Source organism: Nymphaea colorata, chromosome 13 (assembly GCF_008831285.2).
Source record: "Nymphaea colorata isolate Beijing-Zhang1983 chromosome 13, ASM883128v2, whole genome shotgun sequence".
NCBI classification, from domain to species: Eukaryota; Viridiplantae; Streptophyta; class Magnoliopsida; order Nymphaeales; family Nymphaeaceae; genus Nymphaea; species Nymphaea colorata.
Genome location: NC_045150.1, coordinates 8,099,325 through 8,169,291, shown reverse-complemented (window position 1 = coordinate 8,169,291; position 69,967 = coordinate 8,099,325). Strand labels below are relative to the sequence as shown.

At 39.4% G+C, this 69,967-nt stretch overlaps 5 protein-coding genes and 1 long non-coding RNA gene across 10 annotated transcripts; 4 read left to right on the top strand and 2 right to left on the bottom strand.

The window, feature by feature from the left end:
* The first annotated feature begins 2,922 nt into the window (after nt 1–2,922).
* LOC116266933 (uncharacterized) lies at nt 2,923–7,961 on the top strand. The gene is made up of 5 exons (XM_031648443.2): nt 2,923–3,622; nt 3,883–4,041; nt 5,377–5,637; nt 6,239–6,883; nt 7,506–7,961. The coding sequence occupies exons 1-5, from the start codon at nt 3,542–3,544 to the stop codon at nt 7,593–7,595; spliced, it is 1,236 nt and encodes a 411-aa protein (XP_031504303.1). The 5' UTR covers nt 2,923–3,541; the 3' UTR covers nt 7,596–7,961.
* A 6,356-nt stretch (nt 7,962–14,317) lies between these two features.
* On the top strand, nt 14,318–20,359 carry LOC116266533 (pentatricopeptide repeat-containing protein At2g13600). 2 transcript variants are annotated; one of them, XM_031647768.2, is made up of 5 exons: nt 14,318–15,481; nt 15,594–17,667; nt 18,172–18,461; nt 18,840–20,093; nt 20,166–20,359. In XM_031647768.2, the coding sequence occupies exons 1-2, from the start codon at nt 15,473–15,475 to the stop codon at nt 17,613–17,615; spliced, it is 2,031 nt and encodes a 676-aa protein (XP_031503628.1). In that variant the 5' UTR covers nt 14,318–15,472; the 3' UTR covers nt 17,616–17,667; nt 18,172–18,461; nt 18,840–20,093; nt 20,166–20,359. The 2 variants fall into 2 exon arrangements, with proteins under 2 accessions (XP_031503628.1, XP_031503627.1); XM_031647767.2 differs by having other exon boundaries at nt 18,840–20,359.
* An 898-nt stretch (nt 20,360–21,257) lies between these two features.
* LOC116267198 (uncharacterized) lies at nt 21,258–27,419 on the top strand. The gene is made up of 3 exons (XM_031648804.2): nt 21,258–21,416; nt 26,452–26,633; nt 27,116–27,419. Exons 1-3 carry the CDS (start codon nt 21,347–21,349, stop codon nt 27,131–27,133), a joined length of 270 nt encoding a protein of 89 aa, XP_031504664.1. The 5' UTR covers nt 21,258–21,346; the 3' UTR covers nt 27,134–27,419.
* Nucleotides 27,420–27,537: 118 nt separating this feature from the next.
* Nucleotides 27,538–35,566, bottom strand: LOC116267197 (probable F-box protein At3g61730). Its single transcript, XM_031648803.1, has 8 exons — nt 35,463–35,566; nt 33,321–33,520; nt 32,915–32,959; nt 30,723–30,887; nt 29,496–29,543; nt 28,963–29,130; nt 28,351–28,458; nt 27,538–27,967 (listed from the first exon to the last, which is right to left on the bottom strand). Exons 1-8 carry the CDS (start codon nt 35,561–35,563, stop codon nt 27,885–27,887), a joined length of 918 nt encoding a protein of 305 aa, XP_031504663.1. The 5' UTR covers nt 35,564–35,566; the 3' UTR covers nt 27,538–27,884.
* A 1,670-nt stretch (nt 35,567–37,236) lies between these two features.
* Nucleotides 37,237–53,613, bottom strand: LOC116266917 (glutamate synthase 1 [NADH], chloroplastic). Of its 4 annotated transcripts, XM_031648409.2 has the most exons (23): nt 53,341–53,612; nt 52,000–52,388; nt 51,272–51,391; nt 51,045–51,158; nt 50,599–50,751; nt 50,382–50,482; nt 49,764–49,860; nt 49,136–49,245; nt 48,917–49,020; nt 48,657–48,836; nt 47,879–48,222; nt 47,730–47,800; nt 47,142–47,611; nt 45,283–46,152; nt 44,786–44,940; nt 44,317–44,478; nt 42,501–44,072; nt 41,610–41,819; nt 40,722–40,990; nt 39,790–40,095; nt 39,011–39,278; nt 38,150–38,407; nt 37,237–37,843 (listed from the first exon to the last, which is right to left on the bottom strand). In XM_031648409.2, exons 2-23 carry the CDS (start codon nt 52,351–52,353, stop codon nt 37,589–37,591), a joined length of 6,543 nt encoding a protein of 2,180 aa, XP_031504269.1. In that variant the 5' UTR covers nt 52,354–52,388; nt 53,341–53,612; the 3' UTR covers nt 37,237–37,588. The 4 variants fall into 4 exon arrangements, with proteins under 4 accessions (XP_031504269.1, XP_031504267.1, XP_031504266.1 ...); XM_031648407.2 differs by having other exon boundaries at nt 47,730–48,222; nt 52,000–52,391; nt 53,341–53,613; XM_031648406.2 differs by having other exon boundaries at nt 47,730–48,222; nt 53,341–53,613.
* An 8,470-nt stretch (nt 53,614–62,083) lies between these two features.
* LOC116267302 (uncharacterized) lies at nt 62,084–62,903 on the top strand. Its single transcript, XR_004175564.1, has 3 exons — nt 62,084–62,123; nt 62,199–62,325; nt 62,422–62,903. It is a non-coding gene; the product is annotated as an uncharacterized LOC116267302 (long non-coding RNA).
* The last annotated feature ends 7,064 nt before the right edge of the window (nt 62,904–69,967 follow it).

The window sequence follows — 69,967 nt, the reverse complement described above, 5'->3', positions numbered from 1 at the left end:
AGTAGGATGTTATCATGATAAGATAAATATGATAAAGTTAAAGAAAGAAGAAAATTTATTATTTTTTTGTAATGTTCTTTTTCTCAATATATAATTTCGACTTTGTTTGATTAGGTACAACAAAAAGAAAAGAAAAAAACGTTGTGGGCCCCAAACCCTCTTAGCTGAACTAAAAGCCATACGAATACTAGAGAGGAAAATATTCCTTACATTTTTGTGCCGAGAGAATAACTTTACGGAAATTAAAGCATATTCTTCGTGAAAGCAATTGATCTTTTATGAGCACCCGCATAATCTGAAAGTTTTCTTCATTTTCGCGATTGTTCCAGAAAAAGAACCTTATTTCTTTGAGTAATTTAGAGCGAAAAACTTAAAAATAATATTATTTTCTATAATTGACGAATAAACACAACTGATCATATGTTATCCGGCGAGCGCCAAATTTAAAAGAAAAACTCGTCTTCTATTTTAAATATTTATCCTTCTTTCTATGTTGGAATAATCTTATCATATGGCCATTATAAACTTGTTGTAGTGTTATTAGCTACAGATGAATACATCGAAGAATATTATTTTCTTCTCCATTATGCTGCCTATGTGCTTTCTACTTACTTACAACAAATGAGTGATACAAACACTCACCCCACTTTTGCAGAACTCTAATTCCGTTCTCATCCTTAATATCAGAATCTAAGATAACAATTCAAATGTGTCAACTAACTTGATTAAAATAAATAGAAAGATTTTAATTGAAGGGATTTTGTTCCAATTAATCAACACAGATAAAATCCTTCGATTCGCGAAACACCAATCATATTCTGCAAATGAGGCTTCACATGCAGTTGTTGACTGCTTACGTTATGTAACGCATGCGCCAGCCTCACATAGTTGAATCCTAGTTGATCGATCTCGACTTGACCAGTAGATGCACTGAATCCGCCAAACTAGACCACATTTTTGTGGCTAGGAACATCAATAAAAGTCATATATATATATATATATATATATAGAATATGATCTTCATAATAATTCCCATGTTTTCATGTATGTTAATGAAAGTGTATTGGTAAAGTTAGTTTTATGAAAACGTGCATGCTTAAAGATATGACTAACTCATGTTATTACTCGTTAAGATCTAAGGGTGAAATAACATGCTTTTATTCCTGCTAAATTACCTAAGTTGACCTCTAAAATTAGGTTATTTTGATGATGGTAAATGAAAAAGGTGGACGCATTCAATAAAAAAAGAGATGCTGAATCTTTCCCTTTTTTTCTTTTTTAAAAAAAAGAAAAGTACTTGGAAAATTGTTAATAAAGTGGGAACTATCCGGTCCGGGCAGTGCTAGAGGTTTTAAGCAAAGAGCACTCATTTTAAAAAACCTTGTACATAATAAAATGAGTAAGGGGCACTAGGCAAATAATGATGGGACAAACATTTATATATGAATAAAGAAATTGTTAGAGATTAGTAGTGTGAAAATGCATAAAATTTATGTGATTATATGTGCAACTACCACATATGCCAAGACTCATAATTCATTAAAGCTGAAGAAATAATATGCAATGTTATATAATAACGTTACTTTTTCTATAATATAAGTCCACTTTAATAGAGGTTAAGGATCATTAGGTTGAACAACAAAGTGTCAAACTTAACAAAAAAAAAAAAAGGCACATATTCATGGACGGCTTCAGGGAATCAGGCATAATAAAACATGAATGAAGAACATGGTACAAGAAATATATTATAAAAAGTTATATAATGAACGGTGGTTTTCCTGAATAGTGTCAATCTCTATGTCCTAAACTTAATAATCAATTAAAAACAGTGGTAGAGCTAGAATTTTTTTTCTTTGTGAGCACTTGAATTACACATTCAAATATGGTGTGACCACCATATATGCCTTCTAGTCATCCCAAACTAAATTGAGCAATCCCAATAAAAATTTTAATGGGCTGATGTGAACAGTTTATTATTGACAAAAAATATAATTATTTATTTATACATCTAATATTTTCAAAGGTTTTAGAATCCAACGGTCTAATTTTTTGGCTTATAAAGTTCCATTTACACATTAAATAAATATACATTTTTGTAAGCTATTTGAAGTGAAGATTGCATCCGAATGGCCCTTTTTTATCCTTTTTCATAAAAGCTCTCATAAAATATAAAAAAACATAGTCGCTTTATATATGGCAACGTAGTTAGAGGTTAAACTACTTTTTATTCAATTAAGCAAACTTTTTGTTAAGGGTGGATAAACTCTAATGAATATGGAGAATAGTTTCCGGTGGCCGGAAGCCGTAAGGAGAGGGCTGAAGCCTCTCCCATCTTTCGGTCCTCAGGCTTAGGATCGTAGCGGAACCCACCTGAAGAATGACCTAAATCCTCTTTCATTTCTTGATGCTTTGGGATCTATAGTTGCTTCTGGGATTGGGTGAGCTCATGATGCATACATCAATTAAACTGTCACATTACTACCATTTGCAATTCATAAAAGTAGCACTGATAAAAATCAAACTAATAATTGATTTTTTATTGGCTCGCCTGCCCAATCATCTCCGCTTGAATGTAGAGTAGATGATAAACGCAAGTGCTTAAAAGAATCCAACAGCGTTTCTTGATTAGTCCGATCTGATAGAGGTCCGGTCAACGTTAGGTCGTGTACATATAAGATTCATTTCTCACAAGGGACGACCTTCACGATGCACAAACAGAAATTAAAGCTATGCATCGTAAATTCAATCAAGAAGCCAAATCTAAATAACTGAGAGATTCGCACAAAGGGACTGAGTTCAAGGCATCAAAGAGAACGACGAAATGTGCAAGATTAACTATTCCCATTCAAGCAATGCTTTGCTTGAAGAACGAAACAATGGAAGAGCCAATGAAACCCAAACGAACAAACAACGGAATGTTTGATCTGGTCTGCGCCGAGTGAGACCCAAGACAAAGAAAAAGGAAGATTGTGGCGGGAGACGGAAGGAAGCCTCTTCTTTTTCCCTCCGCCAATCCCTCTCAATTTTTGAACTCCCAAACGACGTGTCCTTATAGACACATCAACAAAGCCACAAGCACTCGAACGTCATTCCCACTGCCCACATAGCTCCCCTCCTCAAATCTTAGTCTCTCCCAAATGGACAACCCCTCCTCTGTTCTTCTATGAGCATTTGTACTTTGATCTCTCCTTCATAATTTCTGGGTTTTCTATCTTGTAGTTGACAGCTTTCCACCACCTCTTTTTCCCTCTTTGTTTTCTTTTGGCATCCCTAGTCTTCCTCTTGTTTCAATCTTCATCCTAATCCTTTTCAACCATTTCCCCCTTCTCTCTCTGTCTCTCTGTGAGGGGCTTATCAGAAATTTCCCTCCTTTGCAGGGGAGTTATCATCTGCTGGGCATCCCATCATTCTTCAAGATGGCTGTCAAGGGTTTGTTTTGATTACCACCCATTTCTAATCTACCGTTGTTCTGGTCCTTGCCCTCATCTCGAACTCAATCGTTTTTTGTGCCCTTCGTGTTTCTGAAACCTTTCTGAGAAAGATGGCTGAGGCGTTTCAGGATGAGGTCGAGCAAACGGTAACAATCGATGAATACATTCAGGGAATGGAGGAGCAAGAACTGGTAATGATTTTCTCGTGTTCATCTGATCGGCCTTTAGGGTTTCATTCGGTGGTGTTTCTCATGGCATCTACTTTTATGGGTTTAGCATTTGGGTTCTCCATGAAATTCGATTGTGAAACGGAATTGGTGTCGTCTCGGGAATAATTGGTGTGCTCTTGGCAATTTTCCATATGAAATACCTATTCTCTTATGGGACCAGTTTGTTCTTTTTCTGAGTTCTTTACCTGTTGATTTACTCATTCCGCTTGTTGTTTCTTAAGGAGGCTGATTTGGTATTGGGTGGCGATGAGGGCAACGAGTGTACCTATAATAAAGGGTATATGAAGAGGCAGGCAATCTTTTCGTGCCTCACGTGTACCCCCGATGGAAATGCTGGAGTTTGCACAGCTTGTTGCTTGGCTTGTCACGATGGCCACGAGGTATTCAATTTCAGTTGTCTTTGTCGTTGTGGTCATTGGTTTCCCTTTATGCTGTCCTTTGGTCAACTTTATATCAGATTGAAAAATTAAGAATGTATTTTCAGGTATTATGTTGCTAACTTGTTGCAGAATATTCTTTCTAAATTCATATTGCTGGATTGTAATCTGGAATGTTAGATTTTCACTTGATAAACAACAGCTCTTGTATCCTCTGGTTAGGTCACTATATTGAGGAGATCTGTTATTGTCCAATATTCAATTTGTTAACAGTTTGTAGGACGTCTAGAAGTTTCTTATTTGCATAATTGCTATTCTTTGGTTCCTCTTTCCCTAGTGAACTTTTATGTCCTTGTGATTAGTCCATGTGAATCTCATGTTACATCCCATACCCACGTCTGGTTGAGCGACATGTAATATGAAATGTCATATGGCAAGGGAGAAGATTTTTTCTGCTTATGTTGAAGCATTAGATTGATTCTTCCTTCTAAAAAATTTTTAGAGTGATTTGTTAGAGATATTTTTGGAAAAATCTCTCACTTTCAATGATTTTCCACTTACCATTTTGATTGTGTAGCCACGTAAATGGTTATTTTGCAAAGAGGCCATAGATAGGACATCTTTGGCTGCAATTTATTTACTAGGTCGCCTGTTGTTGCCAGCATGTAAAAATGGTAGACTGAAGTTGAATGAGGCTGATAGACAGCGTGATTAAACCTAAGTGCTAGAATTGTCCTTTGGCATTTTTCCTTTTGTTGCTTATATGCAAGCAGTTTTAACTTGGTTTCTCTTTCTATTTGAATTTCCAAGGAAAGCATTATCTCATGATAATTTCCTATTGTTGGAAGTGTCTTAGCATCTTCATAATCTACTATTTTATTTTATTTGCGTTTTTTCGGTTGTCATAACTTAGACGTTACCAAATATTTCATTACCATATATGGCCAATACCCAAATACAGACACTTGATGAGAAATATGATTTGTGGTTGGTAATTTCTTGCTGTTCTCCTCGTTGAAGAACATTTCAAGCGGGCACATGAATTATGTTCCCTTCATTTGCTTCCATCCTTTTGAATTCTAATGGCTGGTTTAGCCAGTCAATGGCTTTATCCAGTTTTTTTTCTTTTCATGTCTTGCAATTTCTCTAGAATCTCTTTGGTATCATTCTGGATTAGCCATTGAGGCCTTACTGAGAGGCCTAAATGGTCAATGCTTTGGTGATACAAGTAACATCTCTTCTGTTTATTCTTGTGTGCATAATTGCTGTCTTTTTTTTATATCTATTTATTACATTCCAGTGATGATAACGTTCTAATTCTATTGCTCTTGGACTAAGGTTGTGGAGTTGTGGACGAAAAGAAATTTCAGATGTGATTGTGGAAATTCAAAGTTTGGAAATTTCACCTGCAAGTTGTTTTCAGATAAAGATCCAGAAAACAAGGATAACTCATATAATCATAACTACAGAGGTGCCTATTGCACGTGTGGCCGCCCATATCCTGATCCAGATGCTGTAGAGCAGGTGGAGATGATCCAATGCTGCGTTTGTGAGGATTGGTTCCATGAGAATCACATAGGTCTCGGGCCCTCTGAAGAGGTGAGCTACTTTTACCAATGTCACATTCTTCATTTTCTTAACAATCTGGATTCTAGAAATAGCCACACTAACCACTGGGTTCAAATGGTTGGCTGGAAATTTTGAAGTGTCCCTCCCAGAGGCTGTAGATACAGAGTGGATTTTAACCTTGTTAAATCTGTATTACTTGAACTTGCTGATGGAATTTACCTCATGGCATTAGGAAGGTGCAGTGCTGGAATATATAAGTGTAGTATCGTGTTGTTGGCTGTGTAATCTATATTTCCATCCATAAGTGTAGTATCCAACACAGCCAACAACATAATACTACACTTATATACTACACAGGCTGTGTAATCCATAATTCCATCAGCAGTGCACATCCACAATTTTGTCCTTTTTTCTTGTGGCAAGAATATTGAGGGGTTTATTCTGATAATAGTTACTTATGAGTAATGTAATTTTTACACCTTTGTATATGGATCTTTGATGACCTCTCTATCTCTTTTCTCCAATTATTGGGTCTTGCTTCTGTTACTGTTGCTCTTTTCCAATGTGTGTCTTTGGAGGTGGTTGAGTTTTATATTTGATGCTATAATGCTATAATTTGCTGGAATTACAGATACCTAGAGACGATGAGGGAGAGCCAATATATGCAGATTTTATATGCCAAGATTGTGCAATCAGTTGTTCTTTCTTAAAGCTTTATCCTCCTTCAATTTGGGTGCTGTCTGGTAGAAGGCATATGGTGGTGGAAAATGGTTCGTCATCCTCTGTGATGCCTGAGAAGGATATTTTCTCTGGAAATCAAACATCAAATTCTGTGGTGAATGATGCTGGTTGTGGTGCAGTATTAAGTGAGGAAGGCATGGAAGCCAAAGGAAATGTTGAAAACAATGGTGACCTGATCCAGGAAAACACTTGTGATCCTCATGTCCAAACTCCAGCCTGTGTTTTAGGACATAACCTACTCGAGGCATCCCTTGTTCTGGAGAAGAAACCAATGTTTCTTTCAAAGGGGTGGAGGGATCAGCTTTGCCACTGTGAAAATTGCCGGGAATTCTATGATAAGAAAAATGTTGCTTATTTGATTGACAAAGAGGACTCCATGGAGGAATATGAGAAGGTGGCAAAGCAGAAAAGGGCAGAAAATTTACAGCAGCAGGAGGGTGCAGAACTGAATTTTCTCAATAAACTTAATCATGTTCAACAAATAGAGATTCTTAGTGGCATAGCTGACATGAAGAATGAATTTCGATCTTTTCTGGTTTGTACATTATCCTGAAACTTGCTTTCTATTTATTGTCCACTTCCAGGGTTTGTAGATTATATGTTTCTTATTGCACTAAATAATCCATGTGTCAGGCATAGAACATATCTGTTTATGATTTTGATCCAACCTGCCATTGTCTGGGGTCCATTTTATGATTGAACTGCATCCTTAATGGAAAGACTAGCTTTTACACATGATTCTATTGTAGAGTCATAGATTGGGAAGCAAGTCTTCCTGGTCTCACCATGTCGTGGTCTGGGTCAAACGATAATTTATTGGTACAGAGCGAAACAACTAGGAGCTGGAAGATGCAATTAGAGCTTTACATTGCTTGAAGATGAGCTTAAAGTCATGATCTTATTCAACCTCGTACTGAGGCTGCTGCTCCTCACCAACCAGTCCATAATACACAAGTACATGATTACAGGAAATTGCTGAAGTTATTCTCTTGTGTTATTTCTCCAAAGAGCGATTGGAAGAATCAATGCTTTCAGCCTGGCTGAGTTGTTCATAAAGAAGTGATGTGCTAGGCCATTTGCACCCACGTATGTGCATATATATATAGATATATGTAATCTGAAAGCAATTGGATTGACTTTTTGTTTACTTGATACAGGAGTCTGTTGACCCATCTAAGCCAGTAACTCCAGCAGATATCAAGCAGGTTTTTGATAACCTTGCGAGAAAGAGACAGCGGCTGCTGTAGTTTCTGCTCCATTTTGTTCTTTTTAGCGTTCAGTCCTGCAGACTTGTCCACCATCATGTACAGTGAACAAGAAGCTTTAAACTTTGTGAACTTGTTTGGTTAGGTCTCAAGTATTGGTGGATGACTTGAAGTCTTTGAATACCTTTGTGGCTCGTTTCTTCTCAATCGTCATAGAAGAAGAAATGTAACTTCACAAACTCAAGTGAAATAGTCATATTTAAAGGGCATGTGACTTCGTATAGACTTGAGTTTTTATCTTTTATCTTTGGATTTTCTGACTCTTATCTCAGGCCTTTTTTATGTAAGTGTTCTTAAAAATGGCATTAGTATAGTTTACATTCTTCAATTATTTCCTTTTTCCTAATATATCAATTTAGTATAGTCACTTATTTAACTTTCCAACAATGGAATGCCAATTTCTATTCATGTTTCTAGACGTCTTTTTTCATGCCCAGCTTTTTGAGGAATTTTGCCTAGTAAATCCCTTGGAACTGACACTGCAAACTCGTAACAGCAGTGAAGATTCACATCGAACTGTATTCCAAGTCCTTGCGATTTCTCATGCATTTCCATATATGCTTCGTATGACCTCTTCATTTATTACTCCACAATAATAATGTGCAAGGAGAGCTGCATTTACACTTTCATGCATACTCATGCTGCACGCATTTTAGGTTAGCCCGTGCTGTTTAGTATTTTCACGCTTTTCGTTTCTTATGATTTAGCTGCAGAAATGGAATTTGAATGTTGTAAATTATGTCGTTTCAAACAAATCGGCGTTTGCAATATCTACATCAGATTTTGCAAGCCGATAATGTAAGACTGGTATCTGGCCACCACCAGAGTTGCAAATTATTTGGACCCTGCTTTGGGGATTTTGATATTCTCTATAGTACTGAACTATGGTCGGAAGGATGAATAATGCAAGAGAAGAAAGTCTCTCTCCTTGCAAGGAGAACTTTAGCCCTGATGCTAATTGACCTGGACAACAATTTGAGGATACCCTTAAAAGGCTGAAGGCCCTCCCTCTTCTCTCTGCCTTCAGGGTCAAGGGCAAGGCAAGACCCTTTCAGTAGCCCCTAGTGTCGCCATGGCCAAGCGAATGGAGATTTTGAGAAAATAAAACAAAGATTCTTCCTTTTGGATACCGACTTGTCTGAGATTTGGACGGAGAGTGACGAAGAACTATTGGTAGTTTGCAGAAAAGGCGGCTTGGATTTCAGATCCATCAGCCTCTGCAGCACCAGTTGGAAAATCTTTACCAGGGTAATTTGTGATAAGATGAAGCACGTCCTTGCTCGTGCTATAGGAGAAAAGCAAGGAGACTTTCTCCCAAGGCATGTGTTCATGGACCAAATCTTGTAGTTCGTGAGTTCACCGACAACTTGGATAGATGTCATGGACAATCCGTGCTCCTTCAACTGGATCTCACAAGCTTGTGAACAGGTTAATTGATAGTTTCTTGGGAAGGCCATGCGTGGTTAAATTTTCATGAGAATTGGGTCAACAACGGTATTCCCTCTTCCTCCTTTGTGATGGTGTTAAATGGTAAAAAAGGTCGCTAGTTCAACTATCAAAGATGCCTTCATCAAAGGGACCTAATGTCTACACTATTACTTTTTATTGCAACATAAGGGTCCCCATCTTCCGGGCTTCGACTTATTTATTTGGTCCTTTTTTCACATATGATTATACATGGCAAGGTGGACTGATCCCGTGTGGAGAACATTAAAGAGGTCTTAAAAGATCGTTTGGCAAGTGGAATACTTTGTGAGTATTTTATGAATTTGCTTTACAGCTTTATCAACTCCTAATTATAGTGTTCCATGAATTCACTCCAATCGTTGGAGGAATTTTGGAGGAATTTATGGAATACTTCCACCCTATGAGTGTCTCATGAATCTAACTCAAAAAAAAAAAAAAGATCAATTCATATTTTAGTACTGTCTCTTCTTTCTTAAAAGCGGAAGACTCTTGGACTAGAAGGCTTCTTGTAGAACTAGGAAGTGTTGTTAAATTGAAGCCAGAAAATAGAAAGTCTTACCGAATTCTGGAGAGAGGATAGGATCCGGTTCCAATTTTGTGGTCCTTTCTTTACAAATACAGCAAAGTAGAAAACTAAAACTTCCTATTTTGGATTAGAAACGAAAGGATCTCATTCATTTGTATTCAGTTGAGAACATCAAGTACAATAAACGAGGGACGTACTGCTTGCTCTGACTACAAGGGCAGAGTGATGAGTTCCTATATTGTCAGTAACTATAACTTTCGACGTCCTATTTGAATGACCAATAATCTTCCACGATCGTTCTATTATTGCCATTTGTGACGTGAAGTTTTGGGGCTGCTGTATAACAGTAATAACATCTTGACATCATGTTACTGTCTCATGAATTTTCATCGAACACTATAACATGTGTTACTATTGCCCTGTAACTAATAGACAAGATAGACTGAGAGTCAGTGACCTCGTTGTTCGGCCCAAACCGAGTTTATGAAACCAGCTGTGGGTGCAGCTTAGCTGCAGATGCAATACCATCGCCTTCTGAAGATTAATAATCTCGACCGGAAGCTAGACATCCTCAGGGATGGCTTCCAGGGCAGGCGTCCATCTGTCACCAAGAAGCCGAGGACTTGGCCCACTAGACACGGTAGCAGAGACCATCTTGAGCTCGCCTATGACATCCACCAGCGAGCCCAGGTTCCGTTGGCATCTTGACAGCAACTGAACAAGCTCCTTCTTGCTTAGCACCACCCTCACCCTCACCCTCTTCTCTCCCCCCTCCTCTGGTGACACCACACCACTAGTACTCTTCACACTGTCTTCTTTGTGCTCGACGATTCTATATGACAAACCAAGCGCCATTACATGCTCTCCAGTTTGTAGCTTCCTGTCACTGAGTTGGGTCTTCTGCTTCAAATCTTCCCCCAACGCCTCTTTTTTGGTCTCCTTCTCCACACCATCAAGCTTGAAAACCAAGCAATTCCCCATGACTGCACTGTGAGAGAGAGAGAGAGAGAGAGGCGTTGGTGTGAATTGTGAGTTGGGGAGAGTGCCAAAGCAGAGGTCTTATAGGGAGAATCGAGGGAGAAGAAACAAAGAGTTACTGGTCGAAGATAGACACGCTTTTTCTCTATTGTTCATGGACAAAGCGTGTGAGATCAAACAGGTTAACATCAAGGCTCCAAAGCGCCAATAGGAAAGGCAGTCAAAGTTCGACCATTGAATGGACTGCGGGACCTCTTTTGACGTAGAAAGGTGCACCTCTCGTTCCCGTGGTGCACGCTAGCTAGGAACCACGTTATATGCACCATGTATGGTTATAAAATACTGTTATTTTCCATTAATTTTTTTTTGTAAAGACAAAATTAAAAATGAAAAAAGTAAAAAAAATTATGAAGGACATTTTTTTAATAAATTACTAACTCGGCGCACGTAAATTACAAAGTTGAAAGATATGAGAGCATAGGGTTCTAATATTATGTAAATACTAGAAATTAAGCCACATTAAGATTGGATGTCTCTCTTTCTCACATTCGTTCATTGATGCCCAATGATCCTTATAAATACAAAGTTAAGAAGGGCCATCCGATCCATGATCGTAAACAATTAAGAGAAAAATAAGAAGAAAAATGTGTAGAGATTTCCGTCATCTAATATAATTTACAAAGGTGTCACACTTTTTCTTTTTATTTTTTTTTAATCATTTATCGGCTTTAAATAGATGGTCTCTCTACTATATGGTTGTTGAGTGACTTTGGATAGTTAGAATTATTCAACAATTTTAAATATATGTTACCAAAAGTTTCTCGATAAATAAAAACATATATGTCGGCCTGTTATCTCCTTTTCAAAGTAAAAACATGAGGACAGAGTTTGGTTTCGACGAGCGGGGAAGCCCCGCAAATCATTTAATCATTAGATTTTTTTTTTAAAAAAAATGGAAACTCAATAATTAAACATTTGTTTCTAACCTTTTTTTTTTTCCTTTTGTTGTAATATGAGTCTTCCAATCACCATCAATCGATAAGTGATACATTGGATGTGAGCAGCTTTGATAGGAATCCCTCCCCAACAAATAAGGAGAGGGGTGTTCGGCTGACACCCACATTTAATACATATTTTATTAAATAATTTTTTTTAATGAGTTTTGGAAATCTGGTTCAGGTGTTTTGAGTGGCACAATGAAAACCCAACAAATTTTTCTAAAGGGGAGTTAGATTTTTTACTCCTTTAACAGTTTTTTTTGTCATAATGAAGTTTTTTTTTATCTTAGTTTTGATGTCACTCAAACACTCCAAAAATTTTGATTTGAAAGTTTTGCCTCCAAAACAGCTTTTTGAAGTGTCATTCAAATGCCTCTTAAAAATTTTTAAACAAGCAAAATAATTTGTCAAATATTAAACTCAATCCACTAATCGTTTCTTAGCTAACTAAAACAAGATTTACTTGTGACTTTTTTCTTTCTGTACTTTTTAAGTTGTCCTTTTTCTAATTCACTCTAGTGATTACGCATATATGTTTGTTCTAGCTGCGAAGAGTCTCTGTGGCTCAATAATCTTATAGCTACGTTTTAGAGGGTGATAGAATTTTCGATTGAGATATGAAAATCACAGGTCAATTTTATCCTTATGTTGCAATGTCGCTTCTATAATTGTTATCATGAATCCATAAAAGCAGAGAAAATTAAAAAATCACAAGCGAAATATACAACATGGCCCTTTATTTTCTTCGTATAACATAATGCATCTGGCATATAATATCTCTAAATTTCTGCTGCGTTTGTATTAAGTGTTGAAAAGTGAAAATTTCCCCATACTGTCCAGTCCTGGGTTTCTTAGGCAGCCATTCATCATCGTTATGTATGTAGCCATCGTCATGCGTTCTCTTTAAGATGTTTGATCGAAAGTTTCACCCGTAGGAGTTTTCTCTCTATGAAGGTAAAAATAGTATTCTTATTTTTAGAAGACAGTTCCTATTCGATTACCAAGTAAATTAGGATATTGCAGTGAAAACATCACCCATGTTTGATTTAAAGGATGTTGTTCGGTAAAGGGTCAGCTGACATTACATGGAGATAAGAGCTTTTCCTTCATTTACACAAGCAATTCGATATAAACCGCAGGAAAAGAAAGCATATTTTTTTTGGGAAATTTTTATTTTCATGCATACCTTTTTTCCTATGTTTTTAAAAAAGTCTTTATCTTTTATTTTTGAAATAAGGGTCATATTTTTCGTAAAAACTGTCAACTTAAGGCGTTAGAAGTAAACTTTTAAGTTGAAAGATGCACTGCTACCGTCCCTGGTGTCAGGGGCGGAGGGAGGGGGGGGGGGCGCCTAGGCCATGGCCCCACCCTGGCAAAATGAAAAAAAAAAAATTTACATTGAAAAACAAATTATTTTTTAATCACTCTATGCATTTTCAGATTTAAATTTAGTTTGGCCCTACCCAGATCCAGAGGTTGGACTGCTCTGCCTCCGCCACTGCCTGGTGTCCATGCAGCCTTCGGGCCTCTTTTTTTGGTGGCGCATTGTTAACCTTCTGCTCACTAAAAAAAATTATTAACTAAAATAATAATGACATAATTTAGTAACAGATGGCAATGTGACAATTTAGTTGGCCATTTTTATGAAGAATTAAGTCTCTCCTATTGTGGCTATTACGACATGTGGTGGGTTTGAACATGAAAATCTCCCATTCCTTTGTCTCCTAAATCAAACAAACTGAAGATAAACTTCATTCATCAATGAACAGAATTAATTTTCATTTTCAAAATCAACTACCCTTCAAGGTATTCTTTGTGTGATTTTCTTCTGCTCGAAATTTCTGAAAGCTACGGGATTATAAAAAGTTTAAAGTCAAGGCTAAGTGGAATTCAGGCACAGACTCCATTTTTCTTTACAGGATGCAAATTTTTTTGGCTATCATTTGCCGAGGAATTGCTAAAATGGCTTCTCAAGATAGGAGAATAGTATAGCTGGTTGGTCTGAGTAGTCCATTGTCCATGCATCTTTAGTTTTATTACTATGTGTGTTATAATATGCACAAAACCAAAACTAGAGCCAGTGGTGGAACCAACAATTTTAAATTGAGGGGCACTAAGTAGAAAACGATCAAACTTTAAGGGGCAAGGTTGAAGGGTGTATTGTAAGAGTTGATATCACTAGAATTCCCTTCCACTCATCAGACTTCTCACTATGCCCCGAGCTATGTGTTCTTCTCATTAAATCCATTAATTAATTTGTTCTGCAGATGACTCAGCCTTTGGTTTTTTTCACTGGCGTATCAGACCCTTCAAAACTGAAGACCATCAGTCAGAGTCAGCACTAGAAATATCAAAATACTCGGATAATGTGCAAAGAAGACCATAACGCAGTCGTGATGTTATCATGGCTTCACCGTGATATCAAATGCAGGTTTGAATCTAATTCTCACATATCTTGTTAGAGCGGGCCAAATCCATCTCCTTCCACATCCGTGTCCCAATGTTTCTCTACTTGAGACTTATGACAAGAAGAAAAGTAAGAGTGATAGGTGAAACTGAGAAAAGATTAAGCAGTTTCTTTTCAAGGAAGACAAGTAATATTGATACTATTTTTTTCACGACCAAGAAATCTGTTGAGAAAACATATCCTAATGACATGTGCAATTATTTATCTCACAAATCGAGAGGAAGCAATAGCGTACTCGATTTGAGAGCGTCTCAATCGACGTAGCATAACTGGTCGAGCGAAAAACGGGTCTCTGATTAATTTGATTTTTATGAGCGCTAATGTGGGCATCGGAAATCAAACGTTTTTTATGGAAAATTTTTGAACAGCAATACAATGCAAGGTTTCTTGGATTGAGAAGAAAAAAGCTTGATTGGGCCATACAATGTCCGATTACCGGAAAAGACAGTCGAGAGAAGAGGGAGCCCAAGTCGCATGCAAAGGCAGAGGAGCGATGCCGCCTAAATATGAAGTTTTCCCCCGCAAAGTGAAAATCTTAAATTTGAATTTGCCCTATTTGATTAAACGGCCAAGAATACGAAAGTAGAAGATCACCTTCAGAGGCCTGCCCATCTTGAATCTCTAGGCCGGAGAGTCTCATACTCAAATTTCCTCTTCCGCTGAACTGCAGCCTTGCGTTCAAAGAATGAAAGCATTTCTTCGAAATATATTATGCATTCACTGGCAAGAACGGCCTTCTTCCACATAATCGTTTCTCGCCGGTTTCTTCGAGTTAAATCAAGTGCAATCGTGAGCACCAGTTTTTCCTCTAATTATTCAGACTGAACATATTCATGAGGTAGAAAACTTCTTTGGAATTTGAGAACCTGGTGACATCTGCTGTGAGGGAGAGGGAGCAGTTTGTGTTGTCTCTGAAATTTCAGATGGTGGAATTTGGAATTTTGGGATGGTGGTCGAGGGTTCGTGGTGTGGACACCTACCGGCAATGGAGGAGAGAGAGGGAGGTTAACTTGTCATTTTCAAGAAATAACATTTTTCATTTATTAGGGTGGTGTTCTGAGAATTAGTTATTTGCTTGAAAAGTTGGACGTTGATTTCTGGAAGCTCAAAAGGTCGAGACTCGAGAGGGACCTTGAGCGTTTCCAAACTGAAGCGGCTTTTTGTAGTTTTTTCTAATAAATGTTTTAAGTTTCTTTTTATATAAAAAATGAAAAGGGCTTTCCTTGTCAGTGGAAGTGCATGAAATTTGTATGTTACAAAAATTTCGTTGAAGTACGCGCTTAAACAGAGACGTTCTGCTCCTTCCCAACCTTAAGATGATGCTGCACCTTCTCGAGGTGATTGAACGTAAAGATTCTGTCATGGACTGAGAGTCCTTCACAACCAATGAAGCCCCTTCCGTAACTGCTTTGGTTGAACGGAGATGATAATGGTAGGTTTATTTCCTTTTATTTTGCCATACAGATATGTTGAAGTGTGGGGAATAATTTTCTTCTTCCTTCTTTTTGGAATAAAAGTTGAGGATCTCTCTTTTTGCTTTGCAGATCCCTAATTCATCCGTCTTTGCTAAATTGTTGAACTCTTGCATCGACAAGAAGTCCGTTAGAAATGGCTGGAGGGTTCATGCTCGAATCATCAAGTCTCAGTTTTATGATGAAGTCTTCATCCTCAATCGCCTAATCGACATGTATTCTAAGTGCGGGTGTTTGGATGACGCACGTCAAGTATTCGATAAAATGCCCGAAAGGAATACTTTCTCTTGGAATGCTATGATCACTGGATACGCCAAAATGGGGGATATTGAACATGCTCTCCAATTGTTCCATGATATGCCTTCTCCTGATGAAGTATCGTGGAATGCAATCATTTCGGGATTTAGCCTTCAGAGCCATTGGGTTAAAGCATTGCAGTTCTTTGCAAAAATGCATAGTGAAGGCTTTGGCGTGAATTTGTTCTCTGTTAGTAGTGCGCTAAGCTCATGTGCAGGCGTGGGGGCCCTTGATATAGGCCTCCAGATTCATGGTAGTGTTGTACATTCACCTGTCTATTGTAATTACTATGTTGGTAGTGCTTTGATCGACATGTATGCAAAGTGTGGTGAGGTGGAGAGTGCACAATCTATATTTGAGGAGATGCCTGAGCGAAATATAGTCTCATGGAATACTTTAATTACGTGTTACGCTCAAAATGGTCCTGCTGATAGAGCCTTGCAGTTGTTCTCTCTAATGAGTGACCAGGATGTATGTCCTGATGAGGTCACACTGTCAAGTGTGGTTAATGCATGTTCTTGCTTATCAGCAGTCAGGGAGGGTGCACAGTTGCATGCGTTGGTTATCAAGTCTAATTTTGAAGATGATATGGTGCTTGGGAATGCATTGGTGGATATGTACGCCAAGTGCAATAGGATCGGAGATGCTAGACAGGTTTTTGACAGGATGCCACTGAGAGATGTTGTATCGGCTACCTCTTTGGTTTGTGGATATGCAAAAGCTGCAAATATTGAAGATGCTCGTAGAACATTTTCTAGAATGGCTGAAAGAAACGTGGTGTCATGGAATGCCCTTATTGCTGGTTATACACAAAATGACCAAAATGAAGAAGCTTTGAATTTGTTCCAACAATTGAAAAGGGAATCATTTAGACCTACTCACTATACTTTCGGTAATGTTCTTAATGCCTGTGCCAATCTCGCTGATTTGCAGCATGGGAAACAACTCCATGGTCATGTAATAAAGCATGGTTTCCAGTTTAAATCTGGACCAGAATGTGATATCTTTGTTGGGAACTCGCTGATTGACATGTATGCCAAATGTGGATCAGTTGAAGATGCTTATCAAGCATTTGTAAAAATGAAGGAGCGTGATCGAGTTTCATGGAATGTAATGATTGTAGGATATGCACAAAATGGACATAGTGATCAAGCCCTTACCCTGTTTAATGATATGGTACTATCTGGAGAGAAACCTGATGGCATAACAATGATTGGAGTTTTGTGTGCATGCAGCCATACAGGGTTAGTGGATGAAGGCTGGAAGTATTTTGATTCTATGACTAGTCAACATGGATTGATACCATCAAGGGATCATTATACTTGCATGGTTGATATACTTGGTCGGGCAGGTCGTCTGGATGAAGCTGAGCAGCTTGTCAAGACTATGCCAATTCCTCCCGATGCAATATTGTGGGGTTCCCTCCTTTCTGCCTGCAAAGTTCATGGTAATGTTGAGTTAGGCAAGCGAGTGGCAGAAAAGCTCTTTGAACTGGATCCTCAAAACTCTGGCCCATATGTACTTCTTTCGAACATATATGCAGAAACAGGAAAGTGGCGTGAAGCTATTAAAATAAGGAGGCTGATGAAAGACAGGGGGGTAATAAAGCAGCCAGGGTGTAGTTGGATTGAGGTTGGAAACGAAGTTCATGTGTTCATGGTAAAAGATACATCTCATCCACAAATGAAAGAGATTTATAGGTTGTTACAAATGCTTGAAATGGAAACACGCAACCATGGATATTTTGGTGCTGCATCATCTTTTTTGTTTAGCATAGTTGAGGAGAATACAGAATAGTGTGTAATACGTATTTACTTCGGCCTTCACTTGCAGTTGCACTTGCTTACAGGTCAGCATCTCTTTTCTTTTATGTTATAAGTTCTGACTTTGAATGGTTCTTCTAGTTATGAACGATGTTTTTTCTCGGATAAGATATTGCACTTCATTTTTTTTTCCTCGTTGCTATGTATGTTGTAGACTTTAGTACTCAACTGTTATGCATTTCTTTTTGTGATTTCTTCCATTGACAAACTACTGAGCTACCAAAGGTATGTTAATTCAACAGCCTTCACTTACTGTGGTAATGTACTTTAAAAGCGCTCTGTAACAATTTTCCTTTATAGATGTGCAAACCTCATATGCTTTCATGTTACAACTCAAATTACAGTTAGGGCTATTTGAGTGGAAATAGCAAAAAATTGCACAAATATACCATGAGATTGATCTCTGAAAGTGCATGCTCTGTCTCTCTTTTCTGTATGTCTGTCTGTCTGTCTCTATGCGGATACACGCGGATGCATGTAGATATCAATCTGATTTGCTTTCTGAAAATGATGACTTTCCATTTCATCAGGAACTTTCGAGAGCATGTTCACTATCGCCCAAATTTGTCACCCTGGTGATCCCAACGTTCCAAGAGACATATATTTTCTTATAGATTTTACAGAATGAATGCCTTGTGTTGTCTAAACTTGTGGGTGGAGTTGCATGCTTGAGGCTAAAGACTTCATGAGAGAAGTGGTCTTGATGATTCAAATGTAAAACTCTGACCGTTTCTTAAAGATCACTCATTGCTTCAAGAGTTCAAGACCTTGGCAGAGGCAGATGAATTAGAACTTTCTTATCCGCAGTTCTCCTCTTCAGGTAAGCCGTAAGCAGATTTCCACATTAAGTTAGTCCAGAGCTTCTGCTATACATGTCAGCTTCATGTAAGCAGTGTGACCAAATGTCCGCTTTAGTTTACACTACCTGTCCATTTTCAAGTCTCACTGTCCATGTGTTAAACTCACTATATGCACTGATTGCCTGTTAAGTAATATGCCTCAGTTCTTCAGCAATTAGACAACAGACATGGTTTGGTTTGAGCTATCCTCAATTAGCTGAAACCAATCAGGTTAACTCTGGTCAGGCCAGTCCAAGTTAAGTCATGTACTGCCCCGCGTCATCTCTTTACGTACATTTTTTAACTGGAAATCAATGTAATCTTCATCTGAATAGCTCATAATTTGAGGCTTTGTGCAGGAAGGAATTCAATGGTTTTGATTCTAGGAGGTTGCACCTGCTGGTGTTGAGTGCAGCAATTAGATTTTAACCAATCTGAAGCATTCCAGAATGGACAGCACAGGGAAAGGGTTGAGGAGGCTAGGCTTGTTTGGCTGGTTTGAAACATAGGCACAAATGTTATTATCGGTTTTGAAAATCTCATAGTTTTCCTGTGAGGCTTTTAAACACTGACGTCTGCAAAATACAACTTTTCTCTATTGAGAGGCCAAGCTCATGAGCTTGGTCCGTTCTTTTTTTTCTTTTTGAAAAACTGACGTCTGCAAAACACAACTTTTCCCTATTGAGAGGCCAAGCTCATGAGCTTGGTCCATTTTTTTTTTTTTTGAAAAACTTTGTTTATTCTGAGACTTTAAAAATGCAGTCCTGCAAAAGCTTTCGAACATATCAGTTATTTTGAAGCATCACTATCTTATCATAATATTCTGTTGTTAGTAACATTTTCATGCATTCTTCCACGTGTACTTATTATACATTTTCTGTGTATTCTTAAATTTTGAAAAGTATTGTTAGTTTGCAGAAATTTGCATTCGGATAACAAATTTAATTTTCTTATGAGATTTTGGTTTTCACACCAAAATCTCAATAATGTGATACGCAACTAGTTGGTATAATTTTTCCCGGATATCCAAGACAGTTTGTGTCAGAAAAGTCTTCGGAACTTCAAAAACTAAAGGTGGCTAGAGCCTCTCTCCCTCACCGCGTTTGATGGTTGTCTTCAGCTTGAGGTGGGCAGTACCTTAGCCCTCAGGCCCGCCTTCCTCCCCACTTTGATTCACCATTTTTCCAGAGGCGGGTGCATATGGCAGAGGCAGTTGTATTCCCTCTTTCCCTTTTTCTTCTTTGATGGAATACGGCTTCCTCCTGTTAAAGTATTTGTCCAGCTAAAGAGGCAGGGCTTTCCGACTTAGACATTTAGAAATCATCGATTGTGTGCTACCAGATGTATGACCATTCAATAGTTCTATTTCTGCCTGGCGATTCAGTGGCTAACAGCGGCAAGCCCTCGCTCCTTGCTGAGGAATGGTAGGTTCGACCATGGCGTAGTGAAGGTGGAGCTCTTTCGCCAGCCATGACAAGGCACCCGCATCCCCTTCGTTGTTCTTGACTAGAGGAAGTTGTCTTTCCTGTGGCAGGAGGTGGCAAAGGCGCAGGCCGGCACCTTTCTCTTTTATGTTTTTTTTTTGCCGTTGGAGAAGTCATCGCTTGTGAAAGGTAAATCCTCGGTGCCGATTCTCTCTCTCTGTCTCACACCGGCCATCCGACGAGATGATACCGCTAATGCAGGAAAGCTGAAGAGCGTAGAGGGCTGGTGGCCGTTCTGCGGTTCAGAGCGAAGGTTGATATCGTCACCCGTCTCTAGGCGGTGTCTTTTTTTTTTTTGTTTTTTCTTTTCATACAAAGAGATTTGAAGTTGGAAGTTCAAAATTGTAACCTTTTTGCCGTTTTTAATGAAAAGGCGGCGTGTTTTGCGGAACCTGCTCCGGAACAAGTTGAATGCCTATTTGATGTCCAAATCCAGGGCAAAAGAATTGTCGTTCTAGCACGGTTTTTTTGACCATTGGAATGCCGGTTGGCAGCACCTGACGGTGCCAGGCATCTCTATTCTTTTGGCTGCACAACGCGTCGAGTTAGCTCAACTTCGAGTAACAATTAAATTAGGTAAACGAGTTGAAAGAAATGAAACATGCTTCACATAGAGTTTGAACTTAATGTTGTATCCTTGAGTTGATCTTCAAGCTCTACTTGAATTCAAGCTCGACTCAATTCTTATGCAGCCAATGTTTTGGCAGTCGTATTTTATTATTAAAAATAAACTTAATGGAAAAAATGAAACCTTTATAACTAATGGGTTTCTTGTGCAAGGTTTTAGCCACACTATTAAAGGTTCCACCAAGTTCGGTGTTACCGGTTCCGGAGCAAATCGCTGATCGAGAAAAAGAACAGAAACCCTGGGAGGGTCGACAGAAGAGAGAGAGAAAAATGTAAAAAAATAATTTCAGACGGTTTTATGCCCGTTTATAAAATCTTTTTTTTCCGTCCAAGGACTTTATACCAATTTTAGAAAAGTCGCTGACTGCTTAAAAAATTTACTCTGGTGTGCTCACAATTTTCAAGACAACTCTTGAATTCCAATCTTTCAAATGTCGATAATCTCATTCCCAGAAAAACTAATCTACGAATTGCAAATCCAATACGGTTTTGAAAAACTCGATTTTGTTTCCCAACTCATGAGTTCGAGAATCAAGATTATACAATTAACATTCCAGGATCTTGATTATGGAGGAGCGAACGTTCTCTAAAAGAATAGGCGTCTTGTTATTCATCTATTTGTTGGGCGTCTTTTCAATAATTTTCTGTATAGAGAAGGCTAAATAAAGGAAGAGCGTCCGGCAGACCCTGTTCCTACCGAGGAGACTCTTTCCTCTGACCGCGCGCGAGAGAGAGAAGGAGAGGAGAGAGAGAGAATGGCAGGAACTCATTTGGCGAAGAGGATCCCCCGCATTAAATTCCCTCAGCGGCACCCCAAACCCGCTGGTTTTAATCTTACTCCTTTATCTGTCTCTTTCCTCTTCTCTCTTCTTTTCCTTTCCTCTTTCTCTCTCTCTCTCTCTCTCTGTTTTTCGTTTTCCTTTTTTTTTGTAAAAAAATTTGCTGTATCGTGATTTGGTTGTTTGGGGACCTTACATTGGTTTCTCTGGCTTGCGTCGTTCTTGGGCTTCCTATCGATTCATGTCTTCTCATAATGCTATTGTATGAGTTCTTAAATGGTTTTATAAAATAGAGAAAGCAAAGAAAATCCGGCATGGTTGTTTTGCTTCACGTCCCTGTTCATTATGCAAATTTCCCGTATTCTAATTGGTTGTTATGGAACTTGTTTGGGAAGATGAGGTTTATCAGGGTCGATAGTTTCTTTGGAAGAACGAACTTGTATTGGGCGCGGTGTCCTTTATAAGGGTCTGTATAAAGACCTTCATCTTGAGGGTTCAATGTAATCTGCCTGGTCAACAATTCCTACCGTGGAAGTCAACAATCTGTGTTTCGGATGGATGACCAGGAAATTTGAAGTACTTAACCTCCCATTTTTCTCATGCAGGAATCGGGAAGTGTAGTTTTTGCTCGAGGCCTTCTTTGTGGTAGGAGCAGCTATTAGCTTATTATAACCATCCCAAGGCGTGTTATTTTCCTTTCAGTATTTCTATGACTTATTAATCTTCAGAAAAGGGAGAAGATTTGGATCAACATATTTCATTCTCCACAAGGGACTGTTATAAAATGTGCATGATGTTTAACGCTCCTTCTAGTGAATATTTGCAGAACCAAGAATGAGAAATGGCACAGAGGAGGGATAAATTATGGTGTCCATTACTAAGAATTGGTGTTAAGCCCTAACTTTTAACAAGATTGATACATATCCAGGAAGCTGCAGGAAGGCAAGAGTCCGTGTAGCTAAGAATAGAGATGTCAAGATGGGTCAGGTTTATATTCATGGTTTCAGTCGTAGAGAAATTTGAAGCAATGTTTGAGATGTTTAAGCATATTATCATTTCTTGAAATGAATATATGGGATCAATGATATGTTCCAAGTTGGACAAGTAATGGAAGTTGGAAAATCAGCAGGAAGGAATGATAGTGAAGCCATGAAGATTGTCACTTGACGAAACTTGTGCTTGCTTTGGCGTTTGAAAAATGACTTTGAAGTTGGGCCCACCAATGTTGATTGTTACGGTTTATTTTTGTCAAGTGATGGTAATGCACGCTGCGGGTTTACTTTGTACTACTTTTACTATTTTTTACCTTTGTGGTGTATAAGCAGACTTTTGGAGGTACAAATCGTCCCTGTTCAACTGTGCCCATACTAATAGTATTGTCCATTTACATAGTTTGAATATCATAATTTTCGAACCTCAAAGTATTTAATAGTACTGGGATATTAGACATGCCTGTCAAGCGTTACAACACACCACATGTATAGGCACTTCAAGTTACAACACACCACATGTATAGGCACTTCAAAACAAAGTGTGGTATTCTCTGAACTAACTTTTTGATTTCTCAAGTAATTGATTATGATGGATAGTATTATACTCCATCAGAAAATAAACTTTAGTTTTACTTGCTAAAAATGTACCTGATTTTTTTTGTCTGAGGTAAAGTTTTGTAAGTTATACACGTGTATTTGGCAATTTGGGTTGTAGACTTCGGTGTCATTGTCAAACTTGCCTGCGAGAGAGAGAGAGAGAGTTGTTCTTATTACCTTTTCTAGGGAATCCACTATTTGCCCTTGAAAAAAGGCACTAACCACAGTAGGCACGATTCATTGTACAGCCAGAGGGTAGATGAAATATGCAATAGAGTCTGTTTTCTGCCATCTTGCTGGAAATGGGCCTCCCTTTTTCCTCCATCCATCAGCTACAGAGAAGAAAAAGGGACCAGTTATCTAACTGATGTAACTGATTGCAGGAGACAAGAAGGGGGTCGTTCATTTAGGATGAGATGGATGGTCTGATCTTGTTAGAGATTTTGGACTTTGCACTGTCTTCCTCTCTCAGTTTCTTTTATATCTATTTGATGATATGTAGGCTTCTCAATGATCCAGTTGATGATCAGGAGCTTCTTTTTCGCTCTTTTGTTATGATCTTTCTTTTGCTACAACTTCTCTTCTGTTTTTAATCTTTTCCTTTGACTTGAAAATGGGCGCAAACCCTTTTTATGTGATGCCATATACATATTTTGAGGTTTTATATGTTTAACACTTAGTATGTGGGTGCAAACCAGAACTTGTATAAGCATTCAGCTAGTATAGCATGTGTATGAGCTTTATGTAGCTAAGGGTCTTCATATTATTTACCCTTGTCTTATAGGGCAAGGTTGATTGACACTCTTTTTGCTGTTTAGGCCTTGGCATCATTGTCTCTATGTAGTTTTCTTTTTCTTCTTCTTCCTTTTTTTTTTTAGTGCATTATGCCTCAAAGCTGAATCTCTTGTTCTTGCATGCCTTTCACCAGTATGTACTACCAGATTAAAAGTATTTTCTTGGTAAGATCTAGCTTGTGCCAGACCAAACTCCAGAAAGGAATGTTGGTTTGAGATGACACATTGAGCTATAGCCTTGGACAGTGTTTCGGCCAAGAAGTTGGTGACATTTCATGCTACAAGCTGTCATTACTAATTACTGATCTGTGATTTCAACCTGTCATTACTAATTACTAATTTGTGAGTTCCATCTTCCTGAATCAATGCATTTCTCAGGTCAGACTTGGCCTCCCCTGACATATTGTCTAAAGTCAAATTTTTATTTGTTCTTGTTTTAGTTCTCAAGCACATTCTTCTCCTTATATGGAAGTAGTTGTATCTTCACATAAATGAGAAAAATGCTACTGCTGTGAACGGTTTCACTTGCTTCAAGTTTACATGTGTAACTGCCATGAACTTGTCAGCTGTTGATTAGAACTTGGAGTAAAATGGCACATCTAATTCTCTTTTAAAAAGAGTGAAGGGTTGTTCCATTCTACCTTCCTAAGGATTTTGTACCTTGATGATTTTATATGGTTACTGTGGCCCACTAGTTGTTGCCAAATCTTTCCTGTCCTCCAATATTGTGTTTCAATCTATGCTAAGATGACACATCTGAAGTGTTCTTGGCTTCGGTTGCTTCATTGCTTAGCACCGTAGTCACAAACATCATTCTCAGGTATTAATAGGAAATGTTGTTTTTATCAGGAAAATCGCTGGAATCCAGAATATTTAAAGAATATATGAAAAGTAAGAGAAAAACTTATGAAAGTGTGAGTATTTTTCTGGTTTTCCTTAAAAACATCGATGAAAAATAAAAGTTATTGAAATGTTAAAAAAAAACTAAAAAAGTTTAAAGTATATATAGAAAATGTTTCTTTTAAAAATCCTCAGCAGTGTTGTGATATTTCCATTTTGGCAATATTATCAAAATATCAAGATGCTTTCCCATTTTTCATTTCATTTGTTCTGCATTGCTGAGATTTCTGACTATGCTCGGGGCTTGACTTTCATAGACACTTCTATTTGAAGGTGGTGATGCTATTAACTTTGTTTGAATATGGTACATAAGACTGATCATCCAATCAGTTGCGTAGTTTGTCACTTTGTTGTCCAGGGAGCATCTGAATATGCTACTTTAACTGGTGAGGATATCTAGGTTTATTTCACTACACATATCTAAGTCCATCTTGTGAACCTATCTCTGGTAGATCGTTTAACATCACATCTTAAGACTTAGCGCATGTTTGATTGTAAAAAGATTTCTACCTTAGGATGTGTTTATCCATGTCTATGGGATTTATGAGAGCACATGGAAAACACATGGAAACACAAGATTTGCAACCATGGGTAAGTTTGTCTTATATCCTAAAAATCTGCTGAAAAAAATCAGACTCAAGTTGTCTGTCTTTTCAACCTGATTTTCATGCTCTCTGTCTGTCTCTATCTTCTCTCTTGTGAGGAGCATAAGCAGCGAGGTGGATTTTGAAAGCAAACACAAAGGAAAAAGTTGAGAATAAGAGAGCTAACTTTTGGCCAGCTACAGTCTGGATAATTAAAAATAAGACGCTACCCACAGATACCTTTTTCAATCATGAAATCACATTCTTAATTTACCATATAACCACAGTTTGTGCAGACGATTGCAAAATACTGGAGGTCTGCAACCATACTTTGAGTTTGGAGTTTTTATGGTGAATCAAGGAAGGCACACCATCATCGTCAATGAAGTAAAAGCATCACCATTTTGGTTCTTGCATAAAGTGTGGTGATAAAAGCAACCATGGTTTATTCAAGCGCTTCGCTGCCTACAAAGGATCTTGGACTTAAGGTGTAGTGCAAAAAAGCAGATAAGAGTGATGGTTTCTTCAGGCAGATAAATATCGTGTTGTGCATTTATTGAGTTGATAAATTCCCGTAGTTGGTCCACTTGAAGATACAACAAATTGCCCATGGAAACCAAGATCATCATGTAAAACTTGCATTTGAGGTTTTTTTGGCTTCCTGAGTCCAAGAAAAATTTCTTTGCAATAACAAAAGTCCAATAAATCTGAAAATAAGCATATTGGGAGTAAAGGAGCGAGTGCTGTCAATAAGTTGTGAAATTTCTTTCCCTTTTGTCTAGCATGTTAACATGTATCATGTTTATGGAAATAGATTTGGGTTTGTCTTGATTTTATGGATTTTAAGGTGTTTCATTTGTATGCAAGGGGATACTGTGCGGGTGTCAAAGTGGAACCACTTTGCGGTAAAGATATTAATTTCCTTTTAAACTTAAAAAAGTAAGAGTTTTCCCAAAGACGTAACTAAAATAATGTCTTTCCGTGTAAAAAGGTACACTTTCCATCCGGTGGTAAATATGTTTCTAGCGTTGTAAACATTCATCAATTTCAGTTTCTCATTTTGTAGCATGTTTCTCACATTTACAGGAAATTATCGTCCGTGAAATTTTTTTGGATGATTTTTTCTGTTTCCTTCCTAAAGCTACTCGCAATTTGTAATCTAGAATATATGGGAAATATATTTCTAATATATTTCTGATTGGCTTTTTCCTCAGTTTCTGGGTCTTCCGCTCCAAAATCTCAAGAACAAGCACCATCTTCTTATGATGATTTGAACGCAAAGCTTCTGTCATGGACTAGGGTTCCTTCACCACCAGCAAATACGGCTGTTGGTGGAAAAGCTTCACTTCTGCCGGAACGCAGGCCTCTTTCAGAAAAAGAGATGGAAATTATTTTGGTACGTTTGTTTATTTCCCTTGCCTTCATGGAAAATGCATATGGGAACAATTTTGCCTTTACTTTTTGTGAGAAAAGAAGGATGATTATTCCCATCTTCAGCTCCTCTAATGTGCATGGTTTTTACCGTTAACTGTAACTGCATAATTTCTACTGTTAATGTCAGCTTTATATAATGATTTCAACAGTACGTGGGTGAATTTTCTTATAGTTCATATTTCATTCCGCTGTTCATCTGTTAGTTCAATATAGAGAGATTTCCTGGTAGAAATATTCTCATCCAAATGGTTTAACTTAATACCATACCATCCTTAGACAACGTGAATGTAAATATCATGTTCATAACATTGTCAGTAGGCCTACTTCTTGGTTAGCTTTCAAGAAATAAAGCAAAGTCGTGTTCACTTGAAAGGGACGAGAATTATTTCTTGCTTTAAGCTTTATATTGATGATTCTGACATGAAAGAAGTTGGTTATTTGCAGCTAGGTGGTGCCTCTTAGAAAGAATGCAGTCTGGTAATTGCAGACGTAAGAAGGGTTGATAAGTGAAATTACGTTGTCTTTCCGCACTGCCCTTTTTTTATTCTGTACTTGAAACAGCTTATGTGGCACAGACCAGATGATGTTGCTTAGAGCGTGATGACTGCGTGACATAACGGCAAGGCTGACTGTTTGGTAAAATAACCGAGTGGAACTTAGATTTTGATTTTCTCGTGTTGAAAGCAAAAAATAGGACTGAAAAGAAATTGAAGTAGCAGAAATTGTGCAAACTAACAGCTTTTGGCTTCTTGCGATGCTTCTTTGATGCCTTTAGAGTTTGTTGATGTCAGCAGGTAGGCCAGAGATGAAAGCCGCTGAAGCATCTCGTTTGCGCGGTTTGGATTAGGGAAGTTAGTGGATACTGAACTGAATCAATTTGCTCGTCCTACCTCTCCAGCAGAGGTCTGATGCTCGTTTAGGTTGGTTTAATCTGTGGAGTCTCGTCTTTGAATATAGAAAACTGAGGAAACCATATAATCTCCTCTATGTGTTATTTTTTAGGTCTGCATTCTGTCGAATGTCCAATTTTTTCCGGTTTCATGCCACTTAAACCGGAATCCAATTTTAGCTGGACCATGGAACTATTGGTTAGACCGTCTCTGTACATCACCGAGACTGTTTCGATCATGGCGTGTCCCTAATCCCCTTCATTAGCATTCTATCACTAAAATAGCCTATGAAGGTTCATGCCAGAACTGGCAAAGTTAAAAGTTTACAAGAGTTGCTGCGAGATCCTTATGGAAACAATCGGCCCGTTTTCTCCAGCTTTCATTATCTGATACTTCACCTGCAAACCTGCATATAGCGACATAGAAATGCTTGTCATCTCCTTTGAAAAGTAGGAGCTACTGCTTACATGTTCATGTTACTCTTGCGGAGCTCCCAAAGGAAAGGAATGGGAAGATGTTTATGGTGGAGCAGGCTTGCTCTTGAACTGGAGATACAGGATAATCTTGAAATAATACAAGTTCCTTCATGAAAGGTCCTTCATGATGCAAGTTGATCCTAAGAAAATGAGCTGAAGAAGGATACTTTATGATATAAGAAGGATCGTTCATTATATGAGATGACAATTTCAACTCTCAAATGCAGAAGATTGTAGCTACTATCAAGTGAGTGTCGCTTTACTGATTGGAGAAGGGTGCAGTGAGAACTGCAAAGGAGAAGCAAATGTGTACCTTCGTTTTCCTGTAAATTTGTATTGACGGCAACTGCATGGCAGGCAATCCTTGCCCTTGGCTGGAAGTCTGTTGGTTCTGCAATCCATGATTTCATGTTGAGAACCTCTGTTGAACACCACAAGAAAGAAAGAATGAGTCTCCAATTTCACTGCACGGTTGCAGTTCGTGCGATGAGAAACGTAGGCGTCAGTCTAGAGATGCACCCTTAATATGTTATAAGTAGGTAGAACATGGCTGAGACAGATCAGGTTCGAGCATTATATAAGCCTGTAGCACGTCGTAGTTATTGGTTGATTATTCAATAGACTTGCACTTAAGTGATTTCATATACTAGTGAGACCGAATCCAAATGCACTCCGTTGGATTTTCAATTGACACTGGAAATGAATCAAATGGCGTATGAATAACAGTCAGACTAAGTAGGAACCTGTAACCGAATACTACCGTCTAAAAGAAATATCCAATTTCATATAAAAGTCAGCTGCTAAAACAGATGAATTTATTAACTAATAGCAATTGACTAGATTGGTCCAATGATGCGTATACGTAAGAACCAAAAATTCATGCTTTAAACTGGATTTCCAGTAGTCTAACAGGAGGAATTTGTACCTGCAGTTGAGGAGCTCCTGAGGTGCACAGCATCGAAGATACCCCCTATAGCTCCACAGCAGTTCTCAACTCGATGAGATCCAACCTCTTCGTACTCCCACGTCCCGTTCTTGTACTCCTGGTGGAGAAACAGCTCAAAATGCCTCGCATCAAGCGTTTGCATGGTGCCTTTAATTGAAAACAACAAATCAATCAATTTTTGCACAACAGGAATTTATTTATAAAAACCGATCCCTACTATTATTTAATTAAGCTTGTCGTCTATAAGATTATTACTCCGAGAGAAGTATTATGTCTGTATAAATGCGCATATCCAAGCACCCCATGAATGTATTATGTATATTTCACTTAAACAATGGCATGCTGTTTGAGTCAACGATTGTTGGGTGCGATCATTCGCTTTCGCCATTCGATAATAATTTATCTCGATCATAAGATTTCTATTGCATAAACGATGATAACTTGAAGAAAACAAGTTACAAATAACAAAAGCAGATTTACAGGGTTAACAGTCACAAGGATGAGAATTGAACCTTCACAAGTGTTGAGGTTGCAAACGGGGCACCTGACCAATTGCAAATCTGCATTCAATGACAACTCCACAGCGTTACAAACTGTAATCTAGTTTTAGAGACGACGCGATTATGGAGAAATTCTCTCATGCCAATTGCAGTCTAAATGAATCTTTTACAGAAACATGCTTGAACCGTGAAGGAATAGAAAAAAAAAAACATACTTGAAATGTCGGCTTGTTTTGATTATCCCACATAAAAGTTGGGTGCCTTTTGTAAAATTTTCCGGTCGAAATGGCTTGCTGATATTTCTGTCAAATATTTCTCTTAGCCCGACTCCCATCGATCGAGTTTGGGAATGATTACGCGGACTGATAAAAAAGAAAACGTGCGGTCTTGTATAAAAATGCAAGTCCGAACTCAAGCCGACATCATGAATAGGGTCCAAATTTTGGGTACATGTAGATGTTGGACGTTAAGCTAGTTGGAGTCGGATTTGGTTTCAGAAAGCAGATTCAAGCCTGGATCTGAATCTCATTTGGTTGCTACACTTCGTAATAGCACTCAATTGAAACTCGGGGGCATCTAATAATCCCAGATCCCAAAACTCATTGGAGTCAGACTGCTGATTGGATCTTACGATGAGACCTTTTGCAGCTTTGCTAATGAAAAGCTAAAGATTCGCGGGTGTTATATAGATCCTTCCTTTGTTTGATAAAGTTTAGAGTTCGGTTTGAAGCTTTTCCCAGATTAGCAAATCTATGTGACTTCAAGTACTCGAATTTAAGACAAGAGGACAGTAAATTCATTCAATTGGAACCTTACCAATCAATGCTCCTGAGGTTACCAAAGGCTTGACGGCAAGTGAGGCTTGAGTTGGCATGAGGTACCAGATGGTTACATCTGGTCCCTCAAGCAATCCGGTAGTCATGTCCGTATTGATATTCTAACCCCTAACTTTCAGCAGACTTAGAGTACAATTCAACTTCGGGATGTGTTGGAAAAGGAAATTCGGACCTGAACTCTTTCCAAGGAGCAACAGAACTACGTGGGTGTACATCCAGAACATCGATTCTTGTCCTTATAGATTTAGCTTGGAAAACATTTGGGAACCGTGGTATTCGAACCATGACAGTTAACGGCCCTTCCCTACTAGGCCGAACCCTTGTTGGTTTACCCCGGTGCAACGTAACCACCACCCTACTAAGGAGCCATCACCTGTAAGGTGAAACGAAGAAAGAATAATACCAGCAATCCAAATTCCCGGCTTGATGCCCGTCAAGATGCAACAACCCATTTTCTGCACCATCTTGTCCGCTGGCAACTTGTTTGAAGAAATATCCGGAATGCGTAGCTTCTCTGTTGCCAATGCCACTGCTGAGTCGAAGAGAAACGCCCCGATTCTCATCCAATCTGGAAAGAGGAACAAGTCAATCCGTATTGGTTCTGGCTTTGTGATGTGCTTAAACTGAAGCAGCATCCTAGATCTGAGTGTTACTTCCATCCATTAAACCTACTCCACAACTCCTTAATCAGAATTTTTGTTCTTCTACAGCTTAGTGATTGAGTTAAGTGGAATGCAGACAGACAAATAGGAATATAGATTCAAAAAACCATAACTTTGCCCAAGGTAAGGAAATAGCCCATCAATTATGATTTTATGATATATAATGTAATCATGACTATACGAGCCAAAAAATTGGGTGGCAAGAAGCTTGGAGCCATTCAGGTGGACCTCTTAGGTGGCTGTTGATTACGCAACGCTGTAATGAATTAAGTCCTCTAGCTTATCCTGGCGCCCAAAGTGGACTAGACATTTGATTTACACCTAATTCGGTCCTGTTCTCGAGCGGGAAGTGTGGTCAGCTGCTCCAAATGATTGGTTTAAGTAGCAACGACCATTGAGAGCCCTTCACCACGATGCTGTCAACATGTAGATCCCACGAATGGCTGACCGAAGTAACCACTCATTTGCCACTGGGCCTTTTAATGGCGCCTCTTAGACAAACTTCTATTAGTCCTTTAGTTCAAAGCCAACTCTAGATTAATTTATGCCTATTTTTCTTAAGGCAGAAGCAAAACAGTTTCTGATGACCATTCCATATACAGCCTCGCATCATGCATAACACAATTAAATTAACTATACATGTCGCAAGTATTGTACGAACAGGGATAAGGAAAGAGGATAAGGTTTTAATCGAAAAGAATCTTTCATAACAGCCCCCAAGTTGTGGGTTATTTTCTGCATTGCATCTTGTATTTTTATGTTTTACAGATTAACCTTCTACTTTTCCTTACCTATGACAAATCCAGCGTGAAGTTATATATATAGACCATGAAAGTGTTCCAGGAAACTGTCTAATTCAGCCAAAAAGAGTCTCACCCTCGAATAAAGTATGCGACTATGGCAATAAATTACAAGCACAAGATTATTAGGAAACTAAAGTGCGAAAACCAAATCTGAATTTTTTTTCTCATAACTAAGCATAGAGGAATTATCTCCATGCTGGAAAACCTAAGAATTGAGATATATATTAAGAAAGAAAAAGGTATACTTCCAATGTAGGATTTCGTGAGAGCCTAAGATACACACTCCAAATTGACTTATAAAAGATACACACTCCAAATTGACTTATAAAACCCTACTATGCATCCAAACACCATGATTTCTATTGCTTCATTGTTTTTCGCATAGAGATAAAATTGCGCAACCGGTTTCAATAAAAAAAACATTGCATATGACAAATATGACATGGTTAAGGGAGAACTCGTATCCTTTTTTTCCTAAGAGACTTAATCTTCTCTTGATATTTGGATGAATGATCTAATTAATGTTTACAGAAAAGAGTGTTGTATTAGAAAAAACTAAAAAGTGAAAGATGAACTTGGAACTTATAATAAGCTAAGGCTGGGCGTTGGGCCTGGCCGGGGCCCGACAGCCAGGCCCGGCCCGTTTAGGCTCGATAAGTTAAAAATATATATATATATTTTAATTTTTTTGTTTTAATAATATTTTTTATTCTTAATAAATATATTTTATATTAAAAAATGTTATCTTATAATTAAAAAATATTTTTTTTAATTTAAATGGGCAGGACCGAACCCAAAACGAGACCTGGGCTGGGCCGGGCTGGCCGGCCCGATACCCACCCCTGTAACAAGCTAAGCTCGTACGGCAGATACTCTTATCAAAACAACTTTTACCACTGTCAGTGGATATAAACCACAATCACCTGTGTGAAATTGTATCGGAATGGCTTTCCTCGAGCTCTCAAATAAAAACTCCCCGTGTGTGTGTGTATACATACAAAATCGCCTTTTGCAAAAGCAATTATTCCCCACATGCTGAAGACTCATATAGAGCCACAACAACGAGAATATGTACATAGATCTAACCCGTCACACCATTGTGAAAGAAATATTAACTACAGAAAACTCACCAATGTGCTTCTCTGGCTGCCTGTTGGTATACGAATGGCTGCCATCTGCCACGAAAAAAACACGCAGGTGCATAAGTACTTCCGTTACCAAGTATATAGTGGCTACTGCAATCTTGTGCGTCATCATGGCGTAAAGATACATTACAACGCAAGCCATGGGCAACCCCAGAATTGTTTAGCTTAGTAATAAAGCAGCTAAGAGAGTTGTGATAAGGTAGGAATTATTTATAACAGACAGCCACTCCAAGAAAGCATCTTGAAGGCTTGCTGCTGGGTGAAGACAATGTTAATGTCGTAGCAAATGCTTTTCAATTGTGAACAGCTTTTGCAAACAATATCATGTTCAAACTGTTTTTCTGTACTGAAGCGACGGGGTTGAGAACTTAAATGGGTGACATGGGATTACCGAAGGATGCAGCATAGAGCTCCCGCCATTTGAAGGCAACTTCTTTGGGTGGTGAAACGTTGAGATCACGTAGGCATGCGTACTTCCAGACGCTCTCGTGGAACATAAATTTGTGAAACCAATGATCCACCATCCCCAGCCTCACCAACGACTTTTTGTCCAAGTACTTGGCGATCTCCGTCCAGATATCTTCTTCGTACCTTCAAAATTCATAGAATGATGGAGCATCATTGCAAAGTTATTGATCTGTTACCGAATTCATGTTCTGCTTCAGAAAAATGATTCCGTAAGAGAACACCAGCAGCAGCAAAGACGAAAAAGTATGTTGAAATTACAATGGCGGAGCCAAAAGCTTTTATTGGTTGAGCATTTACAGGGCATCTCATGTTACTTGTCCTAGCCCGCTATTGACAATGAGTAAATCTATTTGAGCAGGCACGTAGCCCACACATGCCCACACCATGCGCATGTAGGAATTTAGTACAGTTCTCTATATGGGACGGGTGGAAAAGAACAAACTTTTTCTTTTGCATTTCTATCAGGGAGCATTAATTAAGAAAATTTTAAAACAAATTTCTAAAAAGAGGAGGAAAAAGGGCGAAGAAATTAACATATCAGAGTATTTGCTGGTGAGGGGGTACATGTTTCCTTTTTAGCTTTTAGGGCAACTGGGATAGCCAGGAGCTGATCCAAGCATGTGAGCGCTTAAAAAGCTCAGGTATAAACAACTTCAAATGCGTACAGAGAAGGTTAGACAAATTGTTGCTTCGTGCTTCAAATAAATAATAATATGGTTTTCGAAAGAATTAAAACGGACTTCCAGAGACATGCTAGTGAAAATACTATCGTCTACCAATTACAATCATGAGAAAATCATATTGAATCATCATTATTCTTAAAAAAAACCATACTACTTAAAGATCTTTGTGATGGAAATGTTTTTTAAATGACGTCAATTGCATATTCATGTCAAATGCTCAAATCTGACGTCTTAGTCTAGTAAAAACGAGGTCACTTATTGAAGCCACAATTTTCAATGCACATACTTGAAACAAGCTTGTTAAACGTTGAACACTTCGGCATGGTTTCTCATACGCATTTCGTACCAATATTAATACCATACCGGCATGATCTATGTCAGAACAAGATAAATATCAAATGCAGCTATGCTGAAATAAGCAGTTCCAAGGATAAACTCCGTATCTGCACAAATTCATCGGGAAACTTCAAATTTCAGCTAAATTATCATTCATCAGTAACTATGTTAGTGAAAATTTTTCGGTTTGCTTCTTTTCTATTAGTAAAGGACCGAGAAAAGAAAAAGGTCCAACTGAAATTACCAGTGCATAAATTCAAGATACGAACTCCAAATGAATTCTTTACGAAAAGTTATTTCTGAAATCAACTTAAGGCTACAACTAATGCCTCGAACTACTAAATTCGTGCAGCATAACCAGAAAGCAGGAAGTCGTCGTTTATAAGGCAACTAGACTCCAAGCTTGCTATAGTGAGTGAAATTCAATCCAGAATACAAGTTCACCAAAAAAGTCCCTGATCTAGCTGCTCCGGAGCTAATTAACTGACTTGCTGCATGTCGAAGTATCCGATTACAGAAAAAGCAGAAATATGAGCAACTCAAATTCATTTTACTGGATCGCCTAATCTTCGAGTTTCACTAGTTCGAGACTGACTACAGCTGCCTGAAGAATTTGAACCTTCAAAACTTTCTCACCTCAAGGTTTCAGATTACTGACAAACAAAAGTCAAGAAAACAAAGTCAATCTGAAACAGCTATAGCAATCGTGATGCACAAAAACGTCCACAATTACTAAGAAACAACGATTACCATAGATCATGGTGCTCAACTCGAGTATTCAAGTTTTTTCACTTTTCAAGTGATTAAGCGATCAAGGATTTGCTGATCAGGTGCCGCTGCAAGGCTATAAAAAGATTTCAAGTACCGATCTTCAATCAGAAGCAGCAGAAAGTAGAAGTAGAAGCAAGTTGTCATCAAGATCAGGGAATTCGATGTCCTCAATCGTACTTATTCAGACAGGAAACGATAAACATGCAGGTCCGTGCAAGGAGAAATTCATTTCACATCCACAGACACACACACACACACGCAGGGCTTATGTTTACCATCTAAATTGAGACCTCGACAGAGGGAAGGAGAGAGCGATTGATTGCGGAGAGAAACGGCAGGAAGAGATGGTTTTTGCCCTCGGCATGTACTTCCCCATGCCTTCTCCCCTCTCTTACTCTTTTCCCCGTCCCTCGCCTTCCTCCTCCTCCTCCTTTCTCTCTCTTATTCAAATATCCGCGGGAAACGAAATTGTTGAAGAGGCTAAACTAAGGCAACCAGGACCGCAGCCCCTCCCCTACTTATACTCCCACGATAACTCCAAATTTTTAAATTGCTGACTAGAGTATCCTCAATCGGTTAAAAGGAGGTTATTCATATCCCCAAGAGGACGGGACTCATTTCAGAGGCTCCTAAGCTTGCGTATCGGATCCAGTTTGATTGCAAATCCCCGAACTGGTAAGATATGAGCGCCGTCTGAGTTGGTGGAAACAAGTACTACTCACTCCGAATCCATGAGTGAGACCAGATCCATGTTTTGCTGGTTCAGTTGGAAACCCCTAATTTTTAAGCAATTCGAGCTGCCATTCGATCCAAGATTCAAGGTTCAGAACGAGTAATAACTAGAATTTAAGGTCCTAAGTGACATGGCACGGCTGCCTGTGTTCCCTCTATCCTACCCTAACTCTTGATTCCGATTAAGTGGGTAGTTGGTTGTTGTCTCTATTTGATGATTTCAATCGCCTTAAATAAAAATAAACCACTATAGAACATAGTTGGCGAACTCATAATTCGGACTCGAATCAGCTGATGACTAGGTCATTTGGTTAGAGCATTGATTCAGTGACTTGGATGTCATAAAATTTTTTTTATAATGTTTTTTTGCTAGAAATAAATGAAAAAGGTAGATGTCAGATGGCTTCAAGTTTGCTTTTTTTCTTCTGCTAAAACTAAATAATACGTAATATGAATGTGTGTATGTTTACTAAAGTTAGCAATTGGATGTCTAACAAAGCAATGACTTAGGGAAAAGATAGTCTAAGTGTACACATGTTCTCTTCTCTCTTTTTATCAGCAAGTTGCTGAGAGTAAATAGAATAACAAGTTTAGAATTGCTTGGCGCTGTCTCGGTGTTTGCTTTAGATCACCTTTTGGTGTGCCTTTATGTTTCTGTACGGCTGGGTTTAATTTTGGTGTTCTTCATTGTTTGATGCATAGCATTCCCTCTGCATGGTTGTATATCTTATTCTTTTTTATTGAGAAGGTCGGGGTCTATCCCCCAGAAGATCTCTTTAGTGGAATATAGATTTCAATTCACAAAATAACAAACTTAAGCAGTGAAACGACTGAATCCTGATTCGTGACCTCACAATCCTAACTGATTCAAGCAGCTCGCTAGTCGGGATCAACAAATTTGCCAACTACGGCGGCATTGACATTTGGGTCTGGTTGTCTTTAGGACCGACTGATTGTTTTTAAAAGCCTGATAAATCCAGAGTAGATCATAGCTTCGGGTGCAGGCCCAGTTCAGCCTTTGTGCGTCTCATCGTGGAATTACCCAAAGCTGACTTGCGACAGAAAATCCAGAAAAGAAAGGACACAAAGCCCGAGGCCTTCATTGAACCCTGGATCGAATTCCATACTCGTTAACGGATTCAGGATTCACGTCCAACTTAGTGGGCGAACCCATCTCTTGATTTCTGACTTGGAGAAAAGATGGCCTCTTAACGGTTTTTGTTTGGACTCGAGATTCCAACAGCTTGCACGGATGAGGACCACCAGTACCTCTATACAATACAATATTCGACCACAGGTATAAAAATAGACAAACTATACAAGACAAAAGATCAACTGCCATTTGAGGAACTCGAGAACTATACAACGTTTATTAATGGGCACATAAAAACATTAAAAAAAACTGCAATAGAAAAAATATGGCCCCAAAAACCAACTTATTCCCAATTTATTCCAGGACACTACTATTAGACGACTACCAAAACCACTTGACCAAAATTTCGGGTCACCAAAACGGACCTGTAATCTTTTTGCATGAAGCATCCGCTGGCCTTTACATCAGCCCTCCCCATGTATTGCCATGTCTTTATAATTCCAATTTTACCATGGACAAGTAGAGATCTGGGCCTTTATTCACGCACTTGGTATCTTCGACTAATTCACCCATTTTCTAGGTGGCAACTGCCTGTTTGTTGTTCTCTTGAGCTTCTTCTGCCTGGGGTATGACAAGAGTTTCTTTCATCAGATACTTGTCAACCTCGGCAGCTGTTTGCCGGCCTTCAGCAATTGCCCAGACAACAAGTGATTGTCCACGCCTGCAATCTCCAGCAGCAAAGACTCCATCAACGTTCGTTTTGAAACGGCCATATTCAGCCTTGAAGTTCGACCGGTTGTCTAGATCCACTCCTAGCTGGTTTGCAACTCCCTGGAAAGCCAAAAATTGAGAAATGTGAGAGGGAGATGATGATGAACGTGCCTGAAGCAAGTTAACATCTCAAATGCAGAGCATAGACTGGAAAAACAGGTGTTTTTGGTCGATAGGCAACCCTTCTTAAGGATGGAATCATTCTTTAAAGCAATGATTGTTTGAAGCATTGATTCATACATGGAACCGGTCACGGAGATTGATCAATGGTTGGGAGTTTGACAGCTAATATTATGCACGATCCAGAAAGAAAAATCGGGGGTACATTTCATCAGGCCATTAAAGAGAAAGGGAAATATAAGTTACCGATTCGGGACCGAGAAAACCCATGGCTAGGAGAATCAAGTCTGCTTCGATTATCCATTCCGAGCCCTCAACTTCCTTCAAGTTGAACCTCCCATTAGCATCTTTCTCCCACCGAACACGCACCACTTCAAGCCCTTTGACGGCTCCATTTTCATCGCTCAGGAAACGCTTAGTTGAAACCTCAAAAGTACGTGGATCTTTCCCAAACTTCGTTGTAGCTTCTTGGTGTCCATAATCTACTCGGAAGATCTTGGGCCACTGAATATAAACAAAAGAAACATTAGACATCTATAGCAATTTTGGAAGGAATCGGGTAGGAGGGTAGCTTGGGTAACCGCACAATCATAAAATCGAGCTACTGGATGGATAAGCTGCATAGAGTGGCACGACAAGGTATAGGGCAGAGCATGAAAAGATTTTTATCCGTTAGTTAGTAGAATGCAGGTGAAAATAACAGACCTTTTGTCAGGCCTACTTTGACAAGTGAAGATGGTAGAAATCAATGTACAAGCTTACAGGATGGAGCCAAAGTTTTTTTCATGGGTACTAAATATATGGTTAATAGATTTTTAATTGACCATGGGGCAGTGATCCGAATCTAGTGGAGCTACCCTATATAACTGAACTCAAATTCACCCAAATTTCAACATTAACTAAAAAGTTTCAAAGAGCAGGTTCCATGGGGCGTAGGTCCCATGGAGAGCCCACCTGCCTACGCCCCATTCCTTAGATTTACCAACACGACACAGCAATGCATTTTTGCAGTATGGAAGAGTTGAAATGCACCAAAACTTGACAAAGATTAATCTAAAACACATTTAGTAAGCAAGCTGTTCCAAGAAAATATAGAAAAAAGAGTACCTGTGGCCATGGGTTGCCTGGTGCACGAGACTTAGGTGGCTCAGGAAGAAGCTCCAGATTTATGACCTGAGTGCAGCCATGCCTAATGGATGTGCCTATGCAGTCAGTTCCAGTATCACCACCTCCAATTACAACCACCTTTTTACCTTTAGCAGATATATAATTACCATCATCCAGATTGCTGTCCAGGAGGCTCTTGGTGTTCGCATGAAGGAACTCCATTGCAAAATGAATTCCCTTAAATTCCCGGCCAGGAACAGAAAGGTCCCTGCACCAGAAAAGTTACAGATCTTAATCAAACGTTCAGCGACCATGAACCAGAGAGATCAAGATGAATAAATCTATTGTTTGAACAGTTAACCTAGAGCTTAAAATGTGAACTAAGAACCAACTAAGGAATACAAAGCCAGTCAGGCTAGCCTGTTGTTTGATCCGATTAATTGAGATGATTCCTTTTTTTCATTTTTGGTTTATGTTACTCTATGCAATCTTTTTGAACGAACTTTCCTTTAGAAAACATAACATGGAGTAATTTAGTTTCCAGCAGTCTCCACCACCTGGTCTCAGTCTTTTTTTTCCATGTATCTCTAAGTTAAGCCTCAGGCACAAAAATGGGCTTCCTTTAACTGAAAAGCAAAATGCATCAAGGGCCACTCAGGTTACCCTAAAGCCTAAACATGACAAACATTCTGTAAACAAAGATCAATTCCTTTAATTCCTAAGCAAGTCAGACCTCACGTCCCTTTAGAGCATGTTTAGACAAAAGATTCAAAAGTTACCTTGGTCTTGTGGCCCCACATGCCAAGATCAATGCATCACTTTCAGCACGAAGCCTCTCTAGAGAATATGCTGGGTCTTTCCCAACATTTGCATTCACCACAAATTCAACACCCTCCTTTGCCATTAGATCAACACGCCTCTGAACAATGTTGACCTTATCTGCTTTCATGTTTGGAACTCCATACATCATCAGCCCACCAATCCTATCAGCACGCTCATACACAGTAACAGAATGACCCATCTTGTTAAGTTGGTCAGCAGCAGCCAGGCCTGCAGGTCCACTACCCACAATGGAAACCTTCTTCCTGAATCAAGGAACAAACATGGTCAAAACCACGATACCTAAACCAACAAGTGATAACAAGCCAGTTTTGGAACAAGTCCACTACAACATTCAGATCACTTCCTGTGACTTAATCATGGATAATTTTGGTCCACGCTCAATACTATCAAAGTAAAATTCTCAACAAGTGAAAACAAGTTGCATGGAATTCCAAAATTGTAATTGAAATAGTAGGTCCTACAATTGAACATTTAATCAAAATACAATAGGAGTGAGATTTATTGGTGCCTTGGGACAATCATTCCCTTCCACTTGCAGCATGGACCAAACGAGACAAACAAGTTCATAAGTTGCAATCACATGAGATGGATCCACTAGAGTAATTCATTCGAGGAATGATTCCCACGAATATACTCCAGAACTCCAGGTAGGATGCTTAAACTACATAGGACTGCAAGGGTCACTCTAAGAAAGAAGAAAACCTTAGCCTCATCCACCTTCCACCAGAAATCACTGTTCTTACAAGACAGACTTCCAAAGAGCAACAAAAGAATAACTAACCACAAAAACAAGTCCATCTCAAAACAACCCTATTCCGAGGAGACAAACAAAATGAAGAAGCAGGAATAGAGAAAAACGAAGCCGTACCCTGTTCTGGTCAGAGGTGGTCGGGGTACCATCCAACCTTCTTCAAAGGCCTTATCTATGATAGAACACTCAATAGTCTTAATAGATACTGGGTTCTCAATGATCCCAAGGACACAGGAACCTTCACATGGTGCAGGGCAGACTCGGCCAGTAAACTCTGGAAAGTTATTTGTCTCCAAAAGCCTATCCAATGCTTCTCTCCAACGATTTTGATAGACCAGCTCGTTGAACTCAGGAATTTTGTTTCCAAGGGGACATCCACTTGTTTCCTGTAAATTCAAAATGCAGGAAATAAGTCTCTCTCTCTCTTTTGTTACACACTTCTGGAAAATAGGCATAGAAGAGCTAGTGCAACAAAAGAGGGAAAAAAAAATAAAGCACATGTAAAGCCAAATGTTAGATATAATGATTTTTTAAGAAAATATATGCCACCTCCACGATCAAATTCCAAACCCAAAGTTCCACATGACATGCAGGCAGAAAGGTCATTGACAACAGCTTTTCCCTTACAGGTTTACTTCTCACATGCCAAATGCAACATGCTTGCTGTATGCAACTTGACTTGAAAACTTTGGCGCAGACGCATCTTAATAATATCCGTTATTAAGAAGTAATGTAGTTCAGGTTGGGGGCCAAATGAAAATTTTCTGCAGAAATGTGGATAGTGAAGCAAATGCAGGAAACAAAACCAATTTAACCCACTTAACTAATAGGTAGGCATGTGTTCTATTATGATTGTATAGCTAGAACCTTAAGAACGACCTACAGAAAATCATTAAGACAATAACGAGAAAGAAACAACTTCATAAAATTCGCAACTATGACAAATAAAATTTTAAATTGACCAGTTTGCATAAATTATTCCTGAGGTGAAATCAAGAGACATACCTGATGGCAAAAGGGAGTTCCACAGTCCATGCAACGAGCAGATTGTGTTTTTAATAACTCAGCAGGTCTAGCATCCTCTATAACCTCTTTCCAGTCATTAACCCGAGCTGCAGGGTCACGATATGCAATACCCTCTCGCTCATATTTCACGAAACCACCATTCTTTATTGCATTTCCAATACGAGTGGGTCTAAAAACTTTGGGCCCATTCTGCAGAATCATGACATAGGCATTAGCACATGACTGCCTCTAACAAGTCTATTGCCAGATGACTGTTAATCAACAGATAGTAATTAAGTTCTGATCAAGATTATTATTCACCAGATTCCTCTTACCAGAATTGCCAAATTTTGATCTGAAAGATCAACGCATCATTTATTATCTATTTACTTTCCATTCAGTAAATTTTTAACCTTGTAAAATTGATTGAGACAGATCAAATGCACAGGCTATGCAACCAAGCACATGTGCATGAATATGATTTCAACCACCGAAAAAAAATGTTTTCGTATTTTAAACGCCAAGGTTTTCTCAGCAAGCTTGGAAAAAAAAGGAAAAATACAGTAAATGTTTAAAATAATCCAAGTGAAAAATTAATACTACAAACGTCAAAAAATAATTAAATGAGCAACAAATAAAAATTTTGCATTAAAAAACGTGAAAAAAAGCTTAAAATGAAAAAAAAGGAAAAACTCCAAGAAAACACGAAAAAAAATTCACTTTTTTTTGGATTTGGTGTTTTTTTATTTAAATTTTAAACAGATGACTTATTTCTTGCATTTTATACATATTTTTTCGAAAAAAAAGTGCATTTTATGACTATGATATCAACATATATGAAGTAACCAAAACTATTATCATCAGAAGGAAAGTAGGAACCAAAAAGAAGACCTCTTTGATTGCCCCATTTGCTTGAGCTGAAGAAGACATCTTCCTCAGCTCTTCAAAGGCATTCTTCTTTTTCAATTCGGCTTCCTCCAGCTCCTTTGCTGTTTTCTTAGCTTTCATGTCCTGAAGGACACGTTTGTAATCTCTTGGGAATACTTTAACAAACTTAGGAAGAAGCACATCAAAATCAGCAAGAACTTGCTTGGCTAGTTCACTGTTAGTGTGACGCTGATGCTGCTGTATCATCATGCGCAAGGTCGTAATATCCTCTTCCTCTTCAACCTTTTCAAGATCAACTAGCTCCAGATTGCACCGTGATGGAAATTTGTTCTCTATGTCGAGAACATAGGCTGCTCCACCACTCATACCAGCGGCAAAGTTCCGTCCAGTTTTACCAAGCACAACAACAGTGCCTCCAGTCATATACTCACACCCATGATCACCAACGCCCTCCACCACAGCCTTTGCTCCTGAGTTACGAACACAAAACCTCTCTGCAGCCATCCCATTAAAATATGCCTCACCTTTTATTGCACCATATAAGGCAACATTACCAATGACAATGTTTTCCTTTGGATCGAATCTGCTATGTCTAGGAGGGTAAACTACAACTTTTCCACCTGATAATCCTTTTCCAACATAGTCATTGCTGTCACCTTCAAGCTCAAGGGTGATGCCTGAGCAAAGGAATGCACCAAAACTTTGGCCAGCACTACCCGTGAGCTTTATGTGGACTGTGTCAGAAGGCAGGCCCTCCAAATGGTAACGTTTAGTAACTTCATGGCTTAACATCGTGCCAACAGCCCTATTCACATTTCGAACTGACCTTTCAATGTACACTGGGACAGCTTTCTCAATAGCTACCTTGCATAAAGAAATAAGTTCATTGTCCAAAGCCATATCCAGCCCATGATCCTGTTTTTGCACACAGTACTGTGCAGCTCCAGGCCGAATCTCCGATGCTGGACGAAGCAAGGCAGACAGATCAATGTTTTCCAACTTCTCATTGTTCTGCACCACCTCTTGATCAACTTCCAGCATGTCTGCACGTCCAACCATCTCATTGATTGTTCTCAAACCAAGCTGAGACATGATTTCACGCACTTCTTCAGCCAGCATAAAGAAGAAATTTATTACGTGCTCTGGTTCACCTGCAAACTTCGCACGGAGAACAGGATCTTGAGTAGCAATACCAACAGGACAGGTGTTCTTGTGACACTTTCGCATCATAATGCATCCAAGAGTTATTAGAGGGGCCGTACTGAAGCCAAACTCTTCAGCACCAAGGAGGCAAGCAATGGCAACATCTCTTCCAGTTTTAAGTTGTCCATCTGTTTGAAGTACAGTTCGACCACGCAGATCATTAGCAACAAGAGTTTGATGTGTCTCCGCTAAACCAAGTTCCCAAGGTAAACCAGCATTCTTTATGCCGGTCCAGCGAGAGGCTCCAGTTCCTCCATCATGGCCAGAGATAAGGACATGGTCTGCATGGCCTTTTACTACTCCACTAGCAACAACTCCAACACCAGCTTCAGAGACCAACTTCACACTGATTCGTGCACTTGGGTTGGAGTTCTACAGAAAGAAACAATAATTTTATAAATAATAAAGTGGTTATCCAGTGTAACCTGCCGCATGCATGTCAAAATCTGGTCAAAATCAATCCCAAAAACTAGTGTAAACACGCCCCCCCCCCCCCCCCACAAAAAAAAAAAAAAAAAAAAAAAAAAAAAAAAAAAAAAACCATCTCTCTTCACATGCTGACATATGGTTTGAACAGACAGAAATAGACAGGTGGAAAGGAGTTTCTGATTAGTACCTTGAGATCATGAATCAGTTGTGCAAGGTCTTCGATTGAATAAATATCATGATGAGGTGGTGGACTGATTAGTCCAACACCAGCAGTGGAGTTACGTGTGACTGCAATGTCACCAATTACTTTATGACCTGGAAGCTCACCACCTTCACCAGGTTTAGCACCCTGAATATAAAGAAAGTTAACAGCAGTCAGGGGGAATTCAACCACATGTATGCTTGTTTGAATATATTAAATTACACAACTTTATATATATATATATATATATATATATATATATATATATATAAAGGCACGCTGAGGTGCTTTGCAAGGTAAAAAGGATCTGTGTGTGAACATAAATTTATAACAAGTGACTGGTTCAAGGGAATCCCATTCCAATAAGAATTCAATAGATAAACAGGAAAATTGAACTACAAAATCATACCTAAGACAAGGATGTAAAGAACAAGTTAAATAGCCAAGAAACTACCTGAGCCATCTTTATCTGAAGTTCATCAGCATTGGTAAGATAGTAGCTAGAGACACCAAATCTCCCACTAGCAACTTGCTTAATCGCACTCCGCTTGGGGTTCCTTGATCCATCTGGAAGCGGCACCATGCGAGATGGGTTCTCGCCTCCCTCACCTGCATAACAGATAAATGTAGAAAAGAACATAATATAAGGAAAGACAGAATACTAACAGCAGATGGGATAACAAAGAGAAAAGAGGGTAGAGGTTGTACTCTATCCCCGAATGAGAAGAAACAATGACAAGTTCAATTCAGTTAACAAGAACTAAGAATGTTCAGTTGACAAACAAGAAATATGATTTCCACTATTCATTTATGATCATTTTAGATTTGATTTCCATGGCTCTAGATTCTACGTGCGATACATCTGCAATGAAATCTCCACAGTAAAATAGAATATGAAAATTCACTCTAACACACGTTACACCATTGCAAACAGAAAGCATGACAATATACCTGTATTTGATTTCCCTCCAATTCTGTTCATTGCAACCGCCAAAGCAGTGTGTGCCTCCAAAGATATCGACCCATAACTCATGGCACCCGTACAGAAACGCTTCACAATCTCACTTGCAGGTTCAACTTCATCAAGAGGGATGCTGCTTCCAATTTCTTTAAACTTAAGCATACCACGCAAATTGCACGCCTTGTTAAGATTCTCTACAAGTTTTGAGTATTCCCTATAAGCAGCAACGCTGTTACTTCTTGCTGCCTCTTGAAGCTTTGCAATAGCCTGAGGATCATTAAGATGAACTTCTCCACCTTTTCTCCAATGATAATCCCCTGGATTGGGTAAAGCAACAGTTTCCGCACTACCTGGAGGTAAAGCCCTAGTTGGAAATGCCATCTCATGGAGGCGAAGTGTGTCCCGAGCAAGCATTTCAAAAGTAGCACCTTCAATTCTACTTGGGGTTCCGGCAAAACATCTATTGATCACTTCAGAAGCTAGACCCAGTGCTTCAAATATCTGAGCACCCTTGTAAGAAGCCAATGTTGATATTCCCATTTTTGCGAGCACCTTCATTATCCCATAATTACATGCGTAGAAATACTTGTCAACTAGCTCACCCTTAGAATGGAAGGAACCATCCTCTTTAGGAGGAATTTTACCATCAACCTGGAGACGCCAAATAGTTTCTACTGCCAAATAAGGACATATTGCATCTGCTCCAAACCCCACAAGAGTGCAGAAATGGTGAACCTCACGTGGCTCAGCAGTCTCAACAATCAACCCAATCCTTGTGCGTTCAAGATTTGAAACTAAATGATGATGAACCGCACCAACTGCCAGTAGGGAACTAACAGCAACACGGTCTTGTGAAAATGCTTCATTTCAGGACAGCAAATGGAAAAAGAAACAAAAGTCAGCAACCTTTTATTTGACTTTTGAACAAACACATGCAAGTTGTAACCAGACAATTGAACTTCCCTGAAGACAAGGCTTCTATAAATAAGTGCAATGTGCATTACTAAATTCTCTTAAAACCTTCCAATACTCATCCGTAAAATTCTTCTTATCAAAATTGATGCTATCTATGAACTATGAAGCACGAAGATCATCATGCAATCTTTGATTTACAAAAAAAAAAACATATTTTAAATAGATAAAAAAAAATTTACATATGGAGCGAACAACACAGAGACAGGGTCCTCACCCTTTTGGTGTCAGGCGTGAAGTTAGTGGGTAGGGAAAGTCTGTTATTGGGTCCATAGAGTCCGGTCAGCAGAGGCAGGATCTGCCCTGCGTGGAGCCAGTTTAGGAACTGAGTCAGGTGGATGGTCGGTCTCAATAACGCACCCCCATGTTATAGGATCGCGGTATATAAGGTCTTTAGGGGAGTTAACCCTAATCATCATTAGAATTACCAGTCTTAAGGTGTGAAGGCTGGGCCTTTGCAAGAGCATGTGCGTGAGTAATTACCCTCTGTTAGCTTAAGGCTAACATTTGATCAGGGAACATGTTAGGCTCCAGTAGAAGAGGTAGCTGTTGTTCTTGCATAAAAACTGAGCCCGTTGATGCATTTTCCAATCTATGTGCTCAAAATAAATATTCCAAATAGAAGTAGTTAATGAAAAGTGTGTTTTTTTCACCAATCAAGCCTTACTGCAATTTGAGGCATTGCTTTTAAGAAAACATGTATAAGCTTCCAAACAACTGATCTAATCATGTATTCTACTTAAAAAAAAACATGATAAACACATCTATCAGCTCCAATTGAATAAAAAAACTACTCATTGGAACAACTTTTGCTAGGGCCTAACATGAAGCATGACCAAAGGGAATCAGAATCAATGCATTTCTGGTACAAATATACCTCTGTCAGATAATACTAATAATGTGTAGCCTTCACGTATGGCAGCACGAGCTTCATTACAGATCCTATCTAGGGTCTCCTCCACACCTTTGCGACCATGTTTTTTGGAGAAAGTAATGTCCAACACTTTACTTCTCCAGCCCTTGTAATTTATCTTTTTAATAGCCTCCATCTCATCAATGGACAAGAGTGGCCCTTCAAGTGAGAGACGATGGCACTGCTCCTCAGTAGTTTCAGTAAGATCTCCTTCTGGGCCAATCATGCAGCGCATCGACGTAACGATTTTTTCACGAATTGGATCAATGGGGGGGTTTGTTACCTGAGCAAACATCTGTTTAAAGTATTCAAACGCTAGTTTTGGCCGGTGTGACATTACTGCAAGTGGGGTATCATTGCCCATGGAACCAAGGGCCTCTGTAGAATCTTTTGCCATTGGTAACAGGAGCATCTCCAAGGCTTCTACAGTATAACTGGACAGAAGAAACAAATAGGGTTCCTCTTAAGTACATTTAGGGGAAAATGGAACCAAGTGAAAGAGAAAATCTGAAAAAGTAATTAAAAAAATAAATAAAATAGCAAGACGTTTACCCAAATGCCTTCAGAGGAGCCAACAGACCATGAATTCCCATGTTTTCCATGCTATCATCATCCTTATGTACCTGCAGGAATAGCTGGCTTAAAGATCCAAAAGGCCACAAAAAAAATGCTAGGAAAATTTGCAAAGGACCAAAACATACAGGCAGTGCCCCAGCTATTGCTGGTGGAACCCTCTCAGTTTCTGGAACAGATTGAACAATGTCCTTCAGCTCTAACTTCTGGTTGTTCAACCATTCAGCATATGGCCTAGCCAACGAATATTGCCTTTTCAAAGCATCATCATCAACGACCACATGGTTTTCAAAATCTACTAGTAACATCATCCCAGGGTTAAGCCTCCCTTTCTTGCACACATCCTCTGGAGGTATATCCACGACACCAACTTCACTGGCCATGATAACACGACCGCTGTGTGTAATATAAAAGCGGCCAGGCCTCAAACCATTTCGGTCTAATGTTGCTCCAAGATAGCGGCCATCAGTAACTGCATTTTCCAACATTTACGACTAATTAATTCTGCACAAATAATTCACCTCATACAGAACTCCTTCAAACTAGAGAAAGGTGTACTTCTCTAAGATAATGAACATGTAAACTTATTAGCCCAATCATATTACAGACCACTTGGGAAAAAAAACCACTTACAGCATCTTTTAGATAAAAGCTCAAAAGATAATTTTCCACACTGATACTTGAACAACATAATTTGGACATTGGTAAATAAATCTTGCAAGTTTACGAGCAAACATCAGCAAAAGAATTGTTTGCATGTTGCAATGCTCAGATAAGGTGTAAAAGAATATATTAATAATGATGTAAGGACCAATCATTTATTTCAAATTGATTAAAGATGAAAATACATTGGGCTTTTTCTGTTTCAAAGTTTAATGCATGAAGCTGCTAGAGTAAGGAATTTACATGATATAAGAGCAGGCCCATCCCAGGGTTCCATCAAAGCAGAGAAGTACTCATACAAAGCCTTTCTCTCCGGATCCATGTTTTTATCATTTTGCCATGCTTCTGGTATCATCATCATGATAGCTTCAGGAAGAGTTCTTCCAGCTCGCACAAGAAGTTCAAGGACGCCATCAAATGCCCCTGAAAAATTTTAGGAAATATTATTTTCTGTAATACAGTAACTTTTCATATAAAACATGAAATGGTTATTGAAGAATTACCAGAATCAGAAGAACCAACATCAACAATGGGTAGAAGTTTTAACATCTCATCTTTTGAGAGATTCAGTTCCTTGCACTTAAGTAAACCTTCACGTGCTCGCATCCTGGTCATCAGTCAAAATTCAGTTTCAAGCAAAAGCTACACACAAACTCCATAGAAATATTAAAAGCACAAGAAATTACTGAAGAAGACAAAGAGTAAATAACTTATAGCTTTACCAATTAATGTTTCCACGAAGAGTGTTGATTTCCCCATTGTGCCCCAGAACACGCATAGGTTGAGCTCGATCCCAGCTAGGAAAAGTATTAGTTGAAAAACGAGAATGGATCTGCAAAGAAGTCAAAGAGTTTGAAGTAGTTAGTACCACAATGGCTCAATCAACCTTTTCTATTGACTTGCAGCTCAATTCAGAAACCTGCTGCAATAAATGAATTTGGCCTAACCACATCTTCACTTGACCTGCAGTCCCAACACAAACCCTACAGTAGTTTTGCAATATGCACAGTTCCATATTTGCTTCATCACCATACTACAGGTCATATCCAAAAGCTCAACACAACTCTTTCACAAAATAATGTAAAACCTATTTCATTTTACATGAAAGGCTGCCATAAAATTTCACCACATGTTTTACTTCAGCATCAAAATATGTCCAACTTACCCAAAGCACCCGATCTCATAGATTGAAAAAGAAGACGGCATTAAGCCAATACTATAAATTATTTCCATTTTAAATGCCTCACATGCTGGATAACCTCAAAGATAATCATTTACCAATAGTCGCCCCCCAACCAAGAAAAACAGAAGTTAGTGGACAGAGGAGATAATAAAAGACAGTATACTTACCAAGGCCATGTAGCTTGTAAACTTTTCATGAGTAAGATCTGCATAATAATAATCCTTCAACTGGATAGGTTTGAGCTGACCTTTGTACACAACAGTCCTGCCAAATCAAGGAAAAGATCCAAGTTCTTCACCATGTATGGCACCAAAAGTAGGAGATATTATGAATTTACAAAATGGGAACGTCAAGAAAATGGATATTTAAAATGTTAAAATTCATGAAACTCTGTTTGGAGTAGTTTGAACTGAATTACATATACAAAGTCCAGTTTTTCCATGGACAATTTTGCTTTTTGAATCTCTCGAGCATGCTGGAAAAAGCTTATAAAAGGATAAAAGCTGCTACAAGCTATTGTAGCATGAATTTCAATTGTTTCTGAAATATCAATCTGGACTGCTCAAACAGAGTTGATAATAATAATTGATGAAGCAACATTCTGCACAGATCACAAAACAAAATAAACAACTATAACATCTGTCAGAAGAAAAAGGAAACTGTTTAGTTTTCCAAAAACATCTAAATACACACATGATACTGATAGATATTTTGTTTTAAAACTTGCATCAACAATTTAATGAAAATAGATATAGAAAAAACAGCTAAGAGAGAAATTTCCAGACCTGGATGACAGGGAGCAGATGTAGAAGTCCTTTTTAGCACCATGCTGCATGTTCAGAGCAGCTCTAATTGCAACCATTGAGACTCTCCTCAATATGTACATCTGCAGCATGAATAGTCTATTCACATTAAATGCCACATGAAGAAAGAGAGAGAGAACTCTAATCTTCATAAACAGGGCATCTAGACACATAAAGGAGTATTAGTGTTGAAGGAGACCTGTCGCTCAATGTCAACCTTTGATCTTGAACTTGCAGTGAGAAACACCTGCTCAATGACTGGCTCCGTGTTAATAGCAGACTCACCTAGGCCTGTATTGTCTGTTGGAACACGACGCCAACCAAGAACCTGATGGCCCAGAGACTCCGCAACCTACAGAGGAACATAATGTTTTCATGGTCTAGGTCCATTCAGTTAAAATAAGGAGTTCGACATACAGCAACAAAAGACGGGAAAGAAATAACTTGCACTATGAAGACTGTACCAACATCCAATCAGAAACAGGAATATGCATGATAAAGAAAAAGCAGATCAGCTCTTTAACTTTAAGACCACTAAAAGCTGCGAGAGAGGACCCACATGTATCAAAAATTTCCTTTTGCGTGATTTGTCGTTGCAGCTATAATGCAAGAGACAAATTCAAATATCTCCATGTCATGACTCACCTTAGTAAACACTATCTTGCTCTCTTCACGGCGACCATCAGTTGTTGGCAAGAAGAACATGCCAACAGCATATTCACCAGGTGGTGGCAGTTCAAATCCACTATCTTTGGCAACCTAGGAGAAATATAACATGCACAAACAGGTTAGAGACACGAGATAACTAGCCAGGCATATATAATGGAAAGAGTTCATACATGTGAAATGTGGAACAATAAGATCTCATATACCTCCTTGAAGAAATCATGTGGGAGAGCAACAAGAATGCCAGCTCCATCTCCGGTGTTCACTTCACAACCACAAGCTCCCCTATGTGCCATTCGAATCAGCATTTCCAGTGCATCCAATACCTTGCAATGTCACATAGGAGGATGCAGGAGAAATTTCAGTAAACATATTGATAGTAATTTAAACGAAGAAAATGTGATCAAATTTAACCAAACAAAGATTGCAGGAATACGTCCAAAACAAACAAACGTATAGCTAGACTGACAAACATTTGTACAGTAACCATAAGGAAAAGAAAAGCAAGAGTGGAGTTGAGGGAAATGTACGAAGCAAGACCAACGAAAACTTTTTTTGTTTCGTGTCTAGCATATATTTGTGTATGAATGCACATCTATACGCATGCGCGCGTCGGGGAGAGATAAAGAGGTGGTTCAGTATTTAACCTTCCTCAGAATAAAACCTCAGTTCTCGACAATGAATGACAGTATTTTCTGATACCTAAACGTACAAATTAACTGGACAAAAAATATCTTGGAAATGCAAATCCTGAAAACATTCTTCCTCCACTTCTTGTGAGGCTTTCAAAACTCGATTTACAAAAGAAAAAAAAAACAAGGAAAACGGATCAAGCAGATCAGCCAGTGGGGTCCATTGTCTAAAACTAAACTGTCCGTTTAACTTTGCAAAACATAGCTCTCGGAGAAAGGGAGAAACTAAACAAACAACTCACCGTCTTGCGACTAGGTTCGCCAGATAGTTCTGCAACAAACCCTACTCCGCAGGAATCCTTGTCGAACGCCGAATTATAGAGACCAAGCGGCTCCGTCGGCTCCCCTGACATTCCCATCGCTCGGACAACCTTGAGTTCGGGAGTACATCCGGGTCCGTCTGAGCGCCAGACATGGTGCAGCCTTTCGGAACATGGGCGGACTCTTGCCCCAAACATACTATTATCTCTCGGCACATGACGGCAGACGGCCTTGTTGCTGGGGTTCGGTGCGTTCAATCCTCTTTTGCCTTGAACAGACGGCAGTAAGACCGACTCGTTCCTCAGCTGAAGACCCACACCTGGCACCGCAGCCATTGCGACGTCTGCTGTCGTAAGCTTTATTGCTTCTCCTGCTTCAGGAAAAAAAGAAAATCAGAAAAAAACCAAGATCGCCTTTGAACTTTTCTTACTTCGTCTTTTCCCTATTTTTTTGTAGGTTCCAAAACTTTGCACAAAGTCCGTTTTTTCATCGTAAATGTATTTCGGCGACGCAGCCGTGCCCAGTTTTAAATCCGTTATATCTGATTGCTGTTTCTTCCAACCTGAAATGACTTGCTGCATCGCTCAGGTCTAAAACCCTAGAAATGTAGAAAAGCTGAAAGAGTTTCAATCCTTTCATCGTCCTCTTTCAAGCAAAACAACGTGCTTCTTTTGCATTTTTGGGTCCCAACACGGAACTATAGACTCCAAAAGCAAAGAAGCCTTCCCTCGTTTTATCTTGCTGACAAGAAACGCTTCTCGAAGATACAGTCTGAAGTTCAGACTCCAAAGAAACAGGGCTCTTCAGAGTTCCCGACTTTCAATAAGAGAATCTACCTTACAGCCTACAAATTCTACCTTGGGTCATGCAAAGACCTAGAGAATGATAAGAAACGCACCTTCCCCTCTAAACCGCGGATCTGCACAAACTACTGGATTTCCACAGTCTAAATCAAGAAAAACTTCAAAGAGCTTACTTTTTCGTAATTTCACAACAAAAACCGGAAGCTTTCACACCGAAAACGGCAAAAAGCCAGGGATTACCTCACTTCGACCTCTGAAAAAACAGATCACATCAAACTTTCGCGTCCTCCGACCGATCAGACCGAAGAACTCTCGGAAATAAGCAAGAAAAAGGAAAAGGTGCTCCAAAATAATCTAAGATAAGAAAGGCTCTTCTTGCGCTCAGGTGCTCACAGTACTCTTTAACCAGAACGGCAGAACTAATTAACGCAATTCAGTTGAACCTTTCTTCCGTTCTCGACAGGAAAGAAGAGGGAGAGGAAGAGAGGCAGAGAGTCAGAGACCCGCGCCGGCACGTACCTCTTTGCTTCTACTTTATTTTAACTTTTTCTCTCGCTTATCTTCTCGGTGAATACCGCTACAGATTCAGAGGAAGAAGGGAAAACACGGGGTATCGATCGTCCCTATTAAGGTAACGAAAAATCTGGAGATTCTCCGCAGATTGTCTCTCACTCGCCTCCAGAAACAGAGAAAGGAAGGAGGAAAATGAACCGATAAATAACGACAAAAGAAACAGGGGAAACGAATGCCACCCCTCTTCTCTCTCTCTCTCCCACCCGCTCTCCCGCCCCTGCTAAACCTGAATCTGAACAACTAGAACCGGCGTTGCCGGGTGGCTCTCCTATTTATAGACCTCTCTGGCCGACAGCTCAGCAAGTGACTCCACCCGCGGGTCCCACTTGCTCTCTTTATCTACCCCAGGGCGCCTGCTCCCTCACTTACCACCAGGGCCCCACCGCCCCCATTTTCTCCATTTCCCCCTTCATCTTTCTCTCTTTTTCCCATCAGCGCCCTCAGATGGACGGATAGAATCACACGTGGGTCCTCGGGATGGAAAACACCGCGGCGGATGGCCACGATTCGGCAGTTGACAGCGGATGTGGGATGGGCCCCGCTGACTTCGCCGCCTACTCCGGTTCGGATCCGAACCCCTCAGGCTCGGGTTAGGTGGGTAAGCCGTAGGCCTCTAAGGTCTGCGGTGCCGGACGTCGTAGGCCGGCGGTTATCTCGAAATTACAAAGCCACCCTTGGCGTCCGGCGTTTGCGTTTTGGTCGCCCTCCGTTCGGACCAGGCCCAGAGCTCAATGGGTCAGAGCCCGACCCTGCCTCGTGCTAAGTTTGATCCTACCCTCAAACTTGAGTACATTTTAACTTGAATCATTGTATTGATTGAGCCGCTGCGTTAATTGAGCTGCTCGATGAGCCTTGCTTGTTCGAGCCCACTTCAGTTGTTGAGCTCAGCTCATTTGTTGAGGGGTCACTTCAAAGGGATGGTAATAATAGGTTTGTTGTTGCTTTAGTAATCATGGAAGCCAGCAGAGCAGCATAGATTGGGTTTTGAACGCAAGGTTATTGCCACCGTACTTGTCGATTGAAGTACACGCTGCGACCATTGATCTAGTCTAAACTAGGGGCTGGCGAATGCGGGGACCCACTTTTGATTCCTAGGAGTATATCCCGTGGGCTTGGGCGAGACACGTGTCCAGTACCCAGAGTTTTGGGCCATGACCCATGAACCTCATTTGCATTACGGGATCCGATCATTGGAGCACGTAATGGGCAAACTGTGCCGGCCAAGGTTCGGCCCTGCTCTTTGGCCGTGTCCCAACTTCAGGTGGTCGGGTTCAGCCTTCACAAAATGTTTTACTATCAGATTTGATCAAATTGCTTGGGGGGCAATGAAACTCATGGGTTGTCATTACTAGAAGAATCAATTTAAGACTTTTTAAATGTAAAAGGACACGGGTTCAAAATTTGAAGACCAAGTATCATCTATTAGAATCTTTTTGGAAGAGTCCGGTGGGACTAACAGCTTAATCTTTCGAGTTGAGCCTTTGCAGCAGCCGATCTAGCTCATGCTCTAATCACAGTTAGATTAGAAGAATTCAGGCGCATTTCTTGAAAATAAAAAAGTGAAGAAAATAATAATAATAATAATAATAAAACTCCGAGCCAATGAGGAAAATGAAGCTTTACCAACAAATATTCCAAGCGCATAAATATATATATATATGTGGCTTCCTCGTTTGCATGATGTATTAACTTATGCTATAAAATAATCAAATTTTGCTTTAGAACTTACTAAGGTCATGATATCCACTAAATTGCACGGTCTTTTCCTTTTGTTGCCGGTGGGACTCCGAGGCCGAAACCGTGCACATGAAGCCTGACTTTCAGGCCACGATTCACACTCCTGTTGACCAAATAAAATTTACAAATGCACATTATATTGATGCAAAATTGATTCACATAAATCTAAACAATGTGCTCTTACAGTTACATACATACATCAATATATAAAAGGAATTTCAATGTTCTAATTCAACTATCGCGTCATTAGTGTGCATGCATTTAAAAAGATGAATAAAATTAAAGAGCGTGACGTGTATGTTCCTAAACGGGTATTTTAATAACGTCGTCCTTAGGCGGAGAGCACAGTAAACCCTTTCTTTGGTCAAAAGCCGCGAATGCATAATGCATGACATCAAGCACCACGTTCTCGAATAGTCGTCGCTTACTCGAGAATAATGGGAAAGAAACAAAAAGTTTTACCTCACGAGACCAACGGTTGATAACAAAGTTCAGAAAACTTCAAAAGCAAAAACCGGGGAAGATTCAGAGAAGGAATCGACTGTATGAGTTTTAAAATCAGGTGAAACGTGTTTCTATAGGAGGTTTACGGTTACGGCCCTTTATTTTAAAGCGTCATTCGGAGTTTAAAAATAAGAAGTTCACCGTTGAGGAACTTCGAGCATCATGCATGACGTGCGTCTTTCTTCTCTTTTACTTTTTGTTTTTTCTTTTTTAGCCTCACAGGTGACGTGCCGGAGAGAGCGGCCCCACCGAAAATAAAGGTAGGGGTTATCTTAAAAGTTATTTTAAAGGGTCACCAACAGCGACGGGGGCTCTGTCATCGTCTGCAGTTAAAGAATCTATTTCTTAAAAGGAAAAAAAAAAATCACTAAAAAGATTCTCGTTTCTTATTTATTTCGTCCTCGTGTTCCCTGTTTGTTGGGGAGAAAAGCGACGCACGAGTCAACATCGGCGCTGTGGACATTAAACGAGCGGGGCAGAGTCATATGGCCTGTTTTGATCGAGGAAATTACTTTTAGGGCCCTTCGTTTCGTCCATATATAATAATAAGACCGGATTTTTTTTTATAATTTTTATCTGAGTGCGTCTCTGCTTCTGCTGACAAACAGCAAATGAAGACCACACATTTAATTTATTTAATTTCAAAACATGTGAAAATTTATGCCTTTTAACTTCATATGTTTGAGTTGGCAAGCATCTTCTACCTTTAACTCGACCGACTATCAAACTCGAGCCATGGGGTTACTGCCCGCAGCAAGCTCTTATTTGATGATTATGACCAAAATGAGGTTCAAATAGAAAAAGCAGGATATGGTTTGCCCTTGTAATAGCTCACATGAAGTGGCCAGAATGTTACTTCTAATTAAGGCTGCATTGGCCGGGTCGACCACACACTTGAAACCTGGGCTCGAGCTCGATCTGACAAGTAAAATCCAAACATGAGCCCTTGGAGCTCGATCAGATTAAATTAAAAAAAAAATATTTTTTTAATATAAAATAATATATATAATATAATTAATCATAATTATCGGACCCACCTAAACCGGCCCGATAAATTATTAGGCCGACCTGGAGGTAATGCATATCTACCAGCAGCCTGGCTCATTGCCTAGATGTAAATCAATTTTCTGTTCCAAGTTGTATAAATAGCTTTTGGCTTTTGTTTTAATTTTTGTCTTCACATATTTTTTTTTAGTTGAAGAAACAACTTTCACTATGAGATAGAATAGGAAATGCCATAACTGGGGATGTTACCAGAGGGACTAGGTCCGAGTTTTACCCTATTTGGTATGTACAGTCCAGCACCCATTTTTTTGTGTATTTAGCTTATCTGCATCCGAATCAATTCAATAGCACAATCACTGATTCAAGTCTCACTCTACCTTGATTTATGGAGAGTGTTTGGTTAAGGAGACACTTAGCTAATTCAGTGTTTCATGAATTTGGCTTAAAAATTAGTGTCTTTTGAATTTGTTCTAATTTTTAAAACGGTTTTTGAAACAAAGTGTTGGTGTTTTATTAACCAAACGCCTTCATAAGTACAGATTCTGCACAACTACATCAAACAAAGACCCCCCAAGCACATTAATTTCGAGATAGCACCACTTTATTATTTGTTTCTCAATAAATTTTCACTAACAACAAAGCATCATTCAGTAACTAAATTCAATGATTCCTTGTTACAGAATCATGCCGACTATGAGACGATGAATCGCCTTTAAGCCCACGGCCTCCAAGCTTTCATTGGTCGTCGAATGATGGAGAGTGCGTTTTTTTCTCTTTTTTTTGGGAACGAAGGGGGAGCTGTTGGTCCAGGGTTGGCTTTGGCCGAGGAGTCCCTTTCGATCTAAAGCGCCGTCATTAATGACGGGATGAGGAAGGCGGAGATCGGACTTCGGGCGGCGGGGAAAGAGAGCAGAGATCGGCGTCGATTCCGAGCGCAACTGCGGGCGGCAAGGGCCGAGGTCTTCAGGGATCTCAAAAAACCAGTAAATGCGGCAACTCGTCCGACGAAGACCTCGTTCCTGGCTCGAGTCTCCGTATAAATGTCTATCGCTTCGTCTTCCGAGCACATCGCTGACGTTTTCACGAAATGTCCTTCTTGTCCTCGCCGCCGGCCGTCCTTGTTTTTCCGTCGTTCTCCACGGAGGAAGTCAAACGGTTGAGTTAAAAGGGCCTCCCGTTTATCGTCTTTCTCCATTGTAAGCAGGTTTAGAATTCAAAATCGAGTTGAGTGGATACTTCAAAATTCGGCGGGCATGTAACTACACATCGTCAGTTCATCTCTGCACTATTTTCACACCTAAGTTTGGATGTACTCTTGAAGAAAGGAAGAAAAATTTGGCTTGTCAAACACTGCCCAAATTGTTTGCAATTGTATTTTTTCGAGTGAAGTTCGAGTCAAGTTTTAACGAGCGAGTTCAAATCGAGCCAGTTTTACTTATGCAATCACAAAATTAAAGGTGTTCAAACCCACTAATCACAAATTAGCATGCTTGTGCTCACATTCTCTAGTCTTGACAATTAAGTTAATCTCCGGCAGTTCAAATCGGCACGCAAAGAACCTTTTGTCTTTGACCATGACTCTAATGTTGAGGATGTTGTGGTAAGAGGGCTTCTCTTACGTGGACGCCACAGCGTTCCGAAATTCAACGAGCGGGAATAAAAAGAGAAGCACGAAATGGCCCCCAAGTGAGGCAAGAAAATACGCTTCCCGCTTGTCTATGTCGACCAAAAACGAAAGGGGTAATTTCGTCCGAAGAATTGTCAACGACAACAGGGTGCGCGATCGTTGAGCTCAACGGCCTCCTCGTTTATTTAAACAACGGAAAGAAACCGTCTCGCTCCGCTCGGAATTGTTTAATGCCTGAACTAGACCTACCATGATATATTCAACACCAATAATCCCATTAAAAAAATAAAAAAAGGTAAATAAATACTTTTTTTAACAAATTTAAAAGAATATTTTTAGATTTGTCATATTCTGCGATACGCGAGCCTTAAGACTCTAAAGAAGAGAATGTAAGTGCAATCACAACAGCACTAAAGATTCTTTCAAGAAAGAAAAATTATAGGAAAGTGCTTTGGTCAAGCGTCTATAAATATTCATACTTGTATATGTTGAGACATAGATTAAATTATTTTTGTGCAATGTCATGTCAACCGTAAGGCATCGTTGAAGGCGTCATTATGGAAGCCAATAATTAAACAAAAGTCAAGATTGTTGTGCGTTGTGGTTAAATTGGTTCAATAATTTCTGAGACCCAAAGAGGTTCAAAATAAGGAGGGTTGGTGACGCGAGGTAATTGCGGCTACCAGGAGATGGTTGTTGCACTGTCCGTTATCACGTGTACTGCAAATCTTAACATTGGAGAAGATACACATAAGAGGGTGGTTGTTCGTGTTTTTGGAACAGAGACAACTTGAACAGCCACGGAAACAAGAGGTCTTTCCAACTGGCAGGCAAATTGTTTGTCACAGGAACGAGATGTTCCATCACAATGTGCTTTATCAAACAAGCGACACCGAGAATGCCAATGTGTTTTAAGAACAGTGTTTGGTTATGTTTCATAAATCTGGTACAAAAATCACATAAATTCATAAAACACTATATTACAGTATTTCATGGATCTGCCCAATTTTTATGCTGGTTTACGAACCAGTTACCGTTGCCAAACGGCTTCTTAGGTGTTCACCTCTCATTACAAAGTTCTAAGCGAGACGAAACAAAATGCTTATGAACAAAAGCATATTATTCGATTATCCAGATGTTCAGTGAGAGTTCTATACAATTGCAACAAAAGAGTGAATTGAGATCTATGCTTCCCTTCAATTTCATCAATGTTTTATTTGACTAAGCTGTAACTTCACAAGTAGGACCAAGTAGGGGCGGAGCGATGATTCTTTTCAGGAGCGGGCCAAACGGTACAACAAGTTTATCTGGGTAGAGCCAAACTAAACCCGAATCTAAAAAATACATCACCCAATTAAAAATTTCCAATTTTGGTAATGTAATTTTTTTTCAATTATTTGGAGAGGGCCCCGCCCTCCGCCCCTGGGACCAACTTCAACGTAGAGATCACTCCACAATTTACATAAGCGAGGTACCAATGCAACCCTAGATGCTAAGAAATAGAAAGGAAGAGGTTTCGACCTCTCACACTGAGGCCATGAGATGTTCTTTTTGCTCACCCGACACTAGGCTCATTGGGTTCTAATTGTCTTGCAAGTCCTTTATATTCCTAAATAAAGAGGGAAAAAAAAAGTGTGGTAGACTAAATAATAAGGTGCTTTGCAAAGCTCCTTACTTTAAGATTATCTTTATGAGGGGTCCATATACTTTTGCTTTTGGAGGTATTGAGATGTCGTGTGGGACTGTAGAAAGTAGAATAATAGTTCATTACAGTTGATTTCTGAATTACAGAATTGATATGGCAACTGGCCTCTGGTCATGTCTCTCCTTTTTGTGACGTAACTTGAATATTCGTGTCAACCGTACACCTCTACGCGAAAATACACAAGTGGACCATTAAAAAAACAAACAAGAAAGAGAAACAGTTGGCCTGAATATTCAAGAAGGGGCTTTCAACTAATGAGAAACAGTTGGCCTGAATATTCAAGAAGGGGCTTTCAACTAATGAGAAACAGTTGGCCTGAATATTCAAGAAGGGGCTTTCAACTAATGAGAAAGGAAGAAGGGAAACAGGCGGAGGATCTTAGGCAGATCTTTGAGAGTTAAGTAAACAGTAAAATAATATTAGTAACCACGTAGCTAGTAAGATCATCAGATTTTGTAATTAGTTAGTGGGTACCATGGTGCAATGCCAAGTTGGCCCTTACGTTGCTAAAATAGACCGTGGCGTAGCCACGTTGTGACTGGTATAGGCAGTTGTTCATATCTGTTTTTTTAAAAAAAATTATTTTTAAATAAGAATCTTAAATATATATCCTCCAATAAATTTTTCTTGTTCTGCTAATAGAGACGGACTATATTATTGTTTGCCTGTGTACAAACACCCAAAGCTATTTCCTTTGCTTCTCTAGTAATGGCTTGTGTCGGTGTTTTAGAACAAGAGACTGCACCCTTGCCAATGGAAGTGAGACCAGTTGCTGATCCAAGCTAGTTGCACTACACCCTTTGGGACAACTGGGGTACTCTGGCTATCACTTGGTTGCCAAATGATGGAATTTAAAGGGCCTTCTTGTTTTCCTTCAATAAGAATGTTAAAAGGTTATTCCTTAAGAAAATATGTGATCAAGATGTTGTTTTTTTCTTGTTAATTTAGTTATAATACATAGAGAACATGCCTCAAGGGGCATAGCATAGTTGGTCGGGTTAGGGGTCTACATAAAAGTATGTTTCTAGTTTGATTCTTGTGGTCTTTATGTTCATGTGTCTTAAGGTGGTAGATCGCGACATTCAAGTTGAAGGATGCACTGTTACTATCGCTGTCACCGACGCAGCTCATGACCTCAAAGGCAGAGGGAATGAAGGATCTTCGGGCCTTGTTTCGAGCAGTGGATGAACCTATCGTTCACCCAAAAAAATAAAAGACATTAGGTGTAAGGGGTATAATATAGCTGGAAATTGTGAGATTGCAACATATCTCACCCAAGTCTCACGTAGATGAGAACCAGAGAAAAAGGGATCTTCAAACTTCTTTTCCCAATGCTACCCACCAAAAAAACAAAGAACAGAGAATAATTGAGTCTTTTAAAGATATATCCAAAATTTAATAGGAGAGATATGTGCCTCTTGGTGCAATGGAAAAGCAAACTGTGAAGGGCCTTTCATGAGTAGCTTAGGTAGCGCTACCGACATGCACAATATGGGTTGGTTGGTAAGGAGACAATTCAGGCGGCGAATCTCTAGACACCTGGCACATTTTACCCGTATTATGAGTAAAAAAAAATCGAGGGGTCCCGCTCTTGGATTTTATATGGCATTAAGTTTAGCTTTTCGCCTTAGATTCTGTAACTAGTTTTAATTAAATCCCATCCATTTAAACTATATATATAATAATGTTTTAATGGTTGTATTGTGAGTTTAAAAAAAAAAAAAAAAAACACGAGGGGTCCCAATTGCGGATCTTGATGGCGTTAAGTTGAGGGGACAGCTCTCTTGGTCCGTGAGTAGCACACTTAGATTCCGTGATTAGTCCTAATTAAATCACATTTAATTTTTAAAACTTTTATTTTATGTCGATTTAATCTTTGAGATAAGGGTGGTAATGTTATTTTAAACAATGCCTGTTGACACCTTGAGAATTGTGCAAGTACAAACAAGGGGAAACGTAGGCCACAAAATTGTCAAAGGTGCGGTAAGACGAAGTTTATCTTATTTAATTTCAATTAAGTTTGAAGGATTCATGGTTGGGAAGCTGTCCTTTCCAATTGAGGGGGGCTCAGTTTAAATAGAGGTTATCTTTTATTCGTCGAGTGGTTGTCATGACATTACAAAGGAAGCTACCAAGAAGCCGAAGGAAAAGGTATGCACATGTGTTCGTCACTTTAGATTGGTCGTGTTTTGTTCTGTCTAAAGAATGAAACTCCTTGCTTTACAGTGATTTTCAGGAAGCTTGTGGTCACTGGGGAGCTAGAGATTGAAGGAGAGACCATGGGGAAGGCATAAAATGTCGTATGTTGCTTCACCATGGTTCTCATGAGCCCCTGTTTTTCCTTTTCCCTTAGGTGGGTTGGTATATTTTGTTTCAGCTTTTGAAAGGGATAATATCCCAAGCTTACAACTATGTCTGCACATCTAATAGCCAAACCCTAATTTGGCAGAGCGAGAAGATAGACAACCCACTCGAGAAAGAGCCAAAGTCCTCCACCTTCTCCCTTTCCCCTTGCCTGCAAGGATAGACATCAAGCTGGGTGGGTATCTGATAGATAGTTGGATTTCAAGCCTGAAATGAGCTAGGCTGAGGCCACATGAGTGAAATGCGGGCTGGGTCGAATTGGGTACCAATCGCTTGACTCGGTCTTGCGATGTGCATGCAAGTTTGGGCCAGGTCAGTCCAGGTATTGGCAGCACCACTCGGGTAGGCTCTCATACTTTATAGGGTTTGCCTTTCTCTTTGCCTGTCAAGATACACAATTACTTTCTCTCTTTGTCTTTTATCTCTCTATTTCTCTTTCTCACACTCACAAACATCTCCTAGATCACTAGGGCTTTTTCATGAAAATCTAAGTGATTGGTTGAGGATTTTTCTTTCCGATAGAATGAAATACTCTTTTTGCACACCCAAAAAAACTAGTTCTTTATAAAACCCCCCAACACGCACAAACATCTCCTAGATCACTAGGGCTTTTTCATGGAAATCTAAGTGATTGGTTGAGGATTCGTCTTTCCCAGTCGGGGTGATAGAATGAAATACTCTTTTTGCACACCCAAAAAAACTAGTTTTTTCTAAAACCCCCTAATGAAACCTTAGTGGAATTCCGTTAATGATGCTAAATTAGTCCTTCAACCTAAATTCTTGCATAGCAAAAACATATTTTTTAAGTAAAATGATGATAATAGGCAACACATGAACTTATGCTCCTTAGCCGTTTGCATGTCCACATCCACATTTTATGTAACCATTTTAAAATGTTTTTCTTTTTTTAAAGTAAAAGCGAGATCAGTACGCCGAAAAAGAGAAAAAAAGATCCGCAAACAATTTTGAATAACAAATCACCGACAACCAACAGAAGGAAGAAATTCGTCAATTTTCCTTACAACTATAAAATAGACTAAATAACACGAATAAGGTCACGGATTAGCTGCACCTACCCATAATTTCTTTGAGTGGAAAACCCCATCTCACTTAAGTCATACATTCTCTGATAAGACGTTCAACTGGATGTGATAATTGCACCTTCTTCTTCCCTCCACAATGTCTGTAGGTGCAAAGATTAAGCCAAAAAGCACTCGTGTCGCTCTTGGTTTCTCCTTTTTCTTGCTCCGTAATAAAGGTAAAGGTAGTCTGAAGGCTTGGAAAAACGAGTCAAAACCGTAACTCGACGCCTTTTTTGACGATCGATTTCCTTTTTGGAAGATCACATCAATCATTTGAGTCCGGTAGGTGATCCCTCTCTCTCGATAACAGATACGAATCATCCCTCACCCACCACGGCCGTTTTAGATTCTTCCCTACTTTTCATATGAATCGGTAGCAGATCCAGTGGCCCCATGAAGGGCATCAAGCAAGTACTTATATTGCGTCTCATTCATTCTCAAGACAGACAAACATGACGACCAACTGGTGACTTTCCCCTGTTACTATAAACAGGAGACTTTTGCTACGTGTGCTCTTGGTAAGTCTTGAAATAAATCAATTTTCCTAGAAAAAATTTTCACTCTAGAGGGTGTTTGAATTTCTGACTCTAAGTCGTCGTGGTAGAGATCCTGTTCGACTCCCCCCCTCCCCCCCCCAAAGAGCCTAATTCTCTGGTGGGTACAGTTTTCATCGCTGTAAAAGGCCTTTAAATAGGGGTAAATGCATGTGTGAGCGCTGTGGAAGCTTGCCATATATGTTAGAAATCAAGCAACGGTAAAAAAATGAAATCACTGAGAATTTTAATGTGGTTCGGAGTATTGCTCTCCTACATTACTCTCCTACATCCACGACAATGCTCTCTCACACCATATTAGTTGGGTGAGGTTCCATTAGGCAATTTACATCAAATCATTCTTGGAAAGATATATTTTCTTTGGATTACAGATTGATTGATTCATGCACGGGGATTGTATTTCCTTTGCGGCAGTTTCCCTTTTCTTATTGTTGTAATCAAGGGATCGTTGCTTTTTTCTTTTCATAATTTTCTTTTCCTTTTCATCAATATGATTTTCTCCTCCAGATTGTATGTTCATGCTCTGTCATGCTAAAAATATAGGAAATTTACATTAAGTCATTCTTGGAAAGATATCTTTCCTTTGGATTACAGATAGATTGATTCATGCACCGGGATTGTATTTCCTTTGTTGGTTTGGCAGTTTCCCTTTTCTTATTGATGTAATCAACAAATCGTTGATTTTTTCTTTCCATAATTTTCTTTTCCTTTTCATCAACATGATTTTCTCCTCCAGATTGTTCGCTCGTTTACTCTGTCATGCTAAAAATATAGACCGGCAAAAAATTCTTATTTTCATACTAATAGTTCATGAAATTTTTTTTCGTTTACATATTAGTGCTCATTAAAAATTTTAAATTTTTATAACTAGTATTCATTCACCAAATTTTTCTGCATTCGCCCCCTTCCCTTAGGCTCCATTTGATACTAGGAAAAAATACTGTGCATCAAAGAAATTTCCCCTCGTTCGTACCGTTTTTCCCTACAATATCAAACACACGAAACTTTACCCTGTGTTTTTCATTGATTTGGGAAAAAATTCCCATGCAAAAAAGTCAGACCTCTCTAAGTCCGACCTTTTTCCACAGTAATCTTACCGTTGTGTGCCTAAAACGTTGTCTTAATAGACAGAGTGGTGAAGGGACTGCAAGGATTGTTAATTTAGCTTAGATGGGCTTATTCAAATCTAATCGGTATCCATATGTTCCATTCATCAGCGCATCTAAAGGTGTTCATTTATTCATTTTTACGTTTAATAATTTTGAAGTTTTTTATTTGTTAATAATTTTTTTTGTATTTTAGGAGGATTTAAATATGCTCATTGCCGTTATTGCTTGATAGCTAAAAATTAAAATCGGACACCACACAAGCCATTCCTAATATATTAGTAACGACTATTTTTAAGTTTTTAACCACTGACTCTGTGTAATATATATATATATATATATGACAACCTGAGCAATTTAATTTTAAATTTCGTTATTGGTTAGATTGGTTGCGGCACGAGGCTCTCGTGGCCACCAACCACAAGGTATGCAATACTTTTTCACCTGCTTTTTTTATAGCTAAAGCAGAAGTTATCTCCTGTGTGGGCCATCAAACATACCCAAGATAAAAAGAAAAGGTAAACATTGCTGGTCAGTAAGAAGAGTTTTATGTTTTCTCGCTACTCTTGGAGGGGAAATTAAATGTGAAGATCTTATAATCAGAAGAGGTAAAGTTCTTTTGTATATTTTGTCGGTTTTTGGTTCCATATCAACAGCATTGGGCCTTCGGCTTGCGTAAGGGGTGACGCTTATTGTTAGATACAGAGTTGGACTATGACCGCCTAACAAACATGGCCAGGTCCATTCGATTGGATTTTTTTGGCGTGCACTCTGCAATAAAATGGGCGCTGGACAGGATAGATGAAATGAGGTAACTAAAAATATGAGAATGCCATGAATCTATTAAGATTGGAATAGGATAATTGAACAATAGTTCTAGTGTGTCGCACCAATATGCTTAAATATATGATTCATAGAACACTTACAAAGTATCTTAGCATTTAAAAGCAGAACATAATGTTGTTCCAAACTTTGGACATAATATCACAAACGCAGCTTTAAACAATAACATGATGTTTTGGGAAGCACAAATGCCCTAGAGGAAGTCGGCTTGTCTTGTCTTCCATCAGCAGAAACATATAGGGGTAGTTTATCAACTAAGATACTTTGTAAGTGTCTCATGAATTTTTTCAAACTAATTTTTGGGATAGATTCATGTGACACTCACAAAAAGTCTTTGCTGCCAAACGACCCCATAGTGCTTAATTGGCTCGAGCTCAACTCGTTTACCAACTTTTCATCGTTTTAAGTTTAAAAATTGCAAAAAAGAAGACCAAGATTAAACGAGTTTTACTCGATTTTAATTGAGTAGAGTTTATATGACTTGAACTCGACACGTTTATAAGCTCGAGCTTAACTCATTTAAAAAACGAGTCTGAGCTCGTTGGCTCGACTCATGGTACAGCCATAGCTGCTGAGAAAGTGGGCTTCCACACCATTTGTATTGCAAAAAATGAATTTACAGAAAATATAAAGATTATCTGTATATACATCAGTATTAACACCAATCAGGAACAAAAATATTCCTGAGAGCTGGAGAGTTAGTAGATCCAATCGACTGCTGTGTCCCTCGGTCGTTTCTTCCTTGGCCGGTCGCAGCGGGGTTATCCTTGAACACACGCACCGTTGAGAGTCTCTTGTTAAGAGGCAAGAATCCCATTCCTTCTGCCCAGATCCGAGTAATGACCTTCTTCATCTTCTAGTGTAGCGCCGCCGCTTAGGCGAAACAAAAATATTCTTGAAAGCTGGATAGTTAGTAGATCCATTCGACTGCTGTGTCCCTCGGTCGTTCCTTCCTTGGTTGGTCGCAGCTGGGTTATCCTTGAACACACGCGCCGTTGAGAGTCTACTGTTAAGAGGCAAGAATCCCATTCCTTCTGCCCAGATCCGAGTAATGACCTTCTTCATCTTCTAGTGTAGCGCCGCCGCAGGCGAAACAAAAATATTCCTGAAAGCTGGATAGTTAGTAGATCCATTCGACTGCTGTGTCCCACGGTCGTTCCTTCCTTGGTCGGTCGCAGCTGGGTTATCCTTGAACACACGTGCCGTTGAGAGTCTACTGTTAAGAGGCAAGAATCTCATTCCTTCTGCCCAGATCCGAGTAATGACCTTCTTCATCTTCTAGTGTAGCGCCGCCGCTTAGGCGAAACAAAAATATTCCTGAAAGCTGGATAGTTAGTAGATCCATTCGACTGCTGTGTCCCTCGGTCGTTCCTTCCTTGGTCGGTCGCAGCTGGGTTATCCTTGAACACACGCGCCGTTGAGAGTCTACTGTTAAGAGGCAAGAATCTCATTCCTTCTGCCCAGATCCGAGTAATGACCTTCTTCATCTTCTAGTGTAGCGCAGCCGCTTAGGCGAAACAAAAATATTCCTGAAAGCTGGATAGTTAGTAGATCCATTCGACTGCTGTGTCCCTCGGTCGTTCCTTCCTTGGTCGGTCGCAGCTGGGTTATCCTTGAACACACGCGCCGTTGAGAGTCTACTGTTAAGAGGCAAGAATCCCATTCCTTCTGCCCAGATCCGAGTAATGACCTTCTTCATCTTCTAGTGTAGCGCCGCCGCTTAGGCGAAACAAAAATATTCCTGAAAGCTGGATAGTTAGTAGATCCATTCGACTGCTGTGTCCCTCGGTCGTTCCTTCCTTGGTCGGTCGCAGCTGGGTTATCCTTGAACACACGTGCCGTTGAGAGTCTACTGTTAAGAGGCAAGAATCTCATTCCTTCTGCCCAGATCCGAGTAATGACCTTCTTCATCTTCTAGTGTAGCGCCGCCGCTTAGGCGAAACAAAAATATTCCTGAAAGCTGGATAGTTAGTAGATCCATTCGACTGCTGTGTCCCTCGGTCGTTCCTTCCTTGGTCGGTCGCAGCTGGGTTATCCTTGAACACACGCGCCGTTGAGAGTCTACTGTTAAGAGGCAAGAATCCCATTCCTTCTGCCCATATCCGAGTAATGACCTTCTTCATCTTCTAGTGTAGCGCCGCCGCTTAGGCGAAACAAAAATCTTCCTGAAAGCTGGATAGTTAGTAGATCCATTCGACTGCTGTGTCCCTCGGTCGTTCCTTCCTTGGTCGGTCGCAGCTGGGTTATCCTTGAACACACGCGCCGTTGAGAGTCTACTGTTAAGAGGCAAGAATCCCATTCCTTCTGCCCATATCCGAGTAATGACCTTCTTCATCTTCTAGTGTAGCGCCGCCGCTTAGGCGAAAGCTGGTTATATGCACGCCCTGGTGATAAAACAGGTCCAAAACCATGCAATTTCCCCCTGAATATGTTTGACCATGTATAGAAGATGCCAAGCTACTTCAGCATAGCTTAGTTCGTTCGCACACGGTCTAACAACAACCCCTGCTCTCACAATGAAAGACAGTTTCTGCTCATTGTTAACATTCACACTTACAGCTTGAATCATTACCACAGCTGTTCGAAAACAAGGCATGTGCTAGTCAATGAATCTGATGAAATTTGATGCCTGTGCTCAAGAGTTCATGAAATCTGATGTGACTAGTAAATTAGCATATCCCTTCCACATCTGGACGATCCTCCTTGAGATTCTACTTCATTAATCAATTACTGCTACACCAACTAGTGGTAACTCTCCCATGCAAGATTAAAAAGGAAGGAAAAGAATCACGTTTTTCTTTGTAATGTTGCACATGTAAAATACAAATGAAACTGATCTCAATCCTCCAAAAGTTGATGACAATGAAGTAAAAAGTTGGTCCTTACCCATTAAAAAGTTAATCACCTAGCAAGCAGCTCAAAATAAAGGAATCGATGAATTAATCAATCTTGAATGTCCTACATTATGGTATAATCCAACTGAGTCGATCCATACAAGCAAATGCTCAGCTCACAATTTGATGTGAATGGACAGGATTTGGATGGTAAGATCTTCTCAAACATAACTAAATCCGTTTACCTGGCTATGTTACTTTAGGAGCTGTTTGGTAACAATAACATGTTGTTTATTGTTTCATGAATCTGTCCCAAAACTTAAGGTAAATTCATTGAATTGTCGTCATGCAGTGTTCCATGAATCTGCCTCAATCTTTGAAACAGATTTGTGAGACATTAATGAGCTGTTATTGTAGCGAAACACCTTCTTATGTGAGGCATGCCTCTAGAAGCTTAAAGATGTGAATAACATGAACAGACGTAGAAATAATGACTTGCAAAAGTGTTGCCGATTTGATAGATTAACCACCTTTCACAATTAATATTAAGCCATTGAATTCACCATTAATTAAAGCATCTAAAAGATTGAATATGATAAATATGCTTTCAAAATTAGAGTACAATACTCCAATGATATATTAACGCGACTGACCGCAAGGATCTTCACTGTGCAATTCACAGATCATTAAGGATACAAATGAATCCAACCAATAACATATTAGAGGCATAATCTGATTCTAGAACTTTGCATGCTACACAAAATTAAGCATTGAAAGGCCCGTGAAAACTCGGATATTTAAGTGTATGCGTGTGTGAAGTTTTCAACCATTAATCCAGAAACGAGAACTTCGGCAACAATTTTAGGAGATGTAAAATTAAAATTTTCAGATCCACCAAGCCTCATGATCTTGTCCATCCAGAAAATTGGAAGAAAAAAAATGTTGCAGAGAAAGTCGGATCCAGACAAGAACCAACAGTTCTTCCACGTTCGACAGCGATCACGTGCATTTCTTCAGAAGAGAAATTGGCACCACCTGATTATTGGTGGTAAAACAAAAACCAATCACCCGAGTCAAGTGTTCTTCCCAGTCGTACGGACACTTGGTCGGCCAAACGATGCTCTTGTAAATGCAGTGTGTCGTAAGCTCGCCGGTGAGCCGATGCATTGTGATGAAGAGTGACATTCAGATGAAGGCATAGAAGATCAGATT

What these genes read in the sequence shown, in the direction of transcription:
- LOC116267197 (XM_031648803.1), bottom strand. Translation starts at nt 35,563, where the DNA reads ATGGGGAAGTACATGCCGAGGGCAAAAACCATCTCTTCCTGCCGTTTC. An exon ending in GCTCTATGCTGCATCCTTCG is followed by an intron (nt 32,960 to 33,320) that starts GTAATCCCATGT and finishes TTTTCGTGGCAG; the next exon opens with ATGGCAGCCATTCGTATACC. An exon ending in CAGGAGCTCCTCAACTGCAG is followed by an intron (nt 28,459 to 28,962) that starts GTACAAATTCCT and finishes GGTGTTCAACAG; the next exon opens with AGGTTCTCAACATGAAATCA.
- LOC116267198 (XM_031648804.2), top strand. Translation starts at nt 21,347, where the DNA reads ATGGCAGGAACTCATTTGGCGAAGAGGATCCCCCGCATTAAATTCCCT. An exon ending in GCGGCACCCCAAACCCGCTG is followed by an intron (nt 21,417 to 26,451) that starts GTTTTAATCTTA and finishes CTTTTTCCTCAG; the next exon opens with TTTCTGGGTCTTCCGCTCCA.
- LOC116266933 (XM_031648443.2), top strand. Translation starts at nt 3,542, where the DNA reads ATGGCTGAGGCGTTTCAGGATGAGGTCGAGCAAACGGTAACAATCGAT. An exon ending in CTTGTCACGATGGCCACGAG is followed by an intron (nt 4,042 to 5,376) that starts GTATTCAATTTC and finishes TCTTGGACTAAG; the next exon opens with GTTGTGGAGTTGTGGACGAA. An exon ending in ATGAATTTCGATCTTTTCTG is followed by an intron (nt 6,884 to 7,505) that starts GTTTGTACATTA and finishes TACTTGATACAG; the next exon opens with GAGTCTGTTGACCCATCTAA.
- LOC116266917 (XM_031648407.2), bottom strand. Translation starts at nt 52,353, where the DNA reads ATGGCTGCGGTGCCAGGTGTGGGTCTTCAGCTGAGGAACGAGTCGGTC. An exon ending in GCGAACCTAGTCGCAAGACG is followed by an intron (nt 51,392 to 51,999) that starts GTGAGTTGTTTG and finishes TGACATTGCAAG; the next exon opens with GTATTGGATGCACTGGAAAT. An exon ending in GAACTCCCTTTTGCCATCAG is followed by an intron (nt 40,991 to 41,609) that starts GTATGTCTCTTG and finishes TTGAATTTACAG; the next exon opens with GAAACAAGTGGATGTCCCCT.